Source organism: Rhinoderma darwinii, chromosome 1 (assembly GCF_050947455.1).
Source record: "Rhinoderma darwinii isolate aRhiDar2 chromosome 1, aRhiDar2.hap1, whole genome shotgun sequence".
NCBI classification, from domain to species: domain Eukaryota; kingdom Metazoa; phylum Chordata; class Amphibia; order Anura; family Rhinodermatidae; genus Rhinoderma; species Rhinoderma darwinii.
This window is the reverse complement of record NC_134687.1, coordinates 319,461,613-319,533,701: the sequence shown is the minus strand read 5'-3', so window position 1 is coordinate 319,533,701 and position 72,089 is coordinate 319,461,613. Positions and strand designations below refer to the sequence as shown.

The 72,089-nt window shown below is 44.7% G+C and overlaps 1 protein-coding gene across 1 annotated transcript; it reads left to right on the top strand.

Annotated features, from left to right (window-relative positions):
• Positions 1-53,605: 53,605 nt before the first annotated feature.
• On the top strand, positions 53,606-68,582 carry LOC142742057 (uncharacterized). The gene is made up of 5 exons (XM_075851468.1): positions 53,606-53,725; positions 59,019-59,192; positions 59,848-59,947; positions 65,450-65,580; positions 66,857-68,582. Exons 1-5 carry the CDS (start codon positions 53,675-53,677, stop codon positions 67,130-67,132), a joined length of 732 nt encoding a protein of 243 aa, XP_075707583.1. The 5' UTR covers positions 53,606-53,674; the 3' UTR covers positions 67,133-68,582.
• The last annotated feature ends 3,507 nt before the right edge of the window (positions 68,583-72,089 follow it).

Sequence of the window (72,089 nt, the reverse complement as noted above, 5' to 3'; positions counted from 1 at the left end):
TCAGGAGTGGGAGAGCCTATCGCGGCCTGGTCAGTCGGAGTTAGCTCCGCCGCCTGTCCTTTATTACATGCCGTGTTCTCCTCCTCAGTGCTTGTAATTCTTCTGGATTCCTGGCCCCACTGCTGCTTGCTCCAGCCTGCTTCTGCCGTGCTTCTGCCTTGCTGCAGTTCCGCTTAACCTGCTTTGCTTTGCCTCTGGCTTGCTTCCTCCTCCGTGCTCACTTGGGTATCCCCCACTTCATCCTGGTCCGGACTACTCATTCACCGCTCCGTTTCCTCGCGGCGTTCCGTGGGCTACCGCCCCTTCCCTTGCGTGTTCCCTGTTTGTTCTCCCGTGCACTTAGACAGCGTAGGGACCGCCGCCCAGTTGTACCCCGTCGCCTAGGGCGGGTCGTTGCAAGTAGGCAGGGACAGGGCGGTGGGTAGATTAGGGCTCACTTTCCCTTCACCTCCTTCCTGCCATTACATAATTACAAGCCCATACCTAGTCTACCATTTCTCCTACGCTGACGCTATCATGGACCCCCTTGAGACCCTGACCCAGCAGATGCAGGGCCTCTCCCTACAGGTCCAGGCCCTGGCCCAGAGGGTCAACCAGGGTGACGCTGCCTTAGTAGTTCCCCTCACCTCACCTCTAGAACCCGACCTCAAGTTACCTGACCGGTTCTCAGGGGACCGTAAGACATTTCTCTACTTCCGGGAGAGTTGCAGACTGTATTTCTGCCTAAAACCCCACTCCTCAGGTTCCGAGAACCAGCGGGTGGGTATCATCATATCCCGACTCCAGGAAGGGCCCCAAGAGTGGGCCTTCTCTTTGGCTCCTGACGCCCCTGAACTTTCCTCTGTTGATCGTTTTTTCTCTGCCCTCGGACTCATTTACGATGAGACTGACAGGACTGCTTTAGCCGAGAGTCAGCTGGTGACCTTACGTCAGGGTAGGAGACCGGTTGAGGAATACTGTTCTGATTTTAGAAAGTGGTGCGTAGCTTCTCGGTGGAACGATCCGGCCCTAAGGTGCCAGTTTAGGTTAGGATTATCTGACGCCCTGAAGGATCTGCTGGTTAGCTACCCCTCTTCTGACTCCCTTGACCAGGTTATGGCCCTAGCAGTACGACTTGACCGACGTCTCAGGGAACGTCAGCTTGAACGCTTCAATGTGCTCCCCTCTGACTTTTCTGCGATCCCCCCCGAGGTCCCGTCTCCTCGCCCCTCCACAGAGGACTCTGAGGTACCTATGCAACTCGGGGCCTCCATGTCCCCTCGACAACGTAGGGAGTTTCGCAGAATGAATGGTCTCTGCTTCTACTGTGGGGACGACAAGCATCTTCTGAACACCTGTCCCAGGCGCAAGAATAAAAAGCCGGAAAACTTCCGCGCCTAAGTGGTCATCGGGGAGGTCACTTGGGCGCACAGGTATTTCCCGTTAATGTGAAACGCAATAAAATTTTGCTTCCCTTTCAGGTCTCGTTTGCTGGCCGGTCTGCCACGGGCAGTGCTTTCGTGGATTCTGGCTCATCTGCTAATATCATGTCTGTGGAATTTGCTATGTCTCTAGCTATGCCTTTGATTGATTTGCCTAAGCCTGTCCCGGTAGTAGGTATCGACTCCACTCCTCTTGCTAATGGTTATTTTACTCAGCATACTCCTGTTTTTGAACTCCTGGTTGGCTCCATGCATTTGGAGAAGTGCTCTGTACTGGTGATGCAGGGATTATCGTCTGATCTGGTATTAGGTCTTCCCTGGTTGCAGTTGTATAATCCCACGTTTGATTGGAATACTGGGGATCTCACCAAATGGGGTAGTGAATGTCTTATGTAATGTCTTTCTGTTAACTCTATTTCTCCCCGGGAGGAGGTAAACACGCTTCCTGAGTTTGTTCAGGACTTCGCCGATGTGTTTTCTAAGGAGGCCTCCGAGGTGTTGCCCCCTCATAGAGATTACGATTGCGCCATCGATTTGGTGCCTGGTGCCAAGCTTCCTAAGGGTAGGATATTTAATCTTTCATGTCCTGAACGTGAAGCTATGAGGGTGTATATCCAAGAATGCTTGGCCAAGGGTTTCATTCGCCCCTCGACTTCTCCTGTAGGTGCTGGCTTCTTCTTCGTGGGGAAGAAGGATGGTGGTCTTAGGCCGTGCATTGATTATCGTAACCTGAATAAGGTCACCGTAAGGAACCAGTACCCACTTCCTTTGATTCCGGATCTTTTTAATCAGGTTCAGGGAGCCCAATGGTTTTCTAAGTTCGATCTACGGGGGGCATATAACCTTATCCGCATCAAAGAGGGGGATGAGTGGAAAACTGCGTTCAACACACCCGAGGGTCATTTCGAATACCTGGTCATGCCCTTTGGGTTGTGTAATGCCCCTGCTGTCTTCCAGAATTTTATTAATGAAATCCTGAGAGATTACCTGGGTAATTTTCTTGTTGTGTACCTTGATGACATACTGGTGTTTTCCAAGGACTGGTCCTCCCACGTGGAGCATGTCAGGAAGGTGCTCCAGGTCCTTCGGGAGAATAATCTGTTTTCTAAGACTGAAAAATGTGTCTTTGGGGTACAGGAGATACCATTTTTAGGGCAAATCCTCACTCCTCATGAATTCCGCATGGACCCTGCCAAGGTTCAGGCTGTGGCGGAATGGGTCCAACCTGCCTCCCTTAAGGCGTTACAGTGTTTTTTAGGGTTCGCCAACTATTACAGGAGATTTATTGCCAACTTCTCGGTCGTCGCTAAGCCTCTTACGGACCTTACTCGCAAGGGTGCTGATGTCCTCCATTGGCCCCCTGAGGCCGTCCAGGCCTTTGAGACCCTCAAGAAGTGCTTTATCTCGGCCCCCGTGCTGATTCAGCCCAACCAAGAGGAGCCATTTATTGTGGAGGTTGACGCATCCGAGGTGGGAGTGGGGGCCGTCTTGTCCCAGGGTACCAGCTCCCTCACCCATCTCCGCCCCTGTGCTTACTTCTCTAGGAAGTTTTCGCCCACGGAGAGTAACTATGATATTGGCAACCGCGAACTTCTAGCCATTAAATGGGCTTTTGAAGAGTGGCGGCACTTCCTGGAGGGGGCCAGACACCAGGTAACGGTCCTTACGGATTACAAGAATCTGGTTTTCCTAGAATCGGCCCGGAGGCTTAATCCTAGACAAGCTCGGTGGGCACTATTCTTTACCAGATTTAATTTCTTGGTTACCTATAGGGCTGGGTCCAAGAATATTAAGGCTGATGCCCTGTCACGTAGTTTCATGGCCAATCCTCCTTCCGAGAAGGATCCTGCTTGTATTTTACCCCCTGGTATAATCGTTTCTGCCACGGATTCTGATTTAGCTTCTGATATCGCGGCTGATCAGGGTGCAGCTCCCGGGAACGTCCCTGGGGACAAACTGTTTGTTCCCCTGCAATACCGGCTAAGGGTACTCAGGGAAAACCATGACTCCGCTCTATCTGGTCATCCTGGCATCTTGGGCACCAAACACCTCATTACCAGAAACTATTGGTGGCCTGGGTTGCCTAAAGACGTTAGGGCTTACGTCGCCGCTTGTGAGGTTTGCGCTAGGTCCAAAACCCCTAGGTCCCGACCTGCGGGCCTATTACGTTCCTTGCCCATTCCCCAGAGAACTTGGACCCATATCTCCATGGATTTTATCACCGATTTGCCTCCATCTCAGGGCAAGTCGGTGGTGTGGGTGGTAGTAGACCGCTTCAGCAAGTTGTGCCACTTTGTGCCCCTTAAGAAGCTACCTAACGCCAAGACGTTAGCTTCTTTGTTTGTGAAACACATCCTGCGTCTCCATGGGGCCCCAGTCAATATCGTTTCTGACAGAGGGGTACAATTTGTTTCCTTATTTTGGAGAGCTTTTTGTAAAAAGTTGGAGATTGATCTGTCCTTCTCCTCCGCCTTCCATCCCGAAACTAATGGCCAAACAGAAAGGACTAACCAATCCCTGGAACAATATTTAAGGTGTTTCATCTCTGACTGTCAATTCGATTGGGTCTCATTCCTTCCCCTTGCTGAATTTTCCCTGAATAACCGGGTCAGTAACTCGTCAGGGGTCTCCCCGTTTTTCTGTAATTTCGGGTTTAACCCAAGGTTCTCCTCCGTTTCCCCTGGTTGTTCCAATAATCCTGAGGTAGAGGATGTTCATCGGGAACTGTGCACTGTCTGGGCCCAGGTTCAGAAGAACCTAGAGGCGTCCCAGAGCGCACAAAAGATTCAGGCGTATAGTAGACGTTCTGCTAACCCCCGGTTTGTCGTTGGGGATTTGGTCTAGTTGTCGTCCAGGAACTTGCGCCTTAAGGTCCCGTCCAGGAAGTTTGCTCCCCGATTTATTGGACCTTATAAGATCATTGAAGTCCTCAACCCTGTATCCTTCCGTCTGGAGCTGCCCCCATCCTTTCGCATACATGACGTCTTCCATGCCTCCCTCCTTAAACGCTGCTCCCCGTCCTGGTCCCCCTCGAGGAAACCTCCTGTTCCCGTTCTCACACCTGAGGGGGTGGAATTCGAGGTGGCCAAGATTATGGACAGTAGAATGGTCCAGGGCTCCCTCCAGTACCTGGTCCATTGGAGAGGATACGGGCCGGAGGAGAGGACTTGGGTACCTGCCCGTGATGTTCACGCTGGGGTATTGATCAGGAGGTTCCACCTTCTCTTCCCTACTAAACCGGGTCCTCTTAGTAAGGGTCCGGTGGCCCCTCATAAAAGGGGGAGTACTGTTAGGGATCTGCCAGGTACTATGTCTAGGTATACTCCTGGGATTAATCAATCCACACCTGAGGCCAGACCTGTTCGACTGACACCATCTCTCACCAACCAGGGTGGCAGGCTCAGGAGTGGGAGAGCCTATCGCGGCCTGGTCAGTCGGAGTTAGCTCCGCCCCCTGTCCTTTATTACCTGCCGTGTTCTCCTCCTCAGTGCTTGTAATTCTTCTGGATTCCTGGCCCCACTGCTGCTTGCTCCAGCCTGCTTCTGCCGTGCTTCTGCCTTGCTGCAGTTCCGCTTAACCTGCTTTGCTTTGCCTCTGGCTTGCTTCCTCCTCCGTGCTCACTTGGGTATCCCCCACTTCATCCTGGTCCGGACTACTCATTCACCGCTCCGTTTCCTCGCGGCGTTCCGTGGGCTACCGCCCCTTCCCTTGCGTGTTCCCTGTTTGTTCTCCCGTGCACTTAGACAGCGTAGGGACCGCCGCCCAGTTGTACCCCGTCGCCTAGGGCGGGTTGTTGCAAGTAGGCAGGGACAGGGCGGTGGGTAGATTAGGGCTCACTTTCCCTTCACCTCCTTCCTGCCATTACAGCTAAACCATGTTTGCGGTCCATCTTATTGCAGCCATAACTATTAGTCTATCTATTTACATAATCCCTTTTTATTGCTGGTCATTTATTGACCTAGCAATTACATCTTACCTTAATGATGTTTGCATATATCGTAGTGCGCATGCGCCCAGATGAATCTTTCTCAACATCTTTGTAACTACCCAAATTTTTTCTATCTCCGATATATTCTTTACTGCGCATGCGCGCCGGCACCGCATTCATTGGTGGTCTGTGTTTCGCCTGCGATTGGCGCTGCTGACTGTCAGTCAGCTGAGTGGAGGCACGGTCCTCTACTCGGTTTTTGATTGGCTCCCAGCTTATTACAGGCACAGCTGTAGATACTTTTCCGTGTATATATGACTGTGGATTCCGCCGCTCGCTGTCATTAGCCCCGATACCCCTGAAGACGCTACGTCGGTAGCGAAACATGTCGGGGGGCTCTTTTAAATTTTAATCACTGGTCTTGCTGATCCTCTAGAATTTAACTGACAGTGTGGTGCTGCGGACTGCAGTCGCTAGCACCTTGCTTCTTTGAGTGTTGACACATTGCACTATGCTGATCCTTATCAGCAATGGACCAGGAATTTTAACTTTCATGTAGTCTGTTTATGGTCGTCTATACCTAATAAAACTTTTGATTTTAATTTTGGTAGTTGGGGAACAAGGGCTTTGTTTGCCGGCAGGCACTCTATATATTGTATCTCTTGCGCCCACCAACTATTGGGGTCCACCCCTTAGTAATTGCTTACAGTACTGATCAGTCACAGGGAGAATAAACATTTACATTGAGTGACTCACAGGTGATGTCTCAGATTCTTTTTCGTTCCTTTTCTCTTTTTTCTCCATCTGGTCCAGACTTCTTCAGGGCACGGCCCATTTCTTCAGCTCCTCACTTTTCCAACATCCACCTATAAATGAAGATTACATTTCTCATGATGCCACACTCTATGCTTCTAAATATAATAGTATCATAAACTGTGCCCCTGAATATAATAGTACTATACACTGTACTCCTGAATATAATAGTACTATACACTGTACTCCTGAATATAATAGTACTATACACTGTACTCCTGAATATAATAGCACTATACACTGTGCTGAATATAATAGTACTATACACTGCACTCCTGAATATAATAGTACTATACACTGCACTCCTGAATATAATAGTACTATAGACTGCGCTCCTGAATATAATAGTACAATATACACTGTGCTCATGAATATAATAGTACTATATACACTGCGCTCCTGAAAATAATAGTACTATACACTGCACTCCTGAATATAATAGTACTATACACTGTACTCCTGAATATAATAGTACTATATACTGTACTCCTGAATATAATAGTATTATACACTATACTCCTGAATATAATAGTACTATACACTGTGCTCCTGAATATAATAGTACTATACACTGTACTCCTGAATATAATAGTACTATACACTGCACTCCTGAATATAATAGTTATTATACACTGTACTTCTGAATATAATAGTACTATACACTGTAATCCTGAATATAATACTACTATACACAGTATAGAAAAATAGTACTATACACTGTACTCCTGAATATAATAGTACTATACACTGCGCTCCTGAATATAATAGTACTATACACTGTGCCCCTGAATATAATAGTACTATATACTGCGCCCCTGAATATAATAGTACTATACACTGTGCCCCTGAATATAATAGTACTATACACTGCTCCCCTGAATATAATAGTACTATACACTGTACTCCTGAATATTATAGTACTATACACTGTGCCCCTGAATATAATAGTATTATATACTGTGCTCCTGAATATAATAGTACTATACACTATGCTCCTGACTATAATAGTACTAAACACTGTACTCCTGAATATAATAGTACTATACACTGCACTCCTGAATATAATAGTACTATACACTGCGCTCCTGAATATAATAGTACTATACACTGCACTCCTGAATATAATAGTACTATACACTGCGCTCCTGAATATAATAGTACTATACACTGTGCTCCTGAATATAATAGTATTATACACTGTGCTACGAATATAATAGTACTATACACTGTGCCCTGAATATAATAGTACTATTCACTGTACTCCTGAATATAATAGTACTATACACTGTACTCCGGAATATAATAGTAATATACACTGTGCTCCTGAATATAATAGTATTATACACTGTGCTCCTGAATATAAGTAGATAATGACCCCTGTAGATAGTGACAGTTACAATGCCCTAAGTAGATAATGACCCCTGTAGATAGTGCCAGTTACAATGCCCTCTGTAGATAACGTCCCCTGTAGATTGTGCCAGTTACAATGCCCTCTGTAGATAAAGTCCCCTGTAGATAGTGCCAGTTACAATGCCCTCTGTAGAGAACGTCCCCTGTAGATAATGCCAGTTACAATGCCCTCTGTAGATAAAGTCCCCTGTAGATCATCCGTAACGACCCCGACTAAAAATCTATTACATTATTTAACCCGCCCGGTGAACGCCGTAAAAAATTTAATAAAAAACTATGGAAAAATTGCTGTTTTCTGTGAATCCTGACTTAAAAATAATGTGATAAAAAGTGATCAAAAAGTCGCATCTACTCCAAAAAGGTACCAATAAAAACTACAAGTCTACCCGCAAAAAAAAAGCCCTCATACAACTGCATCGGCAGAACAATAAAAAACTTATGGCTCTACAAATATGGAGACACATAAACAAATAATTTTGAAAAAAAAGCGGTTTTACTGTGTAAAAGTAGTAAAACATACAAAAACTATACAAATTTGGTATCGTTGCAATCATAACAACTCACTGAATAAAGTTATTGTGTTATTTATACCACACGGTAAACGGCGTAGATTTAAGACGTGAAAAAGAGTGGCGAAATGTCAGGTTTTTTTCTATTCCCCCCCAAAAAAAAGTTAATAAAAGTTAATCAATAAATAATATGTACCATCAAAAAATACAACTTGTCCCACAAAAAACAAGACCTTATACAGCTTTGTCGACGCAAAAATAAAAAAGTTATAGCTCTCGGAATGCGACGATGGAAAAATGTAAAAAATGGCTTGATCATTAAGGTTTAAAATAGGCTGGTCATTAAGGGGTTAAATAAAAAAAAACAAGAGTTGTACATAGCTTTTAAGATCTCTCCCCCTCCCCCAGGTATCCTCTTCCCCCCTGATTTATCCTCCCTTTAGTATAATGTCTCCTTAAAGGGAATGTGTTGCCAGCAAAACATGTTTTGTTTTTTTTAGTTAAACAATTAGTGTGTAGGTGATTAACCCCTTTAGGACACAGCCTGTTTTGGCCTTGTGGACACAGCCTATTTTTTCAAATCTGACATGTGTCACTTTATGTGGTAATAACTCCGGAATGCTTTTACCTATCCAAGCGATTCTGAGATTGTTTTCTCGTGACATATTGTACTTTATGTTAGTGAAAAAATTTGGTCGATAAATTCAATATTTATTTGTGAAAAACTTCAAATTTTAGCAAAAATTTGCAAAAATTTGCATTTTTCTAAATTTAAATGTATTTGCTTGTGAAACAGATAGTAATACCACACAAAATAGTTACTAGTTAACATCCCCTATATGTCTACTTTATGTTTGCATCATTTTTTTTCACGTACTTTTATTTTTCTAGGACGTTACAAGGCTTAGAACTTTAGCAGCAATTTCTCATATTTTCAATAAAATTTCAAAAGGCTATTTTTTCAGGGACCAGTTCAGTTCTGAAGTGGCTTTGAGGGCCTTATATATTAGAAAGTCCCCATAAATCACCCCATTTTGAAAACTGCACCCCTCAAGGTATTCAAAACCACATTCAGAAAATATTTTAACCCTTTAGGCGTTTCACAGGAATTAAGGCAAAGTAGAGGTGAAATTTACAAATTTCATTTTTTTTGCCGAAATTCATTTGTAATAAAAAAAAATCTGTAACACAGAAGGTTTTACCAGGGAAACGCAACTCAATATTTATTGCCCAGATTCTGCAGATTTTAGAAATATCCAACATGTGGCCCTAGTGTCCTAATGGACTGAAACACAGGCCTCAGAAGCAAAGGAGCAGCTAGTGGATTTCGGGGCCTCCTTTTTTTAGGAATATATTTTAGGCACCATGTCAGGTTTGAGGCGGTCTTGTGGTACCTAAACAGCCGAAACCCCTCCAAAGTGACCCCATTTTGGAAACTACACCCCTCAAGGCATTTTTCTAGGGGTATAGATAGCATATTGACCCCACAGTTTTTTTGCAGAATTTAGTGGAATTAGTCTGTGAAGATGAAAATCACCTATTTTTCTGTGGAAACATAGAATTTTTTCATTTTTACAAGGAATAAAGGAGAAAAAGCACCCCAAAATTTGTAAAGCAATTTCTCCCGATTACGGCAATACCCCATATGTGGTCGTAAACTGATGTTTGGACCCACAGCAGGGCTCAGGAGGGAAGGAGCGCCTTTTGGATTTTGGAGCGCAGATTTTGCTGGATTGGTTTTCAGTGCCATGTCGGGTTTGCAACGCCCCGGAGGGACCAAAACAGTGTAAACCCCCCAAAAGTGACCCCATTTTGGAATCTACACCCCTCAAGGAATTTTTCTAGGGGTATAGTGAGATTTTGGCCCCTCAGGATCTTTTTTAGAGCTAAGGTGACCAAAAAACAGCGATTTTGGCGCTTTAAATTCTTTATTTATTACAGCGTTCACCGTGCGCAATAAATTACGTTTTAATTTATTCTGCCGGTCGGTACGATTATGGCGATACCATATGTGTATAGATTTTTTTACGTTTTGCAGCGTTTGCACAATAAAATTAAGTTTCTATAAAATAATTTATTTTCTGGGACACGCTATTTTGAGCCGTAACGTTTTTATTTTTTCGTCAAAAAAGCTGTGGGAGGTCTTGTTTTTTGCGGGACGGGTTGTAGTTTTTATTGGTACCATTTTGGGGTAAATGCGACTTTTTGATCACTTTTTATTCTATATCTTGGGAGGGGTGGTGACCAAAAAATAGCGATGCTGACAGTTTTCCGTTTATTTTGTTTGCGGCGTTCACCGTGCGGAAAAATTAACATTATAGTTTCATAGATTGGGTCGTTACGAACGCGGCGATACCAAATATGTGTACTTTTTTTTTAACGTTTTCATTTTTTCCCTATAATAAATGACTTATTATAGGAAAACAAAACCTTTTATTTTTACACTTTTATAAAACATTTTTATTAACTTTTTTTTACTTTTTACACTTTATATTTTTGTTTATTAACTTTTCTTTTACTTTTTACACTTTCTTTTTTGACCTGCAGCTCTGATCGCTGCTAGAATACATTACACTACCTAGGTAGTGTAACGTATTCCAACTGTCAGTGTGACGTCACAGTCACTCTGACAGTTGGTCTACGAGGATCAACAGAGGCTGATCCTCATAGGCTGACATACATGGCAGACCTGGGGGCCGTTGTCTGGCCCCCGGGTGCCATCACAAGCATCAGAAGCCCCCACGATTGCATGGGGGCTGCTGATGCGCTACAAACCCGCTACATGCGGAGATCGCAATCGAGCCCCGCATGTAACGGGTTAATTGCCGAAATCAGCGGCGATGAGCCGCTGATCGGCAACACTGGAGAGTGTCAGCTGTCGGGGACAGCTGATCTCCAAGTTCCCGATGCACACTGTCGCCGACAGTGTGCATCGGGAACGGCACAGTAACTTTCTGTCACTCTGACAGGAAGCCTATCAGGACCAGCCGAAGGTTGGTCCTGATGGGCTTCTGTCCATGGCAGACCCGGAAGCCATTGTTTGGCTTCCGTTTGCCATACTAACTATGGGCAGACCCCGCGATTTCGGACGGGGGTCTGCCGATATGTTAGAAACCCCTAAAATTCGGCGATTGCACCCGATCGCCGAATTTAAGGGGTTAATGCGCCGAAATCAGCGGCAAAGGACCGCTGGCCGGCAAGAGGGGAGTGTCAGCTGTCGGCGACAGCTGACCTCCTGGTTCCCGGTGCACACTGTCGCCGACAGTGTGCACCGGGATTAACTCAGTAACTGTACGTCCTCGTGCGGGAAGTAACTTCCCGCAACGACGTACAGTTACGTCCTGGTGCGGGTAGGGGTTAAACATTGTTCTAATTTATTTATTTTTTTCACGAGTCAGAAAATATTATAAATTGGATTCAATTGGATTCTAATTTATAATATTTTCCTTTGCTGGTCACTAGATGGAGCCATTCCCAAAATTGCAGCATTGCATGTGGTAAAGCAACCACATTGCTTTATGCCCTACACACAGTGTAGTAGGTTTACATACAGTAGTAAACACACACTGAAACACAAACATACATAGAAATCACTTATCTGCTCCAGTCGCCGCCGCTCCCTCCGGTCCATCCGCTCCGTCTGCTGCCGCTGCTCCATGTGCACAAGTCCGGAAGCCGCGACCGGAAGTAGTAATATTACTGTCCAGCCGTGACTTCCGGTCCACAGGAAAATGGCGCCGGACGGCGCGCATTTCAAATTGAACTGTGTGGGAGCGGCGCATGCGCCGTTCCCACACAGCGGCGTACATGATAGTGGATGGAACGGGCCCCGTTCGCAGTCCCTATGGGACTGGAGCTGCCGTATTCCATGTCTGTATGTGTCGTTAATCGACACATACAGGAATGGAAAAAAAAATGGCAGCCCCCATAGGGAAGAAAAAGTGTAAAAATAAAAAAAGTAACACACAAACACACAAATTAATCCAAACGTTTTTAATAAAGCACTAACATCTTTAACATATTAAAAAAAAAATTGTGGTGACACTGTTCCTTTAAGTGTCATCCACCCGCCATTATGATCTCCTACCCACTACACCATCATCTCCCTGTCCCCATTGTCATCTAACCTCACCCCCCCCCCCCCATAGAAAGCAAGTGTCTTACCCAGGTCTGTATGATCCTCCGGACACTGAAGCTCCGCATTGTATCTCTACCAGCGACGGCTCTTATCTCCTGTGCTGCGTATAACGGGACAATAAACCTGTCTTCTCCCTCTGGTTACACAGCTCCGGAGATAAGAGGTAAGAAGTGCTGCTGGTGATACAAGACCATGAAGCGGAGCTGAGAGGGTATAGTGCCGACATGGGTAACATTGCTTTTGTATTGGGGGGATGTGATGTGAGGAGGCTCCGGGCAGCAGCAGCCTGACAAACATTACATAGTGACACAGACATCACATACTCACTGTGGCTGAAGTCTTCTGCTGCTTGACGGCTCCACTGCATTCAAACCTCCCGCCACCTTCATGACGTCTCCCCTCCTTGTCTCCTCCTCACACACTGTCACGCCGCTGTGGAGGAGGGGGAGGGGGAGAGGGAGGGGAGAGGGTACTATGTGAACAGCGGGCCCTTATGATTTTACTTTGAAGCAAAGAAGGGGCCCCGGCTCCATGATGGGACCTGTTCCTTTCACCAAAGTGGAGCACGGGGCCCCGTTTTTTCACATTTATGACCGGGCGCCTGATGGCAGTACCGCCAGTACTGCCCTGATGGCGGCCATGCTTGTACCATTGGTGATAGGCAGAGAATCAGACAAATCGAGATCTAGGTCTATGATAAAGTGCCATATTCTTATTCAACATGTTAGAGCCAAGTCCAACCTGAGTCAAGACTACATATAATTTATTGATTAACTGTTATTAACTTTTTTTACCGGGTAATAGAAAAAAAACAGCAATTTCGCCATTCTCTTTTTGCAACTTTAATTTACACCGTTTACTGTGTGGTATAAATAACATAACTTTATTCAGCGGGCTCGTTAAGATTGCGACGATACCAAATGAATATCGTTTTCTTGTGTTTTACTACTTTTACACAGTAAAAACACAGTTTTTTCCAAATTATGTGTTTTTGTGTCTCCATATTTGAAGAGCCATAACTTTTTAATGTTTCCGCCGATACAGCTGTATGAGGGCTTTTTTTTTGCAGGACAACTTGTAGTTTCTATCGGTACTATTTTGGAGTACATGCAACTTTTTTATCACTTTTTATAAAAAAAAATTGTAGGCAGGATGAACAGAAAACAGCAATTCTGGCATTGTTTTTTATTTTATTTTTTACAGCGTTCGTCGAGCGGGTTAAATAACATAATAGCTTTATAGTTGTGGTCATTACGGATGCGGCGATACCAAATATGTGTAACTTTTTTACTTTTAACATAAATAATAAAGCATTTTGTAAGGGGAAAAAGGTGGGTTTTTCATTTTGTTTTCACTTATTTATTTATTAATAACTTTATTAAACTTTTTTTTTACTAGTCCCACTAGAGGACTTCACTTTGCGATCGTCCGATCCATTTTATAATACACTGCAATACTTTTGTATTCAGGGACGTAGCTAAAGGCTCATGGGCCCCAGTGCAAAAGTTCTTATTGGCTCCCCCCCACCACAAACTTCTAATGGCCGACAGCTCGCAGCTTTCAGTTGCATCGCTGGGTCTCCTAAGTGACCCAACAATGCAGCATTAGCAGCCAGGGGTGTCACTAAGGTCTTAACATTTCAGGGGAAATAGCCCCAATACATATGTCCCCCCCAAGAAAATGTGTGTGTGTCAGTGGCGGATTTAGTAGACCATAGGCCCTATTTACACACTATACAATATATACACTATACACACATATATGCAATATACACACACACTTACACTACACTTATATTTAACACACTATAAACTCTATACACACACAGCACACACTATATAGACTTAGATTATACACAATATAAACACACTATATACACTTACATTATACACACAGCACACACTATATAGACTTACACTATACACGCACAACACTTACCAGAGCCACTTCCTCTGCGGTGCTTGTGCTCTGGCAGCCTCCAGGACCTTGATCATGTGACTGTGATGTCACCACAGGTCCTTCAGCACCTAGTTGCAGTCTTGTCATTATCAAACAGCTGCAGGAGGTTTAGACAGATGGGACAGCGCACAGCAGCACATAGGAGCAGACTGTCAGGGAGAGAGACTCCAGCACCTGCCCATCACAATCTCTGACAGTCTGCTCTCTACTGTTGATGTGCTGTGCCACCGGCCCCCTGTTCCCTGGCTGTAATTGACTCCCCCTGAACTTGCCCCACCACCCTTCATCAGCAGGTGGGACCGATGACCGCGAGAATGCGGCCGGCAGCAGCCCTGGATAGTTTTTTTTAACTTATGTGCGTTTTGGGCGGCCATGGCCCCCTGGAAGCCTCGGGCCCTAGGCCACCACCTGAGCTGCCCATATGAGGATCCGCCACTGGTGTGTGTGTGTGTGTGTGTGTGTGTGTGTGTGTGTGTGTGTGTGTGTGTGTGTATATATATATATATGTGCGTATAGGAGACAGCATATCTATAGTACTACGACCCTATAAACTATGGATAGGATTAGATACAGTGGTTCAGCAGACAGTATCACATGATTGGATTAGATATAGGGCCCAGCTCGCTGACATTGCGGCTCCAGCGCTGGACCCAGGAAAGGTATAAATAATAATTGTTTTGCTTCTTTATGTGTTACTAACTATTTTTGTGTGTTTGTGCTATTTTACAGGTTCGGTCATTGGACTACGTCAGATTCGAGGACTACTTCAATGTTACTACTTCAGCTTTTTTATTATTCTCAATAAAATGGTTAATGAGGGTTGTGTGGGTTTTTTTATTTCAATAAAATATTTTTTCTATGTCCTCTGGGTACCAGGGTAATAATGGGGGTTAGTGTTAGCCTCTGCACCGGCTAACACTAAGCCCCGCCTTAGTAATGGACGCTGTCAATCAGCCAGCGGCCATTACTAGGGCAGTAGTAATAAAGTTTACATAAAACACAAAGACGTAGAAAAAAATATTTTATTGAAATAAAAAACCCCCACACAATCCTGATTAACCATTTTATTGATAATAAAAAAAAAGTAATCGAAGTAGTCCTCGAATCTGACATAGTCCAATGACCAAACATTTAAAAAAACACAAACACAAAAAAAGATTAGTAACACATGTGGTAGGCTTAGATACAGGGCCCATGAGTGATACTGTCTGTTGGATCCTGTATCTAAGCCTACCACATGGTAGACTTAGATACAGGGTCAAGCAAACAGTAATCTTATACAGTCTAAGATTACTGACTGCTGGAGCCTTGTATCTAAGCCTACCATGTGGTAGGCTTAGATACAGGGTCCAATAGACAGTATCACATATGGACCCTGTATCTAAGCTTACCATGTGGTTATGTAAGCTGCTTAGATACAGGGCCCCAGCAGACTGTAATCGTATACAGTATAAGATAACTGTCTGCTGGGGCCCTGTATATAATAAGCCTACCGTGTGATAGGCTTATATACAGGGCCCATCAGACAGGATCACACATGGGCCCTGTATATAACCATGTGGTTATGCAAGATGCTTAGATACAGGGCCCCAGCGGACAGTAATCTTATACAGTATAAGATAAGATTACTGTCTGCTGGGGGCCTGTACAGTGCCCACCAAAAGTTCCGGAACACCCTCATAACTTTTGAACGGCTCGAGGTAGAGGGTTGAAATTTGGGGGGATTTAATGTGAGTCATAAAATCTACCAGTTAATGCCAACAAGAAACCACCCCGACCCCTTGGGGGCAGCAAAATCTTAAATGGCATGGGGGTCGAGTGGGGCCTCAGTTGAAAGCTCTTTTCAATCCTAAAACGATGCTGCAAACGATTTTGAGATAGGATATTTTTTCGCTGAGATATTTAACGGTAAAGTTATCATCTTCATTATCGGCTACCGCCGGTGTTAGCATTACCCAAAATGTACCACGCGGGTAAAATCCTGAATGTGTGTGCGTGTATGTGTGAGCTTGGGAATATCACATCAAGGTGACTTTAAATGACATATTATTACAATCGGCCTCGTCGATACAAAATGGACTTTGTCTACGATTGTAACATGATTTCATGTGTACACATTTCGGTAGTCGCTTGGGAATTTCAGAGAGCGCTAATTCGGAGAGTAATTCATTTTTTTTTACATTTGGCTTAGATACAGGGCCCAGCAGACAGCATCACACAATCTGTGATTCTGTCTTATGGGCCCTCTAAGCCTGCTACATCGTAGGTTTAAAGGGGTTGTCATGTTAGGCCTGCAGCCTATTGTCAGGGTAACTTCCTTTTCCCTGCTATTTCACACGAATAACCACCTCCGTAAGTTGGAATCTGAGGGCATGCGTGGAGAAAATATACCAGGAGACAAGTTGGTACAAATCCTCCCTCAGTGAAGCAGGAAGTGAGAACTAAACTTCATTGAACAAAGAAACACAATCTCCTCCCTAGAGATGTGGGACGTGCTTAAGCCCCATTGGCTCTATTCAGCTGTAAGTTCATCTGTACACTCTTCTTGCATTCCAGGGGCGGTGTCTCCATAGGCGTGTTCCTGATACATGCTCCATTTTGTTACATTCCAGTTCTCTGTGTAATCTACTGATATTGTAAAGGATCTGCCAGACACAGCTTCTGTGTAGATGCCCCTGGTTAATCCTTCCGACTGTAGTTACCCCCGTCTTTTCGAATACGCGACGTGTTTCATGCCTCCCTCCTGAAACGCTGCTCCCCGTCCTTGGCTACCTCGAGGAAACCTCCGATCCCTGTTCTCACCCCTGAAGGGGTAGAATTCGAAGTGGCCAAGATTGTGGACAGCAGGATGGTCCAAGGTTCCCTCCAGTACCTGGTCCATTGGAGAGGATACGGGCCTGAGGAGAGGACTTGGGTACCCACCCGGGATGTTCACGCTGGGGTATTGCTCAGGAGGTTCTATCTTCGGTTCCCCAATAAGCCAGGTCCACCTAGAAAGGGTTCAGTGGCCCCTCATAAAAGGGGGGGTACTGTAAAGGATCTGCCAGACACAGCTTCTGTGTCGACGCCCCTGGTTAATCAGTCTGCACCTCCTCCTAAGTCTGATAGAGTGACTCGATCTGCTTCCACTCAGGCTGGTAGGCTCAGGAGTGGGAGAACCTATCACAGCCTGGCCAGACGGTTCTAGCTCCCGCCCTCGGTCTATTTATACCTTCATTTCCTGCTTGTCTCTGCCTGTGATTCTTTCCTGTTTCCTGGCTCTGCTGCTCCTGCTATCATTATTGACCTTGCTTCATTTTGACCCTGGCTTTACGGACTACGCTCCTGCTCTGCGTTTGGTACCTCGTACACTCCTGGTTGGACTCGGCTCGTTCACTACTCTTGTTGCTCACGGTCTTGCCGTGGGCAACTGCCCCATTTCCCTTTGCTTCTGTATACACTTGTCTGTTTGTCTGTCGTGCACATATTGAGCGTAGGGACCGTCGCCCAGTTGTACGCCGTCGCCTAGGACGGGCCATGCAAGTAGGCAGGGACTGAGTGGCAGGTAGATTAGGGCTCACCTGTCTGTCTCCCTACCCCGTCATTACAGATATATATACATATATATGTAAGGATAATATTTTTGCAAACAATATACATGGTAATGATCCCTGACAGTCCCCCCTAAAAATATTTTTACTCTATTACTCTATCCCTGAGTCTTGCCTATCAACCTACCACTGACCACTCGAACCAGGAGGGTAGGGGTTTTGGATTTCTTCACCAGCTTGAGACGAGCTACTCCTTATGAGTAACCCCGCTTTGTACCTGGACTTCCAAGGTTTCGGAGTGGTCCTAACTTTCCCTATTCTCCTCAGTATACAGGATGGTTGTCTTTAAAGGGACTGTCGGTGTCACCTCGTCTATTTGTGTAAACATAGTGGGCACAGTCTGTTCTACAGCTTTCGTCATCATTTTCCTGATACAAGGGAGAACACAGCACACAAGGACAGAGAATAATATTTAAAAAAAACACTATCACTACTCCTATTTGTGCTAATATTTTCTGCCATCCAGCCATCCATGAAAAATACTGGTCCCATGGGTCGGTAATACCTGAGTTCCTTTTTAACTCCTGAGATAAGCTCTCCAACTTATGTATGGCCATTGTGACTTTCCCTTTGGGCCCGGTGTTGTCCCTATCATTCTGCATACCCCACCTTTTTCAGCCAATATCATATCAAGAGCCATTTTATTCTGGAATGTCATAGTTGAGGTAGGCCCTAGTTGGTCGGCTAACCCTTGTAAAGCATCTTGGGTATAATTTACAGACCGTTGCTGGTTGTAATATATATAATTATTCCAGTCTACATTTTTATTAATGGTAATAATTGTCGCACTGTCACTTACTGTCCTAATGGGACTTTTACCCCTGCAGATAGAACAGGTCATGGGCAGCATCTTCCCCAAACCTAAAGACACTCGGGTAACATAACCTCTGGGCTCTCATTGCTGCCATGTTTTTCTTACATATGAGTGACAACAACCAGTGACCTTCACCTCACACCTCCACATAAAACTCCTCAGATTGTAATTTGCAGTGCCGCGGCATATTACATATATTATAATTATAAACCTCAGACAATATAAACAATAGGGCCTCAACTAATAATATAATGCTACCACCAATCTCATGCTATCACCCTCAGGTTTTGGGTCCCATCAGTTCATTGCCAGTCCTGTACATCATCGTCCTCTTCTTCTCCTGTCTTCTGCTCTTCACTGACTGTCGCCCTCAGGGTAACCCACACAATTGTGGAGTCAGACTGCACAGTGGTGTCCAGTGGGGGATTTATTATTATCCCACACCTGGTCACTTACTTATTAAAACACTTGATACTGCTGACGGATTCACTCAGGTCTTTGGTCTTTACTTTACTTTGCTGATGTCATCGGGACTTGGTTTGGTCCTTCTCATCGGTCAGACACACCATCTCTTTTAGTATACGTCACCGGGCTGTACATAGCACCTCATGCTGTGAGCCTGGGGTGAGATCCCACGTAGACGAAGTAGTGGAGTTTTATTGTGACTACCACAAACCCTCCGCATCTGTCCTCTTCCTCCGGTAAGTTACTTGTCTGGGCGGCTGCTTAGAATTATGACACTGCCGTCAGTTCATGACAAACGCGTTGTACTGGCTCAGGCTGCGCCTGCCGCATCTCAGTGATGGAGTTCATCATATTAAAAGTCTTCTAGTTCATGTGTACTGGCACTTGCCGGGGACCCAAACCTTGTCAATTGTTAAAATAAATACTAATCTGGTGATAAAATCATCCGCATACACTATAAACGTTGTTCTAAGTAGATACAATAATAATGACAGGCCCCATAAACCACATCAAACACCTTTATATAAGAAAAACGTCTCTGTTCCACTGGACAGGGCACCTAGACAATGTGTAATTATTGGCTACATTGTATTTGCACTTGGTGTTTACACTTTCCAGCAGAATTTGTACTTTGATCTCAGCTGATTACCTGGAACATATCCTATTCACAGAAATATACACAGATTCCACATGTTTATCTGACAAGTGTCTCAAACCAATTTTTCTCCCCCTACTCTGGTTTGTTTTACCTGGGAAGGCCTCTCAAGGTCGGTTCTCTTCGTGGGAGGCGGGTATGATAAGGTTGGCACCGGTCTGCCAGGACTGTTCTGTAGGCAAATCAAACAGCTCTAACAGAATTTAGCAGCAACAGCTGTAAAGCCTGGGACATACCAATTAGATCTTACCACATCGATCCTTGCAGTCTTGGGGCATATGTGAGGTCATACACTATCAATGCAAGTGCCATCAAGAGTGCCTTGTGTGCTACCGGTTTACTTTCCTTTATCCTTCCACATTCTGTTAGAATCTGGTTCTCACGCCTTCCGCTTCCAGTTGGACACTTCCTGTGGAGAACAAGCTTTTCATCGCATAATCAGTAATTGATCTTAATCAGATAATTAATTTGAAGAAAAACATCAACAATGACAGATTTATGTTAAACGTTCACACTGGGCAGTAACTAAAACTGATACCTACAAACTGATTCTTCTTCTTTTTATATATATATCTATACATACACATATACACTGCACAGAATTCTCTGCTCTAAAATTTTCCTTTCACAACAAAAATATTTTCAAATGGGAATCTACTTGTACTGAGAAGTTATCATTTACACAAACATAATACTGACGCCTCCAATAGTCCAATGCTAAGGCTGGTCCAGAACTTTACATAAAACTTAACCTCAGTATTTAATATTCCCACAACACTTTTTGAATATCGTTATTAAACAAACTAACTTTGGGACAACATCTGGAGAACTGCATCTTATCATTGTACAAACACCAGTTCAATACTTGGGATAACACTGTTCCCCTGTCACTACACACAAAGTCTGCAGTGGGGAAGATACCGGCCGGGCTTCAGGCCACCCTGAGAAAAGGTCTACACATACGAGCACAGTGTCATACACTTCTACCTCGGGCAGTTGTATGTTCTGCAGTCGCTGGGACGGGTAATCTGGCCAGGCTGCACTTTTCATAGGTACCGTTGCTGTTTTACCTATGTCATGCCGTGCGCATATCATGCAGGCTGCTACAAACCTAGCGGTGGCATTATTGTATCCAGGGACAAGCCAATTTACAGATACCTGGCCGCACATACCCTTGTTGTCAGTCCTGTCTACTCTTGCTCTCTCAATTGGCTTACCCGATGATCCAATAAAGTTCCTACTACCAATGGGCCCATAATTGTGGGCGATGCCAAAAGCGTACCTAGAGTCAGTGTAAATGTCAGCCGTCTTACCTTCTGCCAGGTTACAAGCCTCAGCAAGCACCTCCAGCTCCGCTCCTTGAGATAAACAAGAAGGTGAGAGTGGTTTCTGGATAATTTACCTAGTGCCTTGTATCCTGTCTTGTACATACTGTATATGATGAAGTATCTCTACATTACTAATTTACATTAAAACCCATGTCACAAATAAATAGAACATTTCAAAGGGGTGGCGTCTTCATTCTCTAAAATAAAAACAAATGTTATACACTTCTCCACACTCATCTGATAATCCAGAACACTTTGAGAATCTCACTTTTATCACGTTCTGTAAACACTTGATTAATACAAAAACAAATAAAAATTACTAAAATCTTTACATAAAATTAACAACGTTCAGATAATTTTCACCTCCTTCCCTACTAAATCTGTAAAGACTCATCTGTGAGTGACCTCGGCCTCTTGTGTAAATTTGCTGGAGGGGGATGGTCCCTTACACATTTTTTAGATCTCCTGGAACCAAATTCATTAATTCAAAACAAACCAAAATTGTACCTGATCAGTTCCTTCACCATTCCCCCCTTTTTGGACTCTGCAAAAGTAATGTAACAGGGTTCAAAACTACATGTCAACATAATAAGGTCGGGCACTCTATCTGGGGGGCACTAGTTTGGCCCCCTGTAATACACAACAGCCTGGAACAAAAATTACTTTCTCTTGACATAAATACATTTTATCTTTAAAATGACTTGCAACCATTTACCTGTAAAACATCTCACATTTTCCAAAATAACATTTAGGCAGTACTATAGCACGTGCCTCATGTGTAAAAACAAAAACAAAACAATTGTAATTAGTTATTCTATAACACAAAAAAGTATATATCTGGTAATATTAATTACTGCAAACCAATAAGCTGTATATAAGAATAGGGAACAGTGGGGGCACATACATTTTCAAGACCCAGTGTCTCACAATATCTGTAGTTTAATTCATTTGAATTAACATCAAAACACATTAAATCTTATCACATCATAACACATAAATATGCAGTGTAACTTTTATCAACAACAGCGCATGCGCAAAGTTAAGAAACTTTCCTTTACACAGAAAAAAGAAACTGATTTTAACCCCATACACAAAACACTAAGATTTTTTTTTAGATATTACTGCTGTTAAAAATAAGAGTATACAATATCGATCTAAAATCAGTGCAATATTGTAATCATTTGTCTCATTAGTCCACGCCCTGTACACCAGTCTGCTTTTCAGACTGCACACAGCCACCCTTCCCCACACAATCGCATTCTACAGGAGGGGGTCACAAACTCACTCCTCACAGCTTCTGCTCTCACAATCTTAACAATTTTAATGCCGGCAAAAATTCTCCCATACAATGAACTTTCAAGAGTCACACATCTGTAACAGTGTCCAATCTGTTGGCCACTATCTCTATATTATGATGACGTGTCTTTTCACCAGTGCACAGCGTCCTGCACCCCTGGGACGGAATCTAGAATAGAAGAAAACAATACAGCATGTGTTACTGGCAACTCTTTACTGAGGGAAATGACAAAATTAACAAGGCTATCATTTCATACTGATTTGATTGGGCCGGGTGTGACCTCATCATGGGGTGGGGGGGCAGTCTCTCCCACAGGAAACACATTGCTCAGCTGTGAGGGGGTTTTGCTGCCCACAATGAAGACCCACCCAACATGAGGGACTGCCGCCATTACAAGGCGGCGGCTGGTCCTGTGGTTTCTAATACATAACATAATACAATGCCTTTCTTATTCCTAACTTCCCTTCGCTTCACCAAATCATACCAATAGGATCGTCCGGGTACGGGTGATCCTGATGATTTGAATATGGACCGTAAACCATCCATTCTAACCGTCATAAATTACGTGAAGAATATAAACAACTTTTGGTCTGCAGCTCTCTGGTGACCGGTTTCACCATGGTCTGGCCAACATATTACCTACGACTTATCACACGACTTATCAGTTCATTACACACCCCGCGTGCACCTGTCCCACGACTTATCACACGACTTATCGCACATGTGCCCGCATGCCCGTGGTTATAATACTACCCACGACTTATCAGTGTTTCCACCCCACTTGCACCTGTATAAGACAGGTTATAATACTATCCACGACTTATCGCACATGTATTGTGCCCACGTGCCCCTGTATAAGACAGGTTATATTTTCTATCTAGTCCCTAATTACCCAGAGGATGGTTAGTCGGGCGCGACTAATTTCTTACGGGTACGTGACCACACAGCGGGGTCGAGCAGTCTGCAGCTGCTGTCCACGCTTGACACATTGAGATCTAAACATACATTAGATCTCCAACGTTAGACTAACCAGCTCTGAAGAAATTTTTAATCTTACCAATTATTCTACAACTATTTACCCTATCTGCTGCAACTTGTTTTTAACTTAAAAAATAAAAGTTATATTTTAACTAATACAACAATTCTATAGCAGCTGGGAAATTGGGGACTCTTTTGTGCTCTGCACATTTATCTGCTCACACAGCGGGGATGTCACTCCTGTCGCCTGAGCTAATCCAGGCAACCGACCAGGGTTCTATAGACCACTACAAGACCGTCCACTAACACAGATAAGTCGAAGATTTATAAAAATCAACTGACTTACCGTGTTATTGTGGAGGTGATCAGGCTCCTTCAGTGGGCAGTCCTGGGTCATCTGTTTCTTCCTAAAATCGTCGGTTGTCCGGATTCCGAGATCCCCTCGAGTATAGCTCCACGTTTCGGGTGCCAATGGTCAGAGAAACTTCCTTTTCCCTGTTATTTCACACGAATAACCACCTCCGTAAGTTGGAATCTGAGGGCATGCGTGGAGAAAATATACCAGGAGACAAGTTGGTACAGATCCTCCCTCAGTGAAGCAGGAAGAGAGAGATCTAAACTTTATTGAACAAAGAAACACAATCTCCTCCCTAGAGATGTGGGACGTGCTTAAGCCCCATTGGCTCTATTCAGCTGTAAGGTCATCTGTACACTCCTCTTGCATTCCAGGGACAGTGTCTCCATAGGCGTGTTCCTGATACATGCTCCATTTTGTTACATTCCAGTTCTTTGTGTAATATACTGATATATATACATATATATGTAAGGATAATATTTTTGCAAACAATATACATGGTAATGATCCCTGACACTATAAGGTGCTGGGAAGACTCCCTGCGCAGGCTGGTGTGTTGACGTCACATCATCATGCCGGTCTGCGCATGCGTCCCACCCGAGAGGCAGTGTAGCGCTCCGTCCATCGCGGGAGCGGGGTTAAGGTAACTACAATCTTTTTTTTTTGAGGGGGTAGTGTGGTAATATACAGGGGTGGGGAGTAGTGGCGGTATTTACAAGGAGAGGGGGGCTGTGTAGCACTATATACAAGGGGAGGGGGGATTGCTGTGTGGCAGTATATACACAGGGGGAGAATTGCTGTGTGGTAATATACAGGGGGTGGGAATTGCTGTGTAGCACTATATACAAGGGGAAGGGGGGGCTGTGTAGCAGTGTATATACACGGGGAGCGGGGGGCTGTGTAGCACTATATACAGGAAGTGATCGCTGTGTGGCACCATATACAAGGGGAGGGGGATTGCTGTGTGGCAGTATATACAAGTGGAGGGGGGGATTGCTGTGTGGCAGTATATACAGGGTGGTTTTGTGGTGCTATCTGTGTGTGGCAGTATCTACAGGGAGGGGGTGTGACGCTATCTGTAGGGGTTCTGTGTGGCGCTATCTACAGGGGTCTGTGTAGCACTATCTATAAGGACAGTGGTGTAATCACGGATTCTTTCATTGATGCCTATAATTGGTGTTTATAACTGTCTATTTACTGGTGGACTTGTAATATTATAGTATTTTAAAAAGTCATTAAACTAATTTAAAATAAGTTTCCTTATTCTCTTATTTAGTAAGCTATATTAGCATTTACTGGGGTATTACTTTTGGTCATCAGATCACCCAACGTTGATGGGGACTTTCCCTGCTCCCTAACTGCCCCGCTCAGGAGCTGTCAAGACTTAGAGGGAACATTGAATGGGAGTCAATTGACATAAAAATGCCATAGAATACTGCAATCTCCAGGAAGCGATGTTAGAATCTTTTGAGATCATACACCAGGACTGGTTAGTCATCGTTGGTGCTGGACAAATTGTTTTTTCAATGTAAATCAAAATCCTAGCACTAAAGCACACGACCGTAGTTTTCATCCGTAATTACAGATCAAATTGCGGTTCCATTAATTTCTATTGGTCACGGACACCTTCCAGTATGTTTACGGATGGGTGTGCGTGCCATAGAAATGATCCGCAAAATATAGAACATGGGATTCCCCAAGATTTCTCAGGTTTTTTTCTTTGCAGATCTGTAAATACGGATGCACTACGGACCGTAATTACGGATACTGTCCCGTATTTGCGGATGACTACGGATCCGTATTTCCGGACAGTAAACAAAAAATACAGGCGTGTGCATGAGGCCTAACTTATAGGGTCCTCTTACGCAGCCCGACGTGGGCCATGTAAATGAGCACCGATCAACAAAACGGGTCGTTGGTCGGCACTCGTTTGCTCTTTTCACAAGGAGCTATGATCAGTAATGTATGGGGATGAGCGCTTGTTACTACGACTGCTTGTCCCCATACATTTCTATCATGTTGGCAGCACGTCTCCCTGTTTACACAGGGGGAAGTGCTGTAGACAACAATAATATTTTATGCTGCATAAACGATGAGCGTTTGCTCGTTCATCGGCTGATCGTTGCCCTTTTTAGACAGGGCAATGATCGGGAAGGAGTGTTCTGTGAACGCTCGTTTGCCCGATAATTGGCACATGTAAAAGAGCCTCTGGTCTTAGTGGGCCTGCAGCTGCTAAACCTATTAAAAAAACGACTAGGCTCAAGGGTCACCATGCTTACGTTCTGAGTGCTCTGGAGGAAAAATGGTGGTAGTGTTTAGGACGCATTAAATATCAGATGCTGATTGTTCCAGTAACCACCAAGGTCTAATAATATTCATATTGCTGTTAATAGTTACAGACTGCTTCTGCGAGGGTTGCCAACCGCCTCTTTAATTTTTTCTGGACAACTGAAGAAAAATCACGGACGGACCAACATTTTTACGGACATATTCCAGGCCCTCTTTTAGAGACCACAAACCCACATCACTCCCTCAACATATTGTCTTTGATTTACAAAATCATAAAGGGGGGACATGGCCTGCATTCCGATGTGAGCAGAGGCTGAGAGAAAGAGCTACCGAGACCAGCATCCTGTGTACCGTATCCTGAACCCACCAGAATGGAAGGTATTGCCCCAGACGGTAGTTGTGAGTCCTGAGCATGTTGTGGACTACTGGAGAGAAAAATGCTAGGTCCGAGAAAGCTAAAATGGGGCCGGGAAGTCCAGAGTGCGAGGCCCATGATGGCGCCAAGGAGCGGGAGCATGGTGGTCGAAGTGGAGATCTGCGCATAGAGACAGCAGAGAGATTGGGGAGGTTTGTCCGTACTCCCAGAGCGCCGCACAGTTCAACTGTGTCAGTGACGGTACGTCCAACAAGCCCGTAGTTTGGTTCCTGGTTTGCAGTGTTGGGAGAGGAGGATGCTGTGGAACGAAATGGTGAGTAGGAAGAAGATGGCGGCGGAGAGGTGGTGAGACGCCAGCTTTGGCTGATATACTAATGGCGGTTAGACAGAATTCTACTGCGCTCAGTGTTATAACATGTCAAGTGGGAGGCCTGAAAAAAGATATTATGCTATTGAGGAATGATTTGCAGAAAGTGTCAGAACACACTACAGAAGTGGAGGGCTGAGTAATGGAGGTTGAGAATACCTTGCCACCTATGCAACGTGATACTCAATCTCATTCACATGCGGTAATGACGTTACATGCGAAAAGGGATGATTTGGAAAATAGGCTACGCCGCAATAATGTTCAACTAGTGGGGAACCCGGATTAATACTTTGAAAAATGGCTCCTAGAAGTTTTTGGTTGTGAGGTGTTGTCTCCGCTATTTGCAGTTAAGAGGGTGCACAGGGTCCCTACCCGACCGGGCCCCCCGCCAAGACCAGTGTTGATCAAAATTATGCATTGTAGAGACAGAGACATGATACTTCGCAAGGCATGGGAGCGCCAGGATAAAAGTATTAATAGTGTGAGAGTGGCCTTCTATGCAAATTTCTCTGCAGAAGTACAGCAGAAAAGAATGCAATTTTTGCACATTAAGAAGAGATTGAGAGTGCTAGATGTCCAGTACTCGATGATTTACCCAGCTAAGCTGAGGGGGGTGGCATTTGGGAGAACATCTTTCTTTCAAAGGATGCAGTCAGATGGCTGGACAGTCATGAACAGCAGCTGAGACGCCCTAGGGCAGCTGAAAGTGGGGAACCAGGAGACTGAAATTTTTAGTTAGAAATGTTGTATATGTGGGCCTCTAAAAATAAATATTTGTGAACTGGGAAGAGTCTCATAACGGAATGATCTGGTGGGGTATTAGAAGGGAGGTTTTGCAGTAACGGGAGTCTGTAAATGTTTAAATACATTGAAATGTGGTACGAGCGATTCAATGGTATATTTTTCCTGTTTATGCTGAGCATTTGGCGGGTACTTGCATCTGCTGATAGAGCATATGTTGGTTGCCCCTGAGGGGAGGTTCAATGGTTATAAGTTGTGGGGGGGGGGGGTGTTGGAGGGAAGGGTTGTTGCACAGCTCAGAATCTACATGGTATGTATGTGAGTGAAAGAAGCATAGAGCTGTACATTTGTTTGGGAATGTCGGGAACGGTTAGGTGTATCTCATGGAACATTAGAGGTATGGTGGAAGCTAGGAAACGTACTGCTATATTTGAGTTTTTGAAGGCACAGTCTGTTATGATAATGGGACTGCAGGAGACTCACCTTACGTGACACACGGCATCCCTTGTTCATAGGGTATGTGTAACGTCCATGGCCGCGGACCGTCGGGATTACTCACGCCTCAACAGCCGAAGTCATGGTCTGGTGCTCCACTCTGCTGTGTCCCGTAGGGTGCGCGCGCATGCGCCCAGCCTAAAAGCGCCAGTGCGTGCACATGTAAAACATCATTATCTAGCCCATGATCACCCTTGACTATAAGAAGGGCCCTGCCCCTTTTTTCATTGCCTGAGCATTGTTTGTATTCCTCTGTTAGTCTTACAAATGGTCCCTTAGTGTTATCCTGTTCCTGTGCCCTTCTACCTGTAACCCATGTTGTAGTTGTTCTTGTGCCCGCTATAGTGTTGAAGTCGAGTTCTGCCACGTCTGCTGTGTTACACCACGTCTGGTGTCATCTGTCTCATCTGCATCACCTGCTGTCAAGATCCCATCTGTGCCTAGCCGTTGCTACTGTCTGGACTATCACAGGTACCCTTGTGCTTTTAATATATATATATACAGTGAAGGAAATAAGTATTTGATCCCTTGCTGATTTTGTACGTTTGCCCACTGTCAAACACAGAGAAATAAGTATTTGATCCCCTACCAACAATTAAGAGTTCATCCTCCTCCAGACCAGTTACACGCTCCAAATCAACTTGGTGCCTGCATTAAAGACAGCTGTCTTAAATGGTCACCTGTATAAAAGACTTCGTTCCACAGACTCAATTAATCAGTCTGACTCTAACCTCTACAACATGGGCAAGACCAAAGAGCTTTCTAAGGATGTCAGGGACAAGATCATAGACCTGCACAAGGCTGGAATGGGCTACAAAACCATAAGTAAGACGCTGGGTGAGAAGGCGACAACTGTTGGTGCAATAGTAAGAAAATGGAAGACATACAAATTGACTGTCAATCGACATCGATCTGGGGCTCCATGCAAAATCTCACCTCGTGGGGTATCCTTGATCCTGAGGAAGGTGAGAGCTCAGCCAAAAACTACACGGGGGGAACTTGTTAATGATCTCAAGGCAGCTGGGACCACAGTCACCAAGAAAACCATTGGTAACACATTACGCCGTAATGGATTAAAATCCTGCAGTGCCCGCAAGGTCCCCCTGCTCAAGAAGGCACATGTACAGGCCCGTCTGAAGTTTGCAAATGAACATCTGGATGATTCTGAGAGTGATTGGGAGAAGGTGCTGTGGTCAGATGAGACTAAAATTGAGCTCTTTGGCATTAACTCTACTCGCCGTGTTTGGAGGAAGAGAAATGATGCCTATGACCCAAAGAACACCGTCCCCACTGTCAAGCATGGAGGTGGAAACATTATGTTTTGGGGTTGTTTCTCTGCTAAGGGCACAGGACTACTTCACCGCATCAATGGGAGAATGGATGGAGCCATGTACCGTCAAATCCTGAGTGACAACCTCCTTCCCTCCACCAGGACATTAAAAATGGCTCGTGGCTGGGTCTTCCAGCACAACAATGACCCGAAACATACAGCCAAGGCAACAAATGAGTGTCTCAAAAAGAAGCACATTAAGGTCATGGAGTGGCCTAGCCAGTCTCCAGACCTTAATCCCATCGAAAACTTATGGAGGGAGCTGAAGATCCGAGTTGCCAAGCGACAGCCTTGAAATCTTAATGATTTACAGATGATCTGCAAAGAGGAGTGGGCCAAAATTCTATCTAACATGTGTGCAAACCTCCTCATCAACTACAAAAAACATCTGGCTGCTGTGCTTGCCAACAAGGGTTTTGCCACCAAGTATTAAGTCTTGTTTGCCAAAGGGATCAAATACTTATTTCTCTGTGCACAATGCAAATAAATATATATAATTTTCAGTTTTTTTTAAAATATCTCTCACTGGTAAAATTAACCTAGCCAAAAAATTCTAGACTGTTCATGTTTTTGACAGTGGGCAAACTTACAAAATCAGCAAGGGATCAAATACTTATTTCCTTCACTGTATATATATATATATATATATATATATATATATATATATATATATATATATATATACAGTCCAAGAGCAGATAAACACAGCACTCCACAGATCAAGAAAATAGGGCCATGTGCTCGTCACCAGGGGATGAATCAATTCCCCTTCTTTTTAGATAAATGCCAGCATAGAACATAGTAACGGCACCAGGACTTCAAGGCAGATGAAAAACAGGGTGGATTTATTCACCTCAACAAATAACAGCAACGTTTCGGTTCAACAGGAACCTTTCTCAAGCCATCACAAACTAACAATAGTGTCAAGTATAAATAGGGGGATCATACATTATCTAGCAATCAAGCTATTAAAAGTACAATTCCCATTATATAAATATAGATGAAGATTTCACAGCAGATTTCAAACAATATTACAAAAGTGCATATCTTTGTCTTTAAGAAGCCGACCATAGGCAGTGTTTCATATATATATATAGATAGTGTACAAGCATCATAAATAGCTTTACCTTTAATCCTATTTTCTTTTTGAAAAATCTAATTTTATATCAATTTATGTATAATAAATATATATGGAACATATGGTCCTCTGGTCATGATAGTTCATTCTTTGGTATATTCTACATCCTTGGTTAGGATGTTATTAATTTTACCAGTTCCTCTAGGTGTTCCAAAGGTGACTATAGTCACATTACATGCCAATAGGATTTGAGTGCTCCCAAACTATGTGGCTCTAAAGTATATGGTGTTTTTTATAGACAATTTTCTCTCTTGACTACGAGCACTGTGCTGTAGAATTCATTAGTCTCGTTGGATGATGCATCACAGTTCCTATTTTATCTCTTGTACTGTGTTCAGTTGGAAATACCATATGTTTACACTATTTACATAAACATCTTTGATTAACGTCGACACTGGCGCCTGCGCATTGGGATTGGAACGCAAGTTCCGTTTTCGCGCATGCGCAGTTATGACGGCTCTGTTTGATGCGTTCCACCGGATTGAATATCCGGTTTGGACGCCATCTTGGAGCATGCACAGTTGATGCGCGCGGACTGTACACACTGGCTATGTGGACTTCACAGATGGACTGCTAACTGTAAGTTTATTGATCCTCACCTGGATATAATTGGCCCCTGCCTCCTTCCCAATCATTCTAATTGCTGTTATTGTCACTATTTATGATGCTTGTACACTATCTATATATATGAAACACTGCCTATGGTCGGCTTCTTAAAGACAAAGATATGCACTTTTGTAATATTGTTTGAAATCTGCTGTGAAATCTTCATCTATATTTATATAATGGGAATTGTTCTTTTAATAGCTTGATTGCTAGATGATGTATGATCCCCCTATTTATACTTGACACTATTGTTAGTTTGTGATGGCTTGAGAAAGGTTCCTGTTGAACCGAAACGTTGCTTGAAGTCCTGGTGCCGTTACTACGTTCTATGCTGGTATTTCTATATATATACACAGACATCTACCATTTATAAGTCATTCCTTATTTACTAAGAGGGAAGGGAGATATGTGGGAGTTCATTGCACTATGTATCATTGGGAGTGTATTATCGTAGTAATGCATGCTCCTCCCCCAAACTCTGGTGTTCCAATTCTACGCTGTGCTGTCATTCACAGAAACTTTACTGAAGTGTCGGGTGTGTGAATAGACATCGTGTCCTGGCTGGAGGCAATGTCTATTCTCTTATGATCTGGTCACAGAGCCTCTTTAAGTCTATCCTGGACAGTGATCCAAAAGTAGCTGAAGTACAAGTATATCGGAGTTACCCTATATCTTTAGCTCTCCATACATCACATAAACCTATTTCCCTAAGAAGTTTACCATCCCCCCCTTGACCGCCCCCCCATGCAAGAATTTATCCTGTCTCATATCAACTACCGCATTAAAGTCTCCCATAACCACCAAGGGGACATCCGAAAGAGCAGCAAAATGTTCTAACATTTTTAATCTGGTGACAGAGCCTCTTTAATGTTATGTAGCACGGAGGCTCTACCCTGTGTCTCCCAAGTGGAATATCTTCCAAGGGCACTGTCTGACCTTAATCCGTTTTGGTTGAGACTAATTTATAAGGTGGAGGTAGTAACACATATCCAAGAATATTTTCAATTCAATACGTGTACAGTGCCGACTGATATACTTTGTGATGCCCTGAAGGCGTGTTTGAGAGGGGTGTATATTAGAGAGATAAAAGGTGTAAAGGACTAGTTTAGGAGAATGGGGTATTGTTTACGAATATAGAGATATATACAGAAGAGCAACATGTCCTGGATAGTTCACCGTCTACATTGAGAAATTGGGTTGAGGCGCAGAAGCAGCTGAAAACATACCAGATGGAGAATTCAGATAATAAACGCATGTTTAAGAAACAATCATTTTTACGAGGTAGTGTAAAAACATGTCGGCTGTTGGCAAGAATGGTTCAGGCAGAAAAGGGTAGCACCTTTATTCATAGAAACAGGTGGTGATAGAGACAAGGGATATCCTGAGGGTGTTCGAGAATTTTTATGAGAAATTATATACTTCTAGGGTGGCTTACTCACAGGAACAGCTTGATACTTATTTGAGTGCTACGGCATTTCCCTCTTTGTACAAGACGGACAGGGATGTAATGGACGACCCAGTGACATTGGAGGAATTACAGGAGGCCTTAAGGGAATATGGCCAATGAGAAAGCATCGGGGGCGGATGGTATTCCTACTGAGGTGTACAAAGAGTTTGAAGATCACTTGTTGCCTCTATTCTTGGAGACTTTTCAGGATAGCTTTGATAGGGGTAACTAACCGGAGTCTCTGTATGAAGCTGTGGTAGTGGTTCTGCCTAGGGAGGGAAGGGATATTCAGTTGCCTAATTCCTATAGGCCTGTATCCTTATTAAACGCAGATGTTACAATATTAGCGAAACTTCTGGCTAACAGATTGACAAAAGTGGTGGCGACGGTGGTACATCAAGACCAGTCAGGTTTTATACCCTTTAAGTCTACGGTATTGAATTTAAGAAGACATTTTTTGAACTTGGGCAGGCGGTCCAGAATGCCCAAAATGGAAGAGCGATACGGTCTTTAGATGCGGCAAAGGCATTTAATAGTGTTGAGTGGGGGTATCTGTGGTCTGTCCTGGCTAAGTTTGGATTCGGCCCCAATTTTATTCGATGGGTACAACTTTTATATAAAGCGCCAACAGCTAGGATTCAGGTGAATGGTTCCAAGTCGGGAAAGTTTTCGTTGACCAGAGGGACGAGACAGCGGTGTCCTCTGTCATCTTTGCTATTCGCGTTAGCGGTGGAACCAATGGCGTGTGTTATTAGACAGAATTCGCGGATAAAGGGTTTTTGATATGGGGGGGTTAGAGGAACGTATAGCGCTGTACACTGATGACTTATTATGGTTTATGGCAGAATCAGACTCTCCCCTACCAACGGTTATGGATGTTGTTGAGACATTTGGCCAATTTTCTGGCTTGTATATTAACTGGATGAAGTCAGCTTTATTGCCGTTAGATAATATTCAAATTCCTAGGGTATTGAGTGGGCTGAGTATACCGTTGGTGTCTGAGTATCTTACTTTGAATTTACAACCTTTGCTGGAGAGAATCAAGGCCAGGGCAGAGATTTGGTAAAAATTGCCTCTTGTCACTGGGTCGTTCAAACTTAATGATGTCACATATTTTATATATTATGCATAATGCACCAGCTTGGAAACCAAAGGGGTGATTTAGACGTATACATGCACTGTTTCGAGATCTGGTGTGGAAATGTGGCGTCCCGCATATTAAATTGGAGAAGTTGCAGCTTCCGAAAGTTGAGGTGGGTTTGGCTCTACTGAATGCTTTTGTAAACTATTTAGCGGCGCAATGTCAGCACTTTGGGGGGTGGGATAGGGAGGGCAGCGAGGGGTCTAGCGCAAGAATTCTAACCAATGTTCCCTCTAATTCTTGGCAGCTCCTGAGCGGGGCAGTTAGGGAGCAGGGAAAGTCTCCATCAATGGTGGGCGATCTGATGACCAAAAGTAATACCCCCAGTAAACGCTAATATAGCGTACTAAATAAGAGAAGGAAACTTATTTTAAATGCTACAATATTACAAGTACACCAGTAAAATAGACAGTAATAAACACCAATTATAGGCATTAATGAAAGAATCCCTCATTACACCACTGTCCCTGTAGATAGCGCCACACAGACCTACTGTAGATAGAGCCACACAGAACCCCTATAAATAGCGTCACACCCCCTCCCTGTAAATACTGCCACACACAGCCCCCCCTGTAGATGGCATCACACACCGACCCCTGTAGATAGCGCCACACAGACCCCCATTGTAGATAGTGCCGCACAGGCCCCCACTGTAGATAGTGCCACACAGCCCCCCTGTAGATAGTGCCACACAGTGTAATGATGGAAGTAGGGAAACAGACAAGTGAGCCATAATCTACCCACCACTCAGTCCCTGCCTACTTGCAACGACCCGCCCTAGGCGACGGGGTACAACTGGGCGACGGTCCCTACACTCAATAAGTGAACGACAGACAAACAGACAAGGGAACACAGAACCTAAGGGAAACGGGGCAGTTGCCCACGGCAACACCGTGAGCAACAAGAGTAGTAAACGAGCCGAGTCAAACCAGGTGAGTACGAGGTGCCAAACGCAGAGCAGGAGAGTAGTGAACAAGCCGAGTCAAACCAGGAGAGCACGAGGTACCAAACGCAGAGCAGGAGAGTAGTCAACAAGCCAGGGTCAATACGAAGCAGGGACAAATAGTACAAGAAGCTGCAGCAGGGCCAGGAAACCAACAGAGAAGATTCACAAGCAAGGAGGAACAGGAAAGGCAGGTATAAATAGACAGAGGGCAGGAGCTAGCTCCGTCTGGCCAGGCCGCGATAGGCTCTCCCACTCCTAAGCCTGCCATCCTGAGTGGTGGAAGATGGAGTCAGTCTCACAGACCCAGAAGCAGGTGCAGACTGATTACCTATGGGCGTAGATAAAGAAGCTGTGCCTGGCAGATCCTTTACAGTACCCCCCCTTTTATGAGGGGCCACCGGACCCTTTCTAAGTGGACCTGGTTTATTGGGGAAACGAAGGTGGAACCTCCTGACCAATATCCCAGCGTGAACATCCCGGGCGGGTACCCACGTCCTCTCCTCAGGCCCGTATCCTCTCCAATGGACCAGGTACTGGAGGGAGCCTTGGACCATCCTGCTGTCCACAATCTTGGCCACCTCGAATTCTACCCCCTCAGGGGTGAGAACAGGGACCGGAGGTTTCCTCGAGGGAGCCAAGGACGGGGAGCAGCGTTTAAGGAGGGAGGCATGAACCACGTCGTGTACTCGAAAAGATGGGGGCAACTCCAGTCGGAAGGAGACAGGATTGAGGACTTCAATGACCTTGTACGGCCCTATAAACCGGGGAGCAAACTTCTTGGACGGGACTTTCAGGCGCAAATTTTTTGACGATCTGCCTGAGTTTTTTGTATGCTCTGGGACGCCTCTAGGTTCTTCTGAACCTGGGCCCAGACTGTGCACAGTTCCCGATGAACGACTTCTACCTCGGGATTGTTGGAACTACCAGGTGAAACGGAGGAAAACCGCAGATTAAACCCAAAATTACAGAAAAAGGGGGAGACCCCTGACGAGTTACTGACCCGGTTATTAAGGGAAAATTCGGCGAGGGGAATGAATGAGACCCAATCATATTGACAGTCAGAGATAAAACACCTTAAATATTGTTCTAGAAACTGATTAGTCCTCTCAGTTTGGCCATTAGTTTCAGGATGGAAGGCAGAGGAGAAGGACAGATCAATCTCCAACTTTTTACAGAAGGCTCTCCAAAACATTGAAACAAATTATACCCCTCTGTCAGAAACAATATTGACAGGGACCCCATGGAGACGCAGGATGTGTTTGACAAACAAGGTAGCTAACGTCTTAGCATTGGGTAGTTTCTTGAGGGGCACAAAGTGGCACATCTTACTGAAGCGGTCTACTACAACCCACACCACCGACTTGCCTTGAGATGGAGGCAAATCGGTGATAAAATCCATGGAGATATGGGTCCAAGGTCTCTGGAGAATGGGCAAAGAACGTAGTAAGCCCGCTGGTCGGGACCTGGGAGTCTTGGACCTAGCACAAACTTCACAAGCGGCGACGTAGGCCTTAACGTCTTTAGGCAACCCAGGCCACCAATAGTTTCTGGCAATGAGGTGCTTGGTACCCAGGATGCCTGGATGACCAGATAGTGCGGAGCCATGATTTTCCCTAAGTACCCTTAGCCGGAATTGCAGGGGAACAAACAGCTTGTTCTCAGGAAGGTTCCCGGGAGCTGAACCTTGATCAGCCGCAATCTCAGAGACTAAATCAGAATCAATAGAGGAAATGATTATACTTGGAGGCAAAATACAAGCAGGATCTTCCTCCGAAGGAGGGCTGGCCATGAAGCTACGCGACAGTGCATCAGCCTTAATATTTTTAGACCCAGCCCTATAGGTAACCAAAAAGTTGAATCTGGTAAAAAATAACGCCCATCGAGCTTGTCTCGGGTTTAGCCTCCGGGCAGATTCTAGGAAAACCAGGTTCTTGTGGTCGGTAAGGACCGTTACCTGGTGCCTAGCCCCCTCCAGGAAGTGGCGCCACTCTTCAAATGCCCATTTAATGGCTAAGAGTTCGCGGTTGCCAATATCATAGTTACTCTCAGTGGGCGAAAACTTCCTGGAGAAGTAGGTACAGGGACGGAGATGGGTGAGGGACCTGGTACTCTGGGACAAGACAGCCCCCACTCCCACCTCGTACGCGTCAACCTCCACGATAAACGGCTCCATTTGGTTGGGCTGAACCAGCACCGGGGCCGAGATAAAGCACTTCTTAAGGACCTCAAAAGCCTGGACAGCCTCATGAGGCCAGTGGAGGAGATCAGCACCTTTGCGAGTGAGATCCGTAAGAGGCTTAGCGATGACCGAGAAGTTAGCAATAAATCTCCTGTAATAATTAGCGAACCCCAGGAAGCACTGTAACGCCTTCAGGGAGGAAGGTTGGACCCATTCCGCCACAGCCTGGACCTTGGCAGGGTCCATGCGGAATTCATGAGGAGTGAGGATTTGACCCAAAAATGGTTTCTCCTTCACCCCAAACACACATTTTTCGGTCTTCGCAAACAGTTTGTTTTCCCGAAGGACCTGGAGCACCTTCCTGACATGCTCAATGTGGGAGGACCAGTCCTTGGAAAACACAAGTATGTCATCAAGGTACACTACAAGAAATACCCCCAGGTAGTCTCTTAAAATCTCATTTATGAAATTCTGGAAGACCGCGGGAGCATTACACAACCCAAAGGGCATGACGAGGTATTCGAAATGACCTTCGGGCGTGTTAAACGCAGTCTTCCACTCATCCCCCTCTTTGATGCGGATAAGGTTATAAGCCCCCCGTAGATCAAACTTAGAGAACCATTGGGTCCCCTGAACCTGATTAAAGAGATCAGGAATCAAAGGAAGGGGATACTGGTTCCTCACAGTGACCTTATTCAAGTTTCGGTAGTCAATGCATGGTCTAAGACCACCATCCTTCTTCCCAACGAAGAAGAAGCCAGCACCTACCGGAGAAGTAGAGGGGCGATTGTAACCCTTGGCCAGGCATTCCTGGATATACTCTCTCATGGCTTCACATTCGGGACAAGAGAGATTAAATATCCTACCCTTAGGGAGCTTAGCTCCTGGTACCAAATCGATAGCGCAATCGTATTCTCTATGAGGGGGTAACACTTCGGAGGCCTCCTTAGAGAAAACATCAGCGAAGTCCTGAACAAACTCAGGTAGCGTGTTCACCTCCTCAGTGAGAGAAATAGAATTAACAGAAAAACATGACGTCAATCATTCATTACCCCACTTTGTAAGATCCCCAGTATTCCAGTCAAACGTGGGATTATGCAACTGCAACCAGGGAAGGCCTAAAACCAAATCGGACGATAATCCCTGCATTAACAGTACAGAGCACTGCTCCAAATGCATGGAGCCAACAAGGAGTTCAAAAACAGGGGTATGCTGTGTAAAATAACCATTAGCAAGAGGAGTGGAGTCGATACCCACTACCGGGATAGGTTTAGGCAAATCAATCAAAGGCATAGCTAGAGACATAGCAAATTCCACAGACATGATATTAGCAGAAGACCCTGAATCCACGAAGGCACTGCCGGTAGCAGACCTACCACCAAAAGAGACCTGAAAGGGAAACAAGATTTTATTACGTTTCATATTTACGGGAAATACCTGTGCGCCCAAGTGACCTCCCCGATGATCACTTAGGCGCGGAAGTTCCTCCAGCTGCTTATTCTTACGCCCAGGACAGTTGTTCACTTGATGCTTGTCATCCCCACAGTAGAAGCAGAGACCATTCTTCCTGCGGAACTCTCTACGTTGTTGGGGGGACACGGAGGCCCCGAGTTGCATAGGTACCTCCGAGTCTTCCGTGGAAGAACGAAGCAACGGAACCTCGGGAGACATCATGGGGGAGTCAGAGGAGAAAACACCAAGACGTTCAAGTCGTCGTTCCCTGAGACGTCGGTCAAGTCGTACCGCTAAAGCCATAACCTGGTCTAGGGAGTCAGAAGAGGGGTAGCTAACTAGCAGGTCTTTCAGGGCGTTCGACAGGCCCAACCTACACTGGCACCTTAAGGCAGGGTCATTCCACCAAGAAGCTACGCACCACTTCCTAAAGTCAGAACAATACTCCTCAACAGGTCTCTTACCCTGACGTAAGGTCACCAGCTAACTCTTGGCAAAGGCAGTCCTGTCAGTCTCGTCATAAATGAGTCCGAGAGCAGAAAAGAAAAGATCAACGGAGGAAAGTTCAGGGGCGTCAGGAGCCAAGGAGAAGGCCCATTCTTGGGGCACCTCCAGGAGCCGGGACATAATTATACCCACCCGCTGGCTCTCAGAACCTGAGGTGTGGGGTTTTAAGCGAAAATAGAGCCTACAACTCTCCCGAAAGGAGAGAAAAGTCTTCCGGTCCCCTGAGAACCGGTCAGGCTACTTGAGGTGGGGTTCAAGAGGTGAGGTTAGGGGCACTACCATGGTAGCATCATGCTGGTTGACCCTCTGAGCCAGGGCCTGGACCTGTAGGGAGAGACCCTGCATTTGCTGAGCCAGGGTCTCAAGGGGGTCCATAGTAGTGTCAGGGACCAGGGTAGACTAGGTATATAGGCTTGTGAATATGTAATGATGGGGGTAGGGAAACAGACAAAAGAGCCCTAATCTACCCGCCACTCAGTCCCTGCCTACTTGCAACGACCCACCCTAGGCAACGGGGTACAACTGGGCGACGGTCCCTACACTCAATAAGTGGACGACAGACAAACAGACAAGGGAACACAGAACCTAAAGGGAAAAGGGGCAGTTGCCCACTTCAACACCGTGAGCAACAAGAGTAGTAAACGAGCCGAGTCAAACCAGGAGAGTACGAGGTGCCAAACGCAGAGCAGGAGAGTAGTGAACAAGCCAAGTCAAACCAGGAGAGCACGAGGTACCAAACGCAGAGCAGGAGAGTAGTCAACAAGCCAGGGTCAATACGAAGCAGGGACAAATAGTACAAGAAGCTGCAGCAGGGCCAGGAAACCAACAGAGAAGATTCACAAGCAAGGAGGAACAGGAAAGGCAGGTATAAATAGACAGAGGGCGGGAGCTAGCTCCGTCTGGCCAGGCCTCGATAGGCTCTCCCACTCCTAAGCCTGCCATCCTGAGTAGTGGAAGATGGAGTCAGTCTCACAGACCCAGAAGCAGGTGCAGACTGATTACCTATGGGCGTAGATAAAGAAGCTGTGCCTGGCAGATCCTTTACACACAGACCCCCCTGTAGATAGTGCCACATAGACCCACCTGTAGATAGTGCCACACACAGACCTCCTGTAAATAGCGCCATGCAGCCCCCTTGTATATACTACCACACAGCAGTTCCCCCTCCCCTTGTACATACTGCCACACAGCGATCCCCCCTCCCCTTGTATATACTGCCACACAGCAAACTCCCCTCCCCTTGTATATACTGCCACACAGCAATCCCCTCCCCTTGTATATACTGCCACATAGCCCCCCTCCCCTTGTATATACTGCCACACAGCCCCCCTCCCCTTGTATATACTGCCACACAGCCATCCCTCCTCCCCTTGTATATACTGCCACAGAGCCCCCCTCCCCTTGTATATAGTGCCACACAGCAATCCCCCCTCCCCTTGTACATACTTCCACACTGCAATCCTCCCTCCCCCCGTATATACTGTCACACAGCAATCCCCTCTCCTTGTACATACTGCCACACTGCAATCCCCCTCCCCTTGTATATACTGTCACACAGCAATCCCCCCTCCCCTTGTATATACTGCCACACAGCAATCCCCCCTCACCTTGTATATACTGCCACACAGCCCCCCTCCCCTTGTATATACTGCCACACAGCAATCCCCCCTCCCCTTGTATATACTGCAACACAGCAATCCCCCCTCCCCTTGTACATACTGCCACACAGCAATCCCCCCTCCCCTTGTACATACTGCCACACAGCAATCCCCCCTCCCCTTGTATATACTACCACACAGCAATCCCCCGCCCCTTGTATATACTGCCACACAGCAATCCCCCTCCACTTGTATATACTGCCACACAGCAATCCCTCCTCCCCTTATATATACTGCCACACAACAATCCTTCGCCCCTTGTATTTACTGCCACACAGCAATCCCCCCTCCCCTTGTACATACTGTCACACAGCAATCCCCCCTCCCCTTGTACATACTGTCACACAGCAATCCCCCCTCCCCTTGTATATACTGCCAGAGCAATCCCCCCTCCCCTTGTATATACTGCCTCACAGCAATCCCCCTCCTCTTGTATATACTGCCACACAGCAATCCCCCCTCCCCTTCTAGATACTGCCACACAGCAATCCCCCTCTTCTTCTATATACTGCCACACAGCAATCCCCCTCCCCTTGTATATACTGCCACACAGCAATCCCCCCTCCCCTTGTATATACTGCCACACAGCAATTTTCCTTCCCTTGTATAAACTGCCACACAGTCCCCCTCCCCTTGTATATACTGCCAAACAGCCCACCTCCCCTTGTATATACTGCCACACAGCAATCCCTCCTCCCCTTCTATATACTGTCACACAGCAATCCCCCTCCCCTTGTATATACTGCCACATAGCCCCCTCCCCTTGTATATACTGCCACACAGCCCCCCTCCCCTTGTACATACTGCCACACAGCCCCCTACCCTTGTATATACTGTCACACAGCATTCCCCCCTCCTCTTTTATATAGTGCTACACAGCAATCCCCCCTTTTATATGGTGCTACACAGCCCCCTCTCCCCTTGTATATACTGCTACACAGCTCCCCCTTCCCCATGTTTATAGTTCTACACAGCAGTCCCCACCTGTATATTACGACACAGCAATCCCCCCCTGTATATTACCACACAGCCCCCTCAAAAAAAAAAAAGATTGTACTAACCTTGCCCCACTTCTGCGACGGACGGAGTGCTACACTGTTTCTCGGGCAGGACGCATGTGCAGACCGGCGTGATGTGACGTCATCACACCAGCCTGCGCAGGGAGTCTTCCCAGCGCCTTATAGGCTGCAGGCCTAGCGTGGCCTAGTGTTTATTTGTATCTGCATCCTGAGGACGCACATACAAGGGAATGTGGCTATCGCTAGGACTGGGGCCCCCTCCGGTGCTAGCGACGCCACTGCATCCGCCCGCCGTCCATGATAGTGCACATGCTTAACTTTAGTGAGCGGGTGGACTGTGGAAGGTGTGCGGCCACACACCTTATAGGGAACACTGATTCCAACCCATCTTGGAATGGGAATGTCGCCACTGATGGCTCTTGAAGCTCATAAGTTTAAAGCTTTAGCCCAAGGGAGACCAACTCTTTCACCTATGCACAAGGTCTGGTGGGAATGTAAGAAGATTCTGTTTTTAGGAAATTGTAATAATTATACTCCACTGTGGGACAACCCGTACTTATGGGAGTTACATCAATTGACAGGAACGCAGTGTTGGAAACAGAGGGGGGGAATGCGGTTATATCATTTATATACAAATGAGACCCTAAAATCCTTTCAGCAGCTGAAGGAAGAATTTGGTATGGAAAATACTGTATTTTATGAATACTTACAAATTAGACATGCACTTCAGGCTCAGGTTCGAATCAGTGGATATAGGCATTGGGTCATTGGGAATTCTGGAATAGGTGGCTAGAGCGGAAACTACTAAGGGCCTTATCTCTTTGGTGTATCGTAGACTCCTTCAAGATTATTTGTGGGATCAGATGGCACAAGTTAAAGTAAAATGAGAGCAAGACGTAGGAAATATTTCCAAAGATGAATGGGCGGAGGTGACAATCTCCTAGCTGTCTTTCAGTTAATATGGCTCGGAGAAGATCACAGTTATTCCTCATACATAGAGCCTATAGAACCCCAGAGGTGTTAAGAAGGATGGGAGTGAGGGCTGATGCCCGGTGTCCACGTTGTCCAGAAGAGAACGCTGGTCTTTTGCACATGTTTTGGTCTTGTGGGAAGCTGGGGGAATTATGGACAGAGACGAAGGAACTAGTCAGAAAATTGTGTGGGGTGAACTTACCTGAGTCACCGAAAATCGGAGTGCTGGCCATTATGGAAGATGTAGTGGAGGATAGGATGAAAAGATTGGCAGTGGTGAAAATTTTATATCATGTCCGAAAGGGTATAGCAAAAGATTTTCTGTAGGCAGAACCGCCTAGTATAGGAGAAATCGTAAACTCTGTAAATGGTGCCAATATGATGGAAAAAACGGTCTGCTTGAAAAGGGGGGCTTCTAAAAAGCAATGGCGGAGGTGGCTGGACTATCCAGGATTGGCGACAAGAGAATCACTTAGACATAGAGAAAGAACTGTTCTATCTGTAGCAGTTTAGATAGCGGTATAGTGATGAGATGGGAGGGGGAGGTTAGAGGGCTTTGGAAGGGGTAGATAGTGGGAGCTTGTGCAATAAAGGGGGGGGGGTTTGTTTGGGGGGTTATGAGGGTTTGAGACATGATGATGCTGTAATTTTATTTGAATGTGTGACTGTTAAGACATTAATTTGTACTGTAATACTTTTGTACAGTTGTAATTGATTTTTTTGTACTGTCTCAATAAACTTGAGTTGATTTAAAAAAAACAAACATAAATGGGTTGTCCAGTAGTTAACAAACAGAATTGGGCAGCAGCATGTGAAAAAAAAACACAATTCCCACCTGTAATATTCCCCATCGCTCCAGCGCCAATTCTTTGTTTACATGGCAGCAGCGATGACGCTAGTAAGTAGGGCATGTCATCTCTCCTGCTATGTAAACAAAGACTGGCAAGAACAACATAAGCATCAGCGCTGGCGTGGCGAGGGATCTAAGTTTGTTTTTTAACTACTGGACAGATCCTTTTAGCTCAGATCCCTTGGCTATGCCCACTGTTTGCACTGTCATAGATTGGCGCATGCTCAGTGCAAACTTAGGGTAAAATCACACACAGAGTTTTGATGCAGTTTTTTGGTACAGTTTTTGAACCAATGCCAGAAGTGGATCTAAAGGAAAGAAAATGTGTATAGAAAAGACTCAAAAAAATGGAGCCAAAAACGGCATCAAAACTCTGTGTGTGGTCCTGGCATTATATCACAGACAGGGTTTTTTTTCTGCCAGAAACTACAGATGATTAGCAACCCTGACACTTATATGCAGGGGCATCACTAGCACCGGACCTCCGGGGCCCAAGCCCCGGATCTTTGGCCCGGTGCCCCAGGCGACTGCCACTACAGGGGTTGCAGCAGTCAGAATTGCGACCGGGCCGCTGCCCCCGCACACCTTCTATAGAAATTTACTATGGTAACTGGTGCCTATGTCATAAAATACACAGGCCCCTGTTACTATAGTAATAACACAATACTTACCCTCCTTCGCGAGCGCAGCGGAAGTCCTGACATCTTCTTTCGTCATGACGCTGTGCGCCGTGCATGACGTCACTACGCTGGATGGTGTCGGGACATCTGCTGCAACGAAGAGCTGGATAAGTGTAACATCATTACTGCCTGCTGGGGTCCTGTATCTAAACCTGCCTTGTGGTAAGCTTAGATACAGGGTCCAACAGACAGCATCACACGTGGGCTTAGATATAGGGCCCATGTGTGATACGGTCTGTTGGACCATGTATCTAAGATTACCACAAGGCAAGCTTAGAGATAGAAAAAAGATTTTATTGAAATAAAAAAAAAAAAAAGACACATCCCTCATTAACCATTTTATTGAGAATAAAAAATCCGTAATCGAAGTAGTCCTCGAATCTGCCGTAGTCCAACAACCGAACCTGTAAAAAAACACAAATACACCAAAAAAATTAGTAACACATAAAAAAGAAAAAAAATGATTATTCTTACCATTCCTGGGTCCAGCGCTGGGGCCGCAATGTGAGTGAGCTGGGCCCTAGATCTAATCCAATCATGTGTGGTACTGACTGCTGGGTCACTGTATCTAAGTCTATCATGTGTAATACTGTCTGCTGGGGCCATGTATCTAAGCCTATCATGTATTATAATGTCTGCTGGGCCCTATATCTAATCCTATCATGTGTGATAGTGACTGCTGGGGCACTGTATCTAAGTCTATCATGTGTAATATTGTCTGCTGGGGCCATGTATCTAAGCCTATCATGTGTGATACTGTCTGCTGGGGCCATGTATCTAAGCCTATCATGTATGATACTGTCTGCTGAGACAAGGTGGGTATGTGGAACTACCTACAGGGGTCTGCATGGCACTGTCTACAAGGGGAATGTATGGCAGGGGACTGTGTGTGGAACCATACAGGGGGGTTGTGACACTATATACAGGGGGCATTGTGTGGGGAAAGCTCTACAGGTGTCTTTGATTAGAGCCCCAAGACGTAACTTTGCTTGGGGCCCCAGAAATGCCACTTTCCCCTGTAGGAAATTGCTCCTGAGGGTTAGTACAAGGATACTTACTGCTGGTGCCCTGTATCTAAGGCTACATTCACACGAGCGTGACAGATTTACGTGAGTAAAAAACACGCGGAAATCTGGTTGTGTGCGTTGCGTTTTGCATCAGTGTGCTTCGCGTGTGGCATGTGTTTTTCACGCACCCGCAAGCACTTTTTTTTCAGTGTAATTGATGCGTGTATGTCGTCCGTGTGCTGTCCGTGGTTTTCACGCACCCATTGACTTCAATTGGCAGCTAGATGTGTGAAATACACCAATATAGGACATGCAGTGAGTTTTAGGGTATGTGCACACACACTAATTACGTCCGTAATTGACGGACGTATTTCGGCCGCAAGTCCCGGACCGAACACAGTGCAGGGAGCCGGGCTCCTAGCATCATACTTATGTACGATGCTAGGAGTCCCTGCCTCGCTGCAGGACAACTGTCCCGTACTGAAAACATGATTACAGTACGGGACAGTTGTCCTGCAGCGAGGCAGGGACTCCTAGCATCGTACATAAGTATGATGCTAGGAGCCCGGCTCCCTACAGTACGGGACAGTTGTCCTGCAGCGAGGCAGGGACTCCTAGCATCGTACATAAGTATGATGCTAGGAGCCCGGCTCCCTGCACTGTGTTCGGTCCGGGACTTGCGGCCGAAATACGTCCGTCAATTACGGACATAATTAGTGTGTGTGCACATACCCTCAAACACCGGTTCTTTCTGCGGATTTGGTGACCGACATTGATTGTAGCAAATTTTATGTGCACCTGCAGATTTCCAGCGGTTTTATGTGGCATATTTTAGTGCAGAATTTATGCTCCCGATTGAAGTCTGCAGGCCAAATACGCAGAATCTCCGGACAGAAAACGCAGCATAAATTGACATGCTGCAGATTTGAAAGTCTCACCACAGAACACTTTCCGCACAACTTTTATGTGGGTTTTTTTCCCACAGTGTGTAGCCTAGATTTATAAAATGTCATTATTTTTGCTGCTATTGTAAATGCTGAAGAATTTCTGCGCAGAATTCCGTTGTGGAAATTCTGCAGTGTTTTTTTGTAAGCCAAAACCAGAATTGGATCCAGGAGAGCATACTTATAAGGCCTTCCTTATATATTTCTTTTGTTTCTTTCTGCCTAAAGAAATACATGCACAATCTGCCGCAAATTTGACCTTTCTGAATAAGGCCTAAGGCCGGGTTCCCACGAAGCGAAAACACTGCGGAATTTCCGCACTGGAATTCTGTGCGGAAAAGTGGATGAGATTTATAAAATCTCATGCCCACGATGCAGAAAAAAAACTGCAGTGTAAACGTTACTAAATTGACTTTCGGTGCGTGATTTAATTCCGCAGCATGTCAATTTATGCTGTGTTTTAGGTAATTTTCCGTTGCGGGTTTTCCCCATTGAATTCAATGGGGATGCAAATCCCGCAACAGAAAGTCAGGTGCTGCGACTTTTATGGCGTATTCGCAATCACGGAAAACAAAACAAAAATCATACTTACCCAGAACGCCCTCCTTCATCCTGCAGTCCGGCCTCCTGGGATGAGGTTTCATCCCATGTGACAGCTGCAGCCAATCACAGGCTGCAGCGCCACATGGCTTGCAACGTCATCCAGGGAGGCCCGGACTACGCGCAGAAAAAAGGGAGGGGGTAAGTATCGACGTTTGTTTGTTTTTTTCCAAGCGCTCCTTTCCGCACCGGAAATTCCGTCCGAAAGTTAAACGCAGCTTTTACGCAGCGTATCCGACCTGTGGGAACCCGGCCTAAGGGTGCAGTCACACGAGTCAGAATTTATTGCAGAAATTGTCTGCGACAATTCAATTCCATTTATCTGAATATGGTTTGTTTCTGCAGCAGGTGCATGGGTTTCTGCAATTTCCATTCAGATGAATGGTACAGATTTTCAGTCGCTTAAAATTTCTACAACAAAATCTGCTGCGTGTGACTGCACTCCTAGGCCTTGTTCAGACAGTGCAGGTTTTGCATGTATTTTTTAAGCCAAAACCAGGAAAGGAACAAAATAAAAATATATAAAAGGAAGGCCTTATGGGTCTGCTCTCCTGGATCCAATTCTGGTTTTGGCAAAATCTGCAGCAAATCTGCACTGTGTAAACAAGGCCTAACACTCCCCTGGCCAGTCCTCTTCCTTCCTTCTCTAACTTACCTCTCTTCATATATAGAAATCCGTTAGGCCTGTTTCCCACGGGTCGGATACGCTGCGTAAAAACTGCGCAAGTGTATGCGACCTGGAACCCACAGCACCGTCCGTCCGAAAAATCACACCACATTGTGGTGCAGTTTTTCGGACGGCATTTCCGCTGCAGAAAGCAATGCTTGAAATAAAAATAAAAAAAGTCGATACTTACTCCCTCCCTCTTTTCTGCACGTAGTACAGCCTCCTACGATGACGTTGCAGGCGATGTGACATTGCAGCTGTCACATGGGATAAAACGTTATCCCAGGTGGCCGAACTGATGAGCGTTCTGGGTAAGTATGATTTTTTCTTTTTTTGCCTGAGCTGCAATTTTAATCGCACTTAGCTTAGCTTTCTGTTGCAGGTTTTGCATCCCTATTGAATTCAATGGGGAAATCCAGCAATAGAAAGTCAACAAAAAAGCAGCACAAATTGACATGCCGCGGATTTAAATTCTGCACCGCAGGTCAATTTATTAACATTTACGCTGCGTTTTTTGTCCGCAGCATAGGCATGAGGTTTTATAAATCTCATCCACTTTGCTGATACTGCAAATGCTGCAGAATTTCCGTACAGAATTCTGTTGCGGAAATTCCTCATCGTTTACGCTACGTGGGAACCCGGCCTTAAACAAGCCCAATTTCAAAAATGATTTTTAATACCTAAATGTAGGCCTACTGAAAAGTATGTAAAGTATATGCCCTCAATACTTGGTCGGGGCTCCTTTTGCATGAATTACTGCATCAATGTGGCGTGGCATGTAGTGATCAGCCTGTGGCACTGTTGAGGTGTTATCAATGCGGCGTGGCAAGTAGTGATCAGCCTGTGGCACTGCTGAGGTGTTATCAGTGCGGCGTGGCATGGAGGCAATCAGCCTGTGGCACTGCTGAGGTGTTATCAATGCAGCGTGGCTTGGAGGCGATCAGCCTGTGGCACTGCTGAGATGTTATCAATGCGGTGTGGCATATAGGCGATCAGCCCGTGGCACTGCTGAGGTGTTATGGAAGCCCAGGTTGCTTTGATAGTGGCCTTCAGCTCGTCTACATTGTTGGGTCTGGTGTCTCTCATCTTCCTCTTGACAATACCCCATAGATTCTCTATGGGGTTTAGGTCAGGCGAGTTTGCTTGCCAATCAGGCGCAGTGATACTGTGGTTAGTAAACCAGGGATTGGTACTTTTGACAGTGTGGGCAGGTGCCAAGTTCTGCTGGAAAATCAGCATCTCCATAAAGCTTGTCAGCAGAGGGAAGCATGAAGTGCTCGAAAATTTCCTGCTAGACGGCTGCACTGACTCTGGACTTGATATTACACTAGCAGAGAATAGAGAATCTATGGGGTATTGTCAAGAGGAAGATGAGAGACACCAGACCCAACAATGCAGACGAGCTGAGGGCCGATATCAAAGCACCCTGCTATTCCATAACACCTCAGCAGTGCCACAGGCTGATCCCCACCATGCCACGTCGCATTGATAACACCTCAGCAGTGCCACAGGCTGATCCCCTCCATGCCACGCCGCATTGATAACACCTCAGCAGTGCCACAGGCTGATCGCCTCCATGCCACGCCGCATTGATAACACCTCAGCAGTGCCACAGACTGATCGCCTCCATGCCACGCCACATTGATAACACCTCAGCAGTGCCACAGACTGATCGCCTCCATGCCACGCCGCATTGATAACACCTCAGCAGTGCCACAGACTGATCGCCTCCATGCCACGCCGCATTGATGCAGTAATTAATGCAAAAGGAGCCCCGACCAAGTATTGAGTGCATATACTGTACATACTTTTCAGTAGGACAACATTTCAGTATTAAAAATCATTTTTGAAATTGGGCTTATATAAGATTCTAATTTTCTGAGACACTAAATTTGGGGTTTTCATTAACTGTAAGGCTATGTTCACATGCTTACTAAAAAAACGTATGAAAATACGGAGCTGTTTTCAAGGAAAAACAGCTCCTGATTTTCAGCCGCTTTTTTTAGCAGCTCGCGTTTTTCTAAAACGGCTTAAGAAGTGACATGCACTTTTTTTTCGCAGGCGTTTTTTTACGCGGCCGATTTTCAAAACAGCCGCATAAAAAAAACGGCATGTCAAAACAGAGCGCCATTTTTCCCATTGAAGTCAATGGGCAGATGTTTGGAGGCGTTCTGCTTTCGATTTTTCGGCCGAAAATAAGCCGTGTAAACATGTTCAAATGGCTTATTTTCGGGCCATAGGCGGCCGAAAAATCGGAAGCAGAACGCCTCCAAACATCTGCCCATTGATTTCAATGGGAAAAACTGCATTCTGTTCCAACAAGGCGTTTATGTACATGGCCGATTTGAAAAACGCCCGCGTAAAAAAAACGCCCAGCGAAAAACAAGTGCATGTCACTTGTTGAACCGTTTTTGGAGCCGTTTTTCATTGACTATAGAAAAACAGCTCCAAAAACGGCTGTATAAAACGCTGCGAAAAACGCGAGTTGCTTAAAAAACAGCTGAAAATCAGGAGCCGTTTTCCCTTGAAAAAAGGCTCCGTATTTTGAGATGTTTCTTAGTAAGCGTGTGAACATAGCCCTAGCCATAATCATCAACATTAAAAGAAAAAAATGGAAATAGATCACTCTGTGTGTAATGAATCTATAATGTATGAGAGACACTTTTTGAATTGAATTACTGAAATAAATTAACTTTTTGATGATATTCTAATTCATTGAGAAGGACTAGTATATGTATATATATATATACACACAAAATAATTTTCAAAGGTGTCCATAGCCGTTAAGGAATTGTTATTTATGCATTTTTATGTATTCTTTCCTTACAGCAGTTGCAGGGTGGTGCTTTGCTTTAGGCTTTATTCAGACGAACGTAAAATACGCGCGTGCAACGCGCGTGATTTTCACGCGCGTTGCCCGGACCTATATTAGTCTATGGGGCCGTACAGACATGTGCGTGGTTTTTGCGCAGCGTTGCTCCGTTGCCAAAAAGGCACGACATGTCCGTTGATTCAGCGTTTTCAACGCATCACGCACCCATTGAAGTCAATGGGTGCGTGAAAACAACGCAGGGCACACGGAAGCACCTCCGTACGCACAGCGTTTTTCACGCAACACTTGTTAAGTCTATGTAAATGAGTTGAGCAGACTAGACAAAACAACTACAAACCAGGAAGTGGCTTTTCACTTTCTGAGCACATGCGCACAGTTTAAACTGACATCTGCAGCAATAGTAGTTTTTTAACCTGTAAAACCACCCAAAAACAACAAACACGGGCCAAAGTGTGAGGTAACGTGAAATCTTGATGCGAACATGTGCTCACAGCAAGCAGGTGTTGGAGAAGGTGTCTTTTTGTAGGCTGCCCTCTCCATTACTCCACCCTCCGTTGTTTTGACGCGCGTAAAAAACGCATGCCATACGCGCGTTAAATACACTATCACGCTGCCCAAACGGATGCCACACGCAACTCCAACGCAACCGAAACGGCGCGTTTTTCACGGGCTCCTAGTATCATAGTTATGTACAATGCTAGGAGTCCCTGCCTCTCTGCAGGACAACTGTCCCGTACTGTAATCATGTTTTCAGTACGGGACAGTAGTTCCACGGAGAGGCAGGGACTCCTAGCGTCGTACATAACTATGATGTTAGGAACCCGGCTCCCTGCAGTGTGTTCGGTCCAGGATTAGCGGCCGAAATACGTTCCGTCCTTTACGGACCGAACATGCTCGTGTGAACCCAGCCTAAGGCCTTATTCACACGAACGTGTTTAACGTCCGTGATACGCACGTGAAAATCACACGCGTCGCACGGACCTATGTTAGTCAATGTGGCCGTTCAGACAGTCCGTGATTTTCAAGCAGGGTATGTCCGCTGCGTAAAACTCACGACATGTCATATACTTGGCCGTTTTTCACGCATCACACACCCATTGAAGTCAATGGGTGCGTGAAAATCACGCACGGCACACGGAAGCACTTCCGTTTGTTGCGCGTGGTTCTGCATCAGTAGATAAAGAAATGAAGGAAAAAATAAAAGCACTTCATTCATTTCTTTTTCTAAACAGCAAAACCGCGTGTCATAAGGATGGCAAAATCACGCAGCCACGCAGCAAACACTGATGACACACGCAACTGCAACGCGCGCAAAACGCAGCGTTTTTTGGCGAGCGCAAAACGCACACGCGTCCTGCATCACTCGTCACTCATCACGCGTCACTCACAGGTCCTGCATCGTGACGGCACCAGAGGCTACAGTTTATTCTGCAGCAGCATCAGCGTTTGCAGGTAAGTCGATCTTACCTGCAAACGCTGATGCTGCTGCAGAATCAACTGTAGCCTCTGGTGCCGATGTGGCCGTCACGATGCAGGACCTGTGAGTGACGTCACAGATCTGCACTGCCAGAAGCTGGGCGTTCTGAACAGAAGAGGATGTTACTTCTCATCAGAGCGCCCAGCTAGTAAAAGTATTAAAAACGCCCCGATGTACGCACATAATACACACCCACTTGGACTTTTACTTTTAAACACACCCACTTGGACTTTTGCAAGCCTCATTTGCATAACTACAAAAATGGTCATAACTTGGCCAAAAATGCTCGTTTTTTAAAAATAAAAACGTTACTGTAATCTACATTGCAGCGCCGATCTGCTGCAATAGCAGATAGGGGTTGCAAAATCTGGTGACAGAGCCTCTTTAAATAAAGTTTTTTTTTGTGCAAAAAAAAAACCCCTTTTCCCATTTCCCCCCTAGAGCATAGTAAAGAAATAAATAAATAAACATAATTGGTATCGCCGCGTCCGTAAAAGTCTGAACTATTACAATATATCATTATTTAACCCGTACGGTGAACGCCATAAAAAAAAAAAATTGTAAACGCCAGAATGTCTATTTTTTGGTCACCTCATCTCCCACAAAAAAATGAAATAAAAAGTTATCAAACTGTCGCATTTACACCAAAATGGTATTATTAAAAACTACGGCTTATCCCGCAAAAAATAAGCCCTCACACCACTTAATTGACGGAAAAATTAAAAAGTTGTGGCTCTCGGAATTTGGTGACGCAAAATAAATGTTGTTTTTTACACTTCGTTTTTTCCTTGTAAAAGTAGTAAAATATAGAAAAAACTATACATATTTGGTATCACCGTAATCGTACTGACCCGCAGAATAAGGGTATGTTCACACGGCCTATTTACGGACGTAATTCGGGCGTTTTTGCCCCGAATTACGTCTGAAAATAGCGCCTCAATAGCGCTGACAAACATCTGCCCATTGAAAGCAATGGGCAGACGTTTGTCTGTTCACACGAGGCGTAAATTTACGCGCCGCTGTCAAATGACGGCGCGTAAATAGACGCCCGCGTCAAAGAAGTGACCTGTCACTTCTTTGGCCGTAATTGGAGCCGTTATTCATTGACTCCAATGAATAGCAGCGCTAATTACGGCCGTAATAGACGCGGCGTTCAAGCGCCTGCACATGCCGGTACGGCTGAAATTACGGGGATGTTTTCAGGCTGAAACATCCCCGTAATTTCAGCCGTAACGGACGCCCTCGTGTGAACATACCCTAAGGCTGGGTTCACACGACCTATTTTCAGACGTAAACGAGGCGTATTATGCCTCGTTTTACGTCTGAAAATACGGCTACAATACGTCGGCAAACATCTGCCCATTCATTTGAATGGGTTTGCCGACGTACTGTGCAGACGACCTGTTATTTACGCGTCGTTTGACAGCTGTCAAACGACGACGCGTAAAAATACAGCCTCGTCAAAAGAAGTGCAGGACACTTCTTTGGACGTTTTTGGAGCTGTTTTCTCATAGACTCCAATGAAAACAGCTCCAAAAACGGACGTAAAAAACGCCGCGAAAAACGCCGCGAAAAATGTGAGTTGGTCAAAAAACGTCTGAAAAGCAGGGTCTGTTTTCCCTTGAAAACAGCTCTGGATTTTCAGACGTTTTTGTTGACTACGTGTGCACATACCCTAAAGTTAACCTGTTGTTTTAATTGCACAGTGAATTCCGTAAAAACAGCGCGCAAAAAACCATGGAGGAATCTGTTTTTTTTTTCATTTTCTACCCCACAAATAATTTTTTTCCCGTTTCCTAGTAAATTATATGCCACAATAAATGATGCTACGAAAAACTAGAACTTGTCCCGCAAAAATCAAGCCCTCATAGGACTATATCGATGGAAATATAAAGACGTTATGGCTTTTGGAAGGTGGGGAGGAAAAAACGAAAATTTATGAAAGTTGTTTCGGGAAGGGGTTAAAAAACGTTTGAAAATCAGGAGCTTTTTTCCCTTGAAAACAGCTCCGTATTTTCAGACGTTTTTATTATAGCGTGTGAACATACCCTTAGGGTTCATTAAACCATTGCTAATGAGGTGCTTTTGAAACCGCATTAAAACGCAAAAATACTGATGAAAATACTGGCGTGTGAAAGCAGACAAGTGTAAGCTAAGGGCAGAAGCCCACCTCCTGGCAGCAGCGAGAGGCGTGGTCATTGCATACAAGGGAGGCGGAGCTCTGTGGGAGCCTGAACTAGGAAACACTCGCTGTGCTGCCTGCGTGAGAGGTGACTGGAGCAGACAGAGCAGCATGAGACTCCTCAGCAGTCTATGGAGGATTAGCAGGATCTCTGTCCTGACTGTGAGTAACACAAGGACCTGCCGGCTCCCGTGCACGACACAATGTAATGTAATGCATGCTGCTACCACTGCACAGGCTTTACAGCTAACCCCGTGACTATGCTTACCAGTGTCTTACAGTTACCATTTAGGAAATGTTGGTGAGGGCACAGTAGTGATCAAGAACAGAACATGCATGTATTGTAATATTACTGCAACGCTTTATTACAACCCATGTTACTTTACATAGGATACAAAGGGAAGCGTACTGCATTTTGAAGTGTATAGTGAGACTTCCTGTACTGTAAGGATATGTTCACACGTACACGTCCGATACCCTGGAATTACGGAGCTGTTTTCAGGAGAAAACAGCTCCTGAATTTCAGCCGTAATGGCATGTTGCAGGCGTTTTTCGCATCGTCCATTACGGACGTAATTGGAGCTGTTTTTCTATGGAGTCAATGGGAAACGGCTCCAATTACGTCCCAAGAAGTGACAGACACTTCTTTGACGCGGGCGTCTTTTTTACGCGCCGACTTTTGACAGTGGCGCGTAAAAAAAATGACCGTCGGCACAGAACATCGTAAAACCCATTCAGATGAATGGGCGGATGTTTGCCGACGCTTTGGAGCCGTATTTTCGGACGTAATTCGAGGCTAAAATGCCAGAATTATGTCCGTAAATAGGGTGTGTGAACCCAGCCCAAGGGTATGTTCACACACTGTGTCTTCAGGCGTTTTTCTTCAGTTGAAAAAACAGAAGCTGAATGCCTCCAAACATCTGCCCATTCATTTCAATGAGAAAAACAGCATTTTGTTCAGACGGGGCGTTTTTTTTTATGCGGCCGTTTGAAAAAAAATGTCACTTAAAAAGAAGTGCATGTCACTTCTTGGGCCATTTTTCATTGTGTCAATAGAAAAACAGCCCTAAAAAAACGCATCAAAAAACGTTTGCTTTAAAAACGTCTGAAAATAAAGGGCTCCGTATTTTACAGCCGTTTTTACTTTAGCGTGTGAACATAGCCGAACAGGTAAAGCAGTCCGGTAAAATTCCTTTAGTCCAGCATCCTATGGTTTTTCTAAAAATTCGAATAGTCCAGAACTTGCTTCTGTCAGTGAACTACAAGATAATCTGAAATCTCGCAAGACCAGGAGCAGAAGATTTGTTAGGCAGTCGTTCCTAGAGGTATATCTGGTTGTATAATTTTGTATTATCATACCCAACACAGATTATCAATTAATGTCCATAAAAGTTGAACCAAAAATCACCTATAGCTAAATGTAATTGAATGAAAATGTAATTGGTGTATAATGCGGCACCAAAAGCTTGGCAATTAGGAGTGCACAGCCGTGTAGGATCTGGCTCAAAATCCACCTCGATATGAAATAAGAAAAGGCGGCACTCCCAAAACAGTGGAAAAAACACTGGTTTATTCACCAATTCACATGCGACATTTCAGCCCACCATCTTGGTCTTGAAATGTATAAAATAAAAATAATATATATATATATATATATATATATATATATATACTCAATCGAGGAAGCAGCAGTTGTCGCTATATATCTGCAAATGATCACATTTTCAAGCCCCTAGCTCCAATCTCCGGCATGTGGAAGGGGCATAAAAGCCAGATTGAAAGCAAAGGTTTTATAGCCACATGACACCTCAAAAATCGGATCAAGTGGTGTGGGATGATTGTGCGATGCCTCCTGTTCATCGACGTGCCAGTTATCACTTGTCCCAAACTGAGAGGGACAGAGTGCTTGAATGGAAAGACGTTGGTTTGTCACTCCGGCAGATTGCTACGTGTCTAGGCAGAGATGACACCACTGTTCAACATTGCGTGTCCCGGAGGTTGGGAGAACAACTAATGGGAATGACCGTTTGAGGTGCGCGGAGGTGAACCCCTGCACGGAAAGATCATCTGATCGGAAGAATAGCGAGTAGTGATCCATTCTGTACTGCAAGTGAAATTGGACGTCACATACTAGGGCGACAGCCAGTGTCGACGCAAAGACATTGGGCTATGAGCCAGACGTCCACCTACAGGTGACACGCCCACCGTCCTCAAAGGCTATCATGGTGCACTATCCTCTTCAGTGATAAATCCCGCTTTTGTCTCTGATGCAATGATAGCCGGAGATTGGTCTGGAGACCATGTGGAGCAATGCTATGAAGGGGCCTTCACAAGGGAACATGTGAAAGAAAAAAGAAGAGGACAAACGGCGCTCCTCTAAGGTAATACTGTTTAGAAATTGTGTAAAGAGCAGTACATAGTGAGCTGGTTTACTCACCTAGTATTGTGCAAGTGTAGGCACAACACTACTTCTTTGCAGTGATGACGGTGATGATCTCTCTTTAGGTGCCGGCTGCCACTCGCTGCTAGCCCATGGGTGAAAACCACTCAGCCCGGGGAAAAGGAATCGAGTAGAAGGGAGAAAAATTGCAGCATTCGGGACAGGGCGCCTGGCAGGTTATTATTCAATGGAGGTATATTACTTTGGTATACGTATTTTGTCACGCACTACACGTTTCAGGACCGGAGAGGTCCCTTCCTCAGGCTTATACAATGATACACAAAATGAGGCATCCTTTTATACATACAAAAGACTGGGAAACAAAGGATACGTTTTTTCCAGGTAACAGTTACAATTTATAACTTCCATTATCATGCAGAGGGATATCACTACACATTGCTGTTGTTTCTTCACTGACCATTGACGTCAGCAAATTGGGAAATCCTCACTCCTCCCATTTTTTCCAAAATGAAGTGTAACTGTTACCCGGAAAAAACGTATCCTTTGTTTCCCGGTCTTTTGTGTATCTATAAAAGAATGTCTCATTTTGTGTATCATTGTATAAGCCTGAGGAAGGGATCTGTCCGGTCCTGAAACGTGTAGTGTGTGACAATAAAACACGTATACCAAAGTAATATACCTCCATTGAATAATTACCTGCCAGGTGCCGTGTCCCAAATACTGCAATTTTTCTCCCTTCTGCTTGATTTACAAGGGAACGTCACACTGGTCCTACTCCCGGGATTATGGTGTGGGGTGGCATGGTCTATGGTAGCCGGACCCCTCTAGTCTTCATTTCAGGTACACTTACATTGATTTGGTCGTGGAACCAGAGATACGGCCATTTCTCCAAAGTGTCCCAGAAGCCGTTTTTCTACAGGACAATGACGGGCCACATGTTGCTCATGCTACTGTGAGCAGCCTGCATGGCCTAAACATGCTACCATGGCCTGCAGCGTCTCTGGAATGGTTTCCCATCGAGCACATCTGGAACGTCATTGTTCAGCAATTGCAAAAGTGAGAAGCCAGCAACCAATCCTGATGATTTGCCTGCCCAAGTGCATTCAGCATGGCATAACATTCCTCAGACAACCATTAATAACCCCATAGATAGCATGGCAAAACGTGTGTGTATTTCTGCGCGTGGCGATCATACTCTATACTGAATAAATCAAGATGTTTGGAATATTTTTTGTTTCCATTTCCTTTATCATTTGCATATCATTAACATGTCTATTGATCCTGCAATTGCCACAATTCCAAAACCTTTCCTTCTTCGTTTTGCAACTTCAAGTGTGTGTGTGTGTCTTATGCCAGACACTTTGCTCCTAAAACGGTCATTCACAATGCTATCATTAGGCCACTTTTGCACCATGTATTTTGCATACGTATTTGTAACCCAAAACACGCAAGAGGTACAAATCTTCCCTTTATTATTCTTCTCCTACTCCTCCGTGTAGGTTCCACTTCTTGTTTTGGCTCCCAAATGTTGATGCAAAATACTGACGTGAAAGTGGCCTTACAGTACCAACCACAAATGCCCCATTCACCACCTACCCCAGTCCCTCTGATTCTTTCCTAAACTCAGGATCTGAGAATACCTACCAGATTTTTCTTCATTGCTGTTCTCCTGCAGATTGACCATTCAGTGGTATAGGAGAAAGACTTTCCCTCCTAGCAGATGCGATCGTTTCTCCTGGGACCAAGCTTTTTGTTACCTGTGCGCCAATTTTTTTTCTAGTTTATTTAAACACGGCAGTGCAAAAAAATTTACTCACCACTCCGCTTCCCCACCCCCCCCCCCCCCCCCCGACTCTGACAGCAGGTCGTGGCGCATGCAATGTCCTGACAACAGGGCCTTATATGCAACACTCAATGTCCTAAGTGCTGCATCACATAGAACGTTGTGACGCTGCCCGGCAACAAGCTCACTGTAAATTGATGTGAATGGGAGAGAAAGGCTTAATTACCTGTGCTTTGTCGCTAAGTGCGTGTCGGCGATTCACAGTGAGCAAGTAGAAATGAAGGGAAAGCAGCGATCGTATGCACCCACTTCAATACAGCTGATCAGCGGGGGTCCCGGGAGACTGACCCCTACCCATCAGCTATTGATGGCCTATCCTGAGGATAGGCCATCAATTTTTACTGGCTGGAAAACCCCTAAAACTCCCAGTACTCATTGCGACAACTATGGTGTATAAACAAAGAGAGGGGAGGGGGCGATTGCGGTGTCTGACAATTTTATAGTGACAGCCCAAGGTCTAACAGAGATCATCAGGCCTATCCTGTCATAATGCCATTTTGGAATTTGTTGAGCTGAGTTCACACTACTGCCAGTGGCTCATTTCGGAGCCTACGTTGGCAGTCCTGTCATATTTGACAGGAAGAACAGCGCAGTGTGCAGCGCTATTCTTACTGTCAAAATAACGTACACCATGGCAGAACCCTGACAAACCCATTATAGTCAATGGGGTTTGTTGGACGCCGTTGGTGTCCATCGTGTGACGTTATAACGGAAACCATGACAGCGATGGGAACAGAGACTTCGTTCATTTTTACACACTATTCACTTCAGGTTCGTGTTCTTTGAACTTTTGTTACCTATCCTGAAAATGTACGGAGTTCTTCAGTAGACAACTCTTTCTACTAATATTTGTCTATAGAACTTGCAAGGCTGTTGGCTTGATTTTATGCACCTAGCAGTGGGAGTTGTTGAACCCACCAATCAGAAAAGGGGGGCTGCATCAAATTCCATATTACATAGCTATTCTCCCCTAGAAGCATTGCTGGCAGGGATGAACTGCTCCATAATATGGTGCCATACAGAGGCACCATATGGCAACATCCAGAGTGGGACTCCATACATGCTCCGTGCACACAGCTCTGTAAGCTTATGTAAATAAGGTCTTCATTTTTGTTTATTCGAGTAACCGAATACTCATTACAGCAGATCTGTCATCCTACTATGCTGCCCTGTTTAAAAAGAATATGAAAAATGTGTCCTCTGTGTTCTAGAACTTCTCAGGCAATCTTTCCCATGGAATTTGGAGATCTCGAGTTGTTTCAGGAGGACGATATGGATATGGGACACAATCTGAAGGACCTAGACAAATCAGTCGCTATCCTGTACCGTACAAAAAAGACTTGCCATATGATATAGTGGAATTAATGGAAGAGATAGAGAGAAAGGTAATTATACACAGAAGCACTATGGGGGGGGGGGGGGGATTTATTAACCTCTCTATGATAAGATTTCTAATGTGGAAAAGGTCCAAAACTTTTCGGCCGATTATGCTTCTCATCGCACGTTTAAAAAAGTGGGCAGGTCCATCAGCGGGACGTCAAATTTATGCCAGAAACTGGCCTAAATTATAGTGTAAATCTGTGCCCGCTCCAATGTCAGTTGAAAAGTGCACCTAGTGCTGTCATCTACTGCAGCATTGAGAATCAATCACACACTTTAACGATTCAAAGGCTATGTATAACTTTGCAACCATTATTTTTCTTGCGTTAATGCAACAAAGATTAAAAATAAAGCAACTTTGCAAATAGACTTGACAAAAATCTACCATTTTGTATCTTATGCAAACCAATGCGTCTCCATGGTAACAGACCACAAATAACCTGTGTAGTCTGTTCCAGCAAACATTATTTATTTTTTTTAAAACTTAATTAAAAAAATCAATGCAAGCTAAAGAAAGCAAAGTTATTCAATATTTTATGTAGATTTAGAATATAATATAGAAGTGCAGCTATGCCTTAAAATATTCTGGTAAGGTCTCTAGAAATGCATGATGCAATGTATGCTGCATTGTATATTTACACATTTTATTCTTCTCTTCAGGGTGGTTTTTTGCCAAATGTTTTTAAAGTAATGGCACACCGACCCGATGAGTTCAGAGCATTTTTTGCTTATTATGACATCCTTATGAACAAGGAAAGCGGTAAATACATTTATGTGATTTAGTCTCTGTAAATCTGGGTATATACACAGCAATATTCACTATGACCCAACTTGAAAGTGATTGATCCTAATGATTGTTGTTGTGTGGTAATGGATGATTGAATCCATTTAAGGCTGGATTCACACGAGCACATTACGTCCGTAATCGACGGAACGTATTTCAGCCACAAGTCCCAGACCGAACTCGCTGCAGGGAGCCGGGCTCCTAGCATCATAGTTCTCTCTGATGCTAGGAGTCCCTGCCTCGCTGCGGGACAACTGTCCTGTACTATAATCATGTTTTCAGTACGGGACAGTAGTTCCACGGAGAGGCAGGGACTCCTAGCATCGTACATATTTATGATGCTAGGAACCCGGCTCCCTGAACTGTGTTCGGTCCGAGACTTGCGGCCGAAATACGTTCCGTCCATTACGGACGTAATGTGCTCGTGTGAATCCAGCCTTAGACTTCTGTCAAGCCAGCCTAATACAGTTTACCTTGCTTGTGTTTTCTTTTTATTTGTCCATTATGTATATGCATGTCAGTACAAATACGCATTTTAAACCTATATCTCCTTGTTCTCACCGGAGCTTTCAGTTTAATTTTCCTATTCCAAGCAGAGATATGCATTTACAATTTCTGGCTGTTTTCATGTCAATTAGAAAGAAAAATAAAAAACATCAAAAGTTCAATCTGCCAGATATCTCATGGATGATGACGGTCTATAAAAAAATGTGACTATACTTGCAACACCTCCCTTCGTGTCCCAATCCTAGAATTAGGCATGGCTATGTGTGTCCAGCTTAAAGGGAACCGGTCACCAGCATTTCACCTATTAAACCAGCAATACCTGGTGGAAGTGGGTGAAAAATCATTTCTATATAACCTATAATTATCTTCTTAGTCTGCTCTGTAATTTAGTATTCAGTTTTTTAGTGTTCCTGCGCTGTATGCTAATGAGCTTAAGGCTACATTTAAACGAGCGTCTGCGACCTCGGACGTGAAAAACTAACGTTTTTCACGTCCGAGTTGCACCCGTGTGGGACTCGTTGTCATGGATGCCCCATAGACTAGAGTCTATGGAGGGGATGTGTGGCACGCAGTAAAATAGGACATGTCCTATATTTTCACGGACCTTTCACACGCTCTGTTACAACAACGGTCGTGTGACTGGCCCCATTGAAATACACGAGTCTGTGTGGCAGACGTTGTTTTAACGCCCTTCACACGGACGTGATTCACGCTCGTCTGAATGAGCCCTAAGAGTCATATCTTCATTCCTCAAGCCTTTCCGAGTTTACCCCGCCTCCTTACTTTTGAGTGATAGCTTACTTTTGATTGACAGCATTCAGGGTGGGCCAGTTTTTCGGCGGAGGGTGGGCATAAGCAGAGGAACGAACGAGACTACCGGATTATTATTATAAAAGACGCAAGATGTTTGCAGACCGTTATTTACGGTCAGAGGAGGAGTTTAGAAGAGGGGAGAACGTCAATGGACAGCGGCCAGCGAGGGACAAGTAAAGTTCAATAGGAGAAATGCTGGTGACAGGTTCCCTTTAAAGAGGCTCTGTCACCAAATTTTGCAGCCCCTATCTGCTATTGCAGCAGATAGGCGCTGCAATGTAGATTACAGTAACGTTTTTATTTTTAAAAAACGAGCATTTTTGGCCAAGTTATGACCATTTTTGTAGTTATGCAAATGAGGCTTGCAAAAGTCCAATTGGGTGTGTTTAAAAGTAAAAGTCCAAGTGGGCGTGTATTATGTGCGTACATCGGGGCGTTTTTAATACTTTTACTAGCTGGGCGCTCTGACGAGAAGTATCATCCACTTCTCTTCAGAACGCCCAGCTTCTGGCAGATCACGCTGTGACGTCACTCACAGGTCCTGCATCGTGTCAGACGAGCGAGGACACATCGGCACCAGAGGCTTCAGTTGATTCTGCAGCAGCATCGGCGTTAGCAGGTAAGTCGATGTAGCTACTTAACTGCAAACGCTGATGCTGCCGCAAAATCATCTGTAGCCTCTGGTGCCGATGTGTCCCCGCTCGTCTGACACGATGCAGGACCTGTGAGTGACGACACAGCGTGATCTCTGGAGAACACGGCTGTGTCTGCACTGCCAGAAGCTGGGCGTTCTGAAGAGAAGTGGATGATACTTCTCATCAGAACGGCCAGCTAGTAAAAGTATTAAAAACGCCCCGATGTACGCACATAATACACGCCCACTTGGACTTTTGCAAGCCTCATTTGCATAACTACAAAAATGGTCATAACTTGGCCAAAAATGCTCGTTTTTAAAAAATAAAAACGTTACTGTAATCTACATTGCAGCGCCTATCTGCTGCAATAGCAGATAGGGACTGCAAAATCTGGTGACAGAGCCTCTTTAAGTTTTACATACAGTACTTTATTGTGGTATCTAGTTAAATTTGATTCAATAAAAATCTCCCTAGAGTTACACTGCCCCAAAATAATAAAATATAAGCAGTATAGTCCTGACTCTACTGCTCCGGACATACCATCATCAGCCTTGAAGAAATATTTCTCCAGGGAAGATGACGGCCAGTCTTAAGCAGTGTAGTCAGGAACATACATCTTAAAGGGGATGTACTAGAATCGACAATTATCACCTATCCACAGGTATTGTATTATCGCCCTGGGCCCAACTGCTGGTACCCCCACTGATCGCAGGAACGGGGGTCCCGTTCCTACTCACTGCTCAACCGTAGTGAAGAGGACATTTGAATGGAGCGGTGGTCAAGCATGCACGCTTCCGTTACATTCAGGCCGGATTCACACGAGTGTGTGCGTTTTGCGTGCGCAAAAGACACTTAACAGCTCCGTGTGTCATCACCATATGATGCGCGGCTGCGTGATTTTTGAGCAGCCACCATCATTATGACACTGTTTGTAAACAGAAAAGCACGTGGTGCTTTTCTTTTGTCAATCATACTTTTGACTGCTGTTGCGCGAATCACGCGCGTCCCACGGAAGTGCTTCCGTGTGGTGCGTGTGATTTTCATGCACCCATTGACTTCAATGGGTGCGTGATGCGCGAGAAACTCAGAAATATAGGACATGTCGTGAGTTTTACGCAGCGGACACCCGCTGCGTAAAAATCAGACTGTCTGCACGGCCCCATAGACTAATATAGGTCCATGCGAGGCTCGTGAAAATCATGCGCTTTGCACGGACGTATATCACGATCGTCTGAATAAGCCCTCAAAGTGTATGGGAATGACGGAAGCTCTGTACTCAGCTGTTTCCATCAGTCACATGGACGTTCCCATCTGCCTCCCTACAACGTGATCGCTGTCTGCCGATTTTTTTTTTTTGATTTTTTTTTTTGTTTCGTTTTTATAAATATTTTATTGTTACCATCTATTGAAGTACAAAAGATAATAAATTTTTTCATATTACATACACTACCGTTCAAAAGTTTGGGGTCACCCAGACAATTTTGTGTTTTCTATGAAAACTCACACTTATATTTATCAAATGAGTTGCAAAATGACAAGAAAATATAGTCAAGACATTGACAAGGTTAGAAATAATGATTTTTATTTCAAATAATAATTTTCTCCTTCAAACTTTGCTTTCGTCAAAGAATGCTCCATTTGCAGCAATTACAGCATTGCAGACCTTTGGCATTCTAGCTGTTAATTTGCTGAGGTAATCGGGAGAAATTTCACCCCATGCTTCCGGAAGCCCCTCCCACAAGTTGGATTGGCTTGATGGGCACTTCTTGCGTACCATACGGTCAAGCTGCTCCCACAACAGCTCTATGGGGTTGAGATCTGGTGACTGCGCTGGCCACTCCATTACAGATAGAATACCAGCTGCCTGCTTCTTCCCTAAATAGTTCTTGCATAATTTGGAGGTGTGCTTTGCGTCATTGTCCTGTTGTAGGATGAAATTGGCTCCAATCAAGCGCTGTCCACAGGGTATGGTATGGCGTTGCAAAATGGAGTGATAGCCTTCCTTATTCAAAATCCCTTTTACCTTGTACAAATCTCCCACATTACCAGCACCAAAGCAACCCCAGACCATCACATTACCTCCACCATGCTTAACAGATGGCGTCAGGCACTCTTCCAGCATCTTTTCAGTTGTTCTGCATCTCACAAATGTTCTTCTGTGTGATCCAAACACCTCAAACTTCGATTCGTCTGTCCATAACACTTTTTTCCAATCTTCCTCTGTCCAATGTCTGTGTGCTTTTGCCCATATTAATATTTTCCTATTATTAGCCAGTCTCAGATATGGCTTTTTCTTTGCCACTCTGTCCTGAAGGCCAGCATCCCGGAGTCGCCTCTTCACTTTAGACGTTGACACTGGCGGTTTGCGGGTACTATTTAATGAAGCTGCCAGTTGAGGACCTGTGAGGCGTCTATTTCTCAAACTAGAGACTCTATTGTACTTGTCTTGTTGTGCAGCGGGGCCTCCCACTTCTCTTTCTACTCTTATTAGAGCCTGTTTGTGCTGTCCTCTGAAGGGAGTAGTACACACCGTTGTAGGAAATCTTCAGTTCCTTGGCAATTTCTCGCATGGAATAGCCTTCATTTCTAAGAACAAGAATAGACTGTCGAGTTTCACATGAAAGCTCTCTTTTTCTAGCCATTGTGAGTTTAATCGAACTCACAAATGTAATGCTCCAGATTCTCAACTAGCTCAAAGGAAGGTCAGTTTTATAGCTCCTCTAAACAGCAAAACTGTTTACAGCGGTGCTAATATAATTGCACAAGGGTTTTCAAGTGTTTTCTAATCATCCATTAGCCTTCTAACACAGTTAGCAAACACAATATACCATTAGAACACTGGAGTGATGGTTGCTGGAAATGGGCCTCTATACACCTATGTAGATATTGCATTAAAAACCAGACGTTTGCAGATAGAATAGTCATTTAGTACATTAACAATGTATAGAGTGTATTCCTTATTAATTTAATGTTATCTTCATTGAAAAAAACTGTGCTTTTCTTTAAAAAATAAGGAAATTTCTAAGTGACCCTAAACTTTAGAACGGTAGTGTATATAATTTATAACTCGATAAATGAAGGCCCCCAGGTCTTTCATCTTTGTACTCATAGCATGGCTTCTTAGGAGACTGCCAAAATCCCGATATACTGCAATACATTAGTATTGCAGCATATAGTGCAAGCGATCCAAGGTTCCAGTCCCCTAGGGGGACTTATAAAAAATGTAAAAAAAAGGGAAAAATACAGTTAAATCGTATCGAGCCGTATAATAAAGTTAACATGTCGTTTTCAGTTTCCCAGTACATTTTATGGCACATTAAATAATGCTGTGAAAAACAACGACTCGTCCAGCAAAAAACAAGCCCTCATACGGCTGTATGGAAAAATAAAAAAGTTATGACTTTTGGAAGGCGGGGAAGAAAAAACAAAACGGAAAATCTAAAAATTGGCTGCGTCTCCAAGGGGTTAATGATGAACCCGATGTTAATGTACAGATTCTGTAAAATGTATGTATTTTTTGTAGGAAATCTATCCAAAGCTGACAAGGAGCTGATAATTGTAGCTACCAGTGCAAACAACAAGTGTCCTTATTGTGTAACTGCCCATAGTGCGTTACACAGAATATATTCTAAGAAGAAGACATTGGCTGACCAGGTACATTTTTTTTTATAACTTGCTTCCTAAAATGACATAATTTGGTCTTTATATCAGCTCTTACTGCTTGCTACCAATGGTGTTCAAAAACGTGAGTGCTGAAGTGATGGAATTCCTCTTGAAATGATAATTTAGTTTTAGGATCAGTGTTTCACTATACAAAAACGTACCCACTATGTAGAGTTCTCAGCAGTACTGCTGGCCCGTTTTCCCCAGATCAGCACAACCAAGAAGCCAACATGAAGTAGTATAATGATGAGTATAAATAGGAACCATGAACCAAAGTATATAATTTTACAGACGATGGAGCTCAATACCACACTCAGCCTTGCAGACTCCTTGGTGGTCATGTTCCGGAAGAAGCAAAAAAATTCTATGTTGTGGGACCCCAAGTGTGGTGGATCAACCCTACATTGGGCAGAAGCTATATTTTTCTTTTTGTCCAGAGTTTATCTTTTATTCTTTCATACTTTTGGAAGTAGCACATTGCATCTAAGGGCCTGTTCACATCACCATTCATGTCCGTTCCGGGGTTCCGTCTGAGGTTTGAACCCCGCAACGGAAAGTGAAAGCACAGCTTTGCTATCAATGGTGACGGAAACATCGCTAATGGTTTCAGTTAGTCACCGTTTCGGCAGGTTTCTGGGTTTCTGACGGAATCAATAGCTGAGTCGACTGCGCTATTGATTCCGTCGGAAAACCGGAAACCTGCCGGAACGGTGACGAACTGAAACCATTAGCGATGTTTCCGTCACCATTGAGATCAATGGTGACTGACACGGAAGCTGTGCTTTCACTTTCCATTGCGGGGTTCACCCGACGGAAACCTCAGACGGAACCCCGGAACGGAAATGAACGGTGATGTGAACAAGGCCCTAAGACGGGTAAACGTGTTAATGTTTGCTTCATTCAGCTCGGTCTGGATGAGGTTGAACTTTCTAATTGGTTGGTTTGAGGGTTCCAGGGCCAGTTAGAGGTCAGTTTTCGATTTTAAGGTATGTTCACATGCAGCAGATTTGTTGCAAAAATTTCTACACGTTAAAGTCTGTTCTATACATCTGAATGTTGGCTTGTTCTGCAGCATATGCATAGATTTTAGTAAACCCCATTCAGATGTATGGAACAGTAACAGAAATTTTTACAACTCTGCTGCATGTGAACATACACTTAGGTATCCAAGATATACACCCAGACCCTTTGTAGAAATTATGTGGGTTGTTAGCTGATGTATTACTGTACTGGATGTTATTGTTCTCATTAAATGGTGTTTATTTAGGTTATTGTCAATCCTGAGCTAGCAGATCTCAGCCCTAGAGATCGTGCCATGCTGGAGTTTGCGTTAGCAGTTGCCAAACCAGAGAATATAACGGAGGAGCATTTTGGCAAATTGAAGGAACATGGTTTTGATCGTGAAGATGCCTGGGATATTGCTATGGTCACTGCATTTTTTGCCATGGCTAACCGAATCGCTCATCTAACCGATATGCGACCAAATGAAGAGTTCTACATACTCGGGAGACTTCCTAAGGAAAAATTTGAGGAATCAAAATAAGATGTTACAAAACAGCTTCAAGTTATGAGGGCAAGTGACCTTTGCCTTGTATGAATTCATTGGTAAAGTGTTATTGCTCAGGTATGGGCTAATCTAAAAAAAAAATCACACATTCATATCTGTACATTTTTGTACTAGGACTCAAATTCAATAGTCTGTTTGAATATCAAAATATATCTGTTGTATCTTACAAAAATAATTTAGATTTTCCTTTTCTACTCTAATTCATTAGATAAATGTACAGGACTCTACATGCAAATCCAAATAAATGAGATCGTTTTAGATATTGTTTCTTAGACAAAGTTTTTCTGTTACAACACTATGGCGAAAGGTCAATAACTTTATAATGCAATTGTTTTTTATGGTCCCCACCTCAGCAGTGGAAATGTATACTTATCATCCATTAAAATGAATGGCCAACCATATAACATGCCGTTCTAGCTCATATTGGGGAGTCCCAAAAGTTGGGTCTCCCCTACGGTATCCATATGCCCTATTAGAAGACGTCCTGGGTTACAACGAACAGCTGTATGAATGAGTATTTCCACGCAAACCCCAGGTTTTGTAGTGATTAACTTTTTTTTTTTTGTACTCCATTGCTGCTGCCATTTTTTCAGAAGTGACAACTATATTGACCTCCATAACGTTTGTCACTTTTGCGCCATGTTTATTAAAACCGAGTTCTACAACTTTTTTTTTTTTTTTGTGTTTTTTGGATTTATTTTCAGATGCTGGATATAATGTCTTCCCCCAAATAATATTTAAAAAAAAAAAACACTTGAACCGACTTTTGCGGATTAAAAACAACCATGGTCCAAACATTCCAATAAAGCTAGGTACATAAATAATAAAATGGTGCTAGTGAAATATATGAATACCGAAAACACACACAATAAAGTATGACAACCATTTCAGTAGGTTTCACTTTGGGATATATGCTGGGAAAGGGTTATACACGCACATATATTTGAAATTTGAAATCCAATAGAAAACCAATAGAAAATCGTTCCCACTGTAGCACATATAATTCTTTCATTACCACACACACACTTTTTTTGATGGTGGTTCAATAAAAACCTAAAACACTTCACTGCTGAAAAGTTTGGATTAGAAAAAAGTTACTGAAATTTCTAGTGGCATTATTCCACTTTCGGTATGTTTTTTGCTACGTTTTGTTTCTTTTATAACACTGGTACGATCTAATGATGGGGTCTGCATGACAGTGAGGACAACAGAAGAGCCAATATTGACCTAATATCTTCTGTAACAAACGACCTGTAATATTTGGGAGGCTCATAAAACCTGAATGTATTTTGAACTGTGGTGTATGTATGTGTTTATATAAGTGATTGTATACATAACTAATATAAAGAATCCGAATGTAGATGTCCATATCTTCTAGTAACAACTGTAGTATATTATTCATAAATAAAATATATTTCCAGTAAAATGCTCAAGCCTTGTACGGAGTTCTGTATGTTGTTTATTTTTTGCTTTCGCATGCAAGCCTATCTTAAAATCCCATTTCAAATGATTAGAATAACAATTCTTTTAAAAATTATTAAAAAATAAATAAATTAGAACATTTTGTCTCTGATCTCTCATGAAATGAGTACTAGCTACTAGAGCACCTTAGGCTTCGTTCACATCTGCGTCAGGGCTCCGTTCTGTCGGAACGGAGCACTGACTGACACAAACGGAAACCAAAGGTTGATTTTTCAATCGTGATGGATCCGGTGCCAATGGTTTCTATTTGTCTCAGTTGTGCAGGGGTTCCGTCGTTTTGACGGAATCAATAGCATAGTAGATTACGCTATTGCTTCCGTCAAAACGACGGAACCCCTGCACAGCTGAGACAAACAGAAACCATTGGCACTGGATCCGTCACCATTGAAATCAATGGTGATGGAAACGGAAACCTCTGGTTTCCATTTGTGTGAGTCAGGGCCCCGTTCCGACACAACCCTGATGCAGATGTGAATGAAGCCTAAGGGTATGTTCACACGGCCTATTTACGGACGTAAATCGGGCGTTTTTGCACCTAATTACGCCCGAAAATAGCGCCTCAATAGCGCTGACAAACATCTGCCCATTGAAAGCAATGTGCAGACGTTTGTCTGTTCACACGAGGCGTATATTTACGCGCCGCTGTCAAATGACGGCGCGTAAATAGACGCCCGCGTCAAAGAAGTGACCTGTCACTTCTTTGACCGTAAATAGAGCCGTTATTCATTGACTACAATGAATAGCAGCGCTAATTACGCCCGTAATTGACGCAGCGTTCAAGCGCCTGCACATGCCGGTACGGCTGAAATTACGGGGATGTTTTCAGGCTGAAACATCCCCGTAATTTCAGCCGTTACGGACGCCCTCGTGTGAACATACCCTAATGGGTGCGTTCACATATATCAGTTGCAGTCTCAAGTGATTACAACTAATGCAAAAATGTATCAGTTGCCGTCAGGCTTTTTTTTTACTACAAAACCATCAGTTTTTACCATCCGTTTTTACCACAATGGTCCACCAAAAAGGTAGTCTATGGTCTGACATTTTTGTAAGTGGTGCATAGTTTGTGATTGGATACATGATAGATTAGAGGTTGTGTACCATGTCAGGGCTCTCCTTCTCTGCTCCGGCTACACTGAAGTCTGACACACACACATTGTAATGTCACATGTGTCATATTCAGTGAAGCGCCAACAGAAATAGCCCAGAAGGCAGCTGCTGTCCACTGACCTCAGATCAAATCTTCGAAGCAGCCATGGGAGCCTGAAAAGATGGCAAACACTAGCCATAAATTCAGGGAGTATTTTCTGGCGCCTTTACAACTACCCAATACCAGCCTGCATCTCCTACCCACCCCAAACCACGCAGGGATTCACACAACCGGGTTCGAGTATCAGCTTTTAAAAACAGCCATCTAGGTCTGTTTTTTGATGGCTGTTTTGCATCCGTTCCATGTTTTCTGTGTTTGACAAATTTTTAAAAACAGATGAATTTCATGTGTAGATAATGAAACTGCCCTCTGTATATGGTGCCACACACCCCTGTATATAGTGCCACACATGCCCCTGTAGATAATGCCACAGTACCCCCTGTAGATGTCACACAGCCCCCGTAGATGGCCCCACACACACGCCCCTGTAGATAATGCTGCAGTGCCCTCTGTATATAATGCCACAGTACCCCCTGTAGATAGCGCCACACAGCCCCCCTGTAGATAGCGCCACACAGCGCCCCATGTAGATTGTGCCACCTAGTGCTCCATGTAGATTGTGCCCCATGTAGATTGTGCCACATAGCGCCTCCCCCATAGATGGCACCCCCTTCCCTTGTAGATCTCGCCATTGAAGCGCCCTCTAGCGGTGGAATCCCTTGCCAGAGCATTGCCGATGCTGTGGCCGGGGATTCGTTTTCGGAGGACCCCCCGCCCATATATGGACAGTGATGTCAGGGGTTACTCCCTGAACGGAATCCCCGGCCACAGCATTGCCGATGCTGTCCGGGGATTCCCTCATTGAGGACCCCCTGACCACATATGGACAGTGACTACTCCTTGAGCAGAATCCCCGTTGCAGACACTGGCTGGGGATTCCGCTCCAGGAGGAGCCCCTGACGTCAATGTCCATATATGGACCGTAACCTCGGGTTCCCTCTAGGAGCGGAATCTCCAGCCAGATAATCAGGAACGGGGATTCCGCTCAATCGGTAGCCACTAACGTCACTGTCCATATATGGACAGTAATGTCAAGGACTTCCCCGAACACAGCGCTTAAAGTAGCGCTGTGCCCGAGAATTCTCTGTGAGCGGAGGAGCTCCCTCTGCTCCTCCACTATGAACTCATTCTGAAGCAGGGACCTGATCATTCCTTGCTTCAGTATTAAGTTCAAGCTGAGGACGCAAACACAATAGACAGCGGGACACACCCCCTGGAATCGGGGACTGTCCCGCAGAATCCAGGACGGGTGGGAGGGTAGTCGTCAGGCTTCGCCTGGAGCGGAATCCCCGGCAATGCTATGACCGGGGATTCCGCTCCTAGCTCAGTCACCTTCCCGCCGGCAGCACCCAGCGTTCATCCGGACACAATTAAAATAGATAGGATACGGCGCTGGACCTCCCGGGGAGCCTGAACCAAAAACACTGCAGTAACGTTTTTGGATCCGGCTCCCAGGGAGGTCTGGCGCCACAACTGATGTCCCCTGTGCCAGAACAGATCCCATAGAAAGCTACGGGATCCGTTCTAGCATCAGTTTGCCTCCGGCTTCTCTTCAACACGCCGGAGGTAAACTGAAGCGGACGCCGGACATATGTGAACGGCCCCTTATGTAGACAACCTGTGCATTATGACTAGCACACTAGACCAGTTTCAGGCAGGTGTAATATGGCGGCATTTTAACATTACGGCCATATGGCCACAGGTATTTCCTGCAGTTCTACTGAACTGAATTTAGATAATCCTATAACAAAAATTCCTTATTTTGGGGCTGGATTTAAAATTTCAAATGTGGCACAATGCCTAGCACATGCTGAAGTGCATGGTGCATACAAATTGCCTATCCTCTATTGCATCACTCACTACAGAGTTCCAAACCGGCCTCCAGATGTGACATGAGCATAAGAACTGTGTGTCAGGAGCTTCATAAAATGGGTTTCCTTGGTCGAGCAGATGCACACAGGCCTAAATGCTATATAAACCTTTTGAAGGCTTTATTTTTTTTATATAATGTTTTATTTTAAACAAGTTTTGAATTGGGTTGCATTTAAAAAAAAAAAAAGCTTTTTGAGATACATCTGGATCCTGCATGTCAGAGATACGCAGGACAAGTGTTTACCAAACCTTCCAGTCTCGCCGACCTGACAGATTTGACTGTGACTGCAAGATACAGCTTTTATCTCAAAAAGTAAAAAAACAAACAAAAACAAAATAAAACAGAGATATATATATATATATATATAT

What these genes read in the sequence shown, in the direction of transcription:
- LOC142742057 (XM_075851468.1), top strand. Translation starts at nt 53,675, where the DNA reads ATGAGACTCCTCAGCAGTCTATGGAGGATTAGCAGGATCTCTGTCCTG. An exon ending in TGGAAGAGATAGAGAGAAAG is followed by an intron (nt 59,193 to 59,847) that starts GTAATTATACAC and finishes TCTTCTCTTCAG; the next exon opens with GGTGGTTTTTTGCCAAATGT. An exon ending in CCTTATGAACAAGGAAAGCG is followed by an intron (nt 59,948 to 65,449) that starts GTAAATACATTT and finishes TATTTTTTGTAG; the next exon opens with GAAATCTATCCAAAGCTGAC.